This window comes from Somniosus microcephalus, chromosome 1, assembly GCF_052327205.1.
Source record: "Somniosus microcephalus isolate GS21.2 chromosome 1, FLI_Smic_1.0, whole genome shotgun sequence".
NCBI classification, from domain to species: Eukaryota; Metazoa; Chordata; class Chondrichthyes; order Squaliformes; family Somniosidae; genus Somniosus; species Somniosus microcephalus.
The window spans coordinates 202223328-202284275 of record NC_140987.1 but is presented as its reverse complement, the minus strand read 5'-3'; the positions used below and the strand labels follow the sequence as shown (position 1 = coordinate 202284275).

General features: G+C 43.5%; 1 protein-coding gene across 2 annotated transcripts; it reads right to left on the bottom strand.

Moving 5' to 3' along the window:
- Nucleotides 1-3098: 3098 nt before the first annotated feature.
- On the bottom strand, nt 3099-40740 carry ccnh (cyclin H). Of its 2 annotated transcripts, XM_085989305.1 has the most exons (10): nt 40321-40739; nt 28585-28720; nt 23607-23732; nt 23171-23244; nt 20014-20224; nt 17097-17260; nt 15480-15550; nt 12790-12901; nt 8322-8382; nt 3099-4103 (listed from the first exon to the last, which is right to left on the bottom strand). In XM_085989305.1, exons 2-10 carry the CDS (start codon nt 28699-28701, stop codon nt 4065-4067), a joined length of 975 nt encoding a protein of 324 aa, XP_085845431.1. In that variant the 5' UTR covers nt 28702-28720; nt 40321-40739; the 3' UTR covers nt 3099-4064. The 2 variants fall into 2 exon arrangements, with proteins under 2 accessions (XP_085845431.1, XP_085845440.1); XM_085989314.1 differs by lacking the exon at nt 28585-28720 and having other exon boundaries at nt 40321-40740.
- Between the last annotated feature and the right edge of the window lie 20208 nt (nt 40741-60948).

The window sequence follows — 60948 nt, the reverse complement described above, 5'->3', positions numbered from 1 at the left end:
TTCAGCCAGATATATCAAATCAGCTTACTGTGAGCTGGGAGCATGTTATTAGGTACAATGTAAGCACATCACCACAACTCTGAGATTGACTCTCCAAACCTTGGCAAGAGGTTAATTTTATTGCAACTACTTTTCATTTTATCCTTGCCTGTAAAGGAGTGGTGGGGATGCTTAATTAATATTTCACTTTTTCTTTACAGAGGAAGGTGAAAATGGAGCTAAAAGCGAAGTAGACGTTAATGGAACTAAAAATTGAAAAGTTATCAAGGCCCGATAGTTTGTATCTCAAAATACTGAGGGAGGAAAGGTGATAATGAAGGTACTAACCATAATTTTCCAAGTCTTTGGAAATGTAAATTGTGCAAAAGGATTTGGAGGTGGCAAATGTTAGACTCTTGTTCAAGAAAAAGGGAATGAATAAGCTAGGAACTCAATGGAACAGAAATCAGGTGTGTTGTAAGAGAGTGATCTGCTCCGCCAGGTTACTGCCCAAGTGACGTAGTAGAAAATTACCCCTAATGCATCTACAGTAACTCTTTTTGAAGGGATCGAGAAGTCCATATCGATGCAGTAGCATCCTGTGGCATATGCTGAGCGCGCTTCTGGGACAATGACAACTTACATTTATATAGCACCTTTAATGTAGTAAAATGTCCCAAGGCACTTTACAGGAGTGTTATCAAACAAAATTTGACATCAAGCCACATAGGGTGATATTAGGGCAGCTGAGAGGTAGGTTTTAAAGAGCGTCTTAAAGGAGGAAAGAGATTTAGGGAGGGAATTCCAGACCTTGGGGCCTAGGCAGCTGAAGGCATGACTGCTAATGGTGGAACAATTAAAATCAGGAATCCACAAGAGGCCAGAATTATAGGAGTGCAAAGATCTCAGAGGGCTGGAAAAGGTCAGAGATGGGGAGGGGTGAAAGGAGGCATCAGACTAAGCTCAAAGTATACAGGGCTTTTGCCGATGACCCTGCTTTCTGCCTGTGAAACTTATTCATACCACATTACAAAATTGAATGACTTTCACCTAAGCTGCCTGTGATAACTAATGATCAATGGAAAGACAAATCCAAGAATAACTGGACCACAGTGCATATATTCTACCCTTAATTTTATATTTGCATCCCATTATGCCTATTTATATTGGAAACTGCCTATGTAAACTTGATCAATAATAATGGAAGCATGGTACACCACCACCGGTGAGAGTGTGTAATTATAGCAGGGCAAGTTTACATTGACTTTCTATTATGTGAACCTAGGGGAAAAAGTTCAGCTGCATGTAGGTGCAAGATTTTTAATATTAGTGGATCACCTGTGCATTTGCCCAAGAAAAGTCAGTGAATTCTGAATGCATTGGTGATGCTCTAGGTAGAGATAGGGGGATTGACAGCTTCTACCACCATTATATATAACTCTGGCCCATTTATGATACGGTATACTGCTGACTGCAGTGGGAGGTGCCAGTGCCCTTCCCCTTGGGTACTCACTATCCCTGAATTAAAACTGGTATCTGAATTTTTTTTAAATTGCTAGCATGTTAAATTTAGACCACAGATCTCTAGCAGCTTGTCGAGGGAATAAGTGCTGTATTGCAGATGTGCCATTAAACTGAGGCCGTCTGCCCTCTCGGGTGGATGCAAAATGTTCCATGGCATTACGCAAAGAGCAGGGAGTATTCCCAGGTGTCCTGGTCAATATTTATCCTTCACTACAGACAATCTGATCAGTGATTGCTGTGTGCAAATTGGCCATCATCAAGTTTCCTATGTTACAACAGTGACTACAGCCAATAAAGTACTTTAAGTGCAAAGCACTTTGGGATTTCCAGCCCCCGAGAAAGGTACTATATAAATTGCAAGTTCTTTCTTACTCATTTGCTGTGTACCTTTTTGTACATTTGTTAAAATAAAAAGCAAATTGTGGAAGTGCTTTACTGCAGTACTGAATGGTGGTAATGTTGGTTGGGTAAATATACAACAGTGAAGTACATTTACCTGTATTGTGATTTTTATTAGAAATCACTGGTTTTGAACTAAGGTTAAAGATTACTTTTCCAGACTTTTCCAGTTAAGATAGCAGCTCAAAGCTGCAGAAGTCACCTGCAAATTTACATATGCAATTCCCATTATAAATATGGATGTAGGAATTTATACAGGAAAAGTTAACAATATGACAATATAGTCAAGTGATGCAGCTAGAAAATGTACAGACATAGGATTTTTTATATTATCTATGCCTGATGCTGAATTCAGTATGTGTAAAGAAGATTATAATTTAAAGCCAGGCCCCATCATTTCTGGTTTACTGAGTTGATACATCAGTGTTAAAATTTAGTGCACTATCCAAAAAGCAATATGCAATACCTTTAATAAGCAAATAGAACTTGATATCTGAATCACTAATACTTTTATAACATCTTTGGCAGAAGGTTTTAGATCTGGTTTTATTACCAAATATGACCTACATGACTTATTAAAAGTATATTTCTTCCCCCCCCCCCCAATGTCTGTTTTGCACTGCCAGTAAAGTACTCTGCTTCCTGTATCTTTTTCAAAACTATTAATGCCACTCTTATTTTGCTACTTTATATTTCACCAAGTTTAGTGCAAAATAGAAGTTATGATGTGCATTAGCTGCCTGTATCCTAACTCTCATCACTCCTGTGCTCGCTGACAACATTGCCTCCTGGTCCAGCAGCACCTAGAATTTAAAATTCTCATCTTTGTGGTCAAATCCCTACAACGCTGAACTCTGGGTTCCTCCAATTCTGGCCTCTTGAGCACCCCCAATTTCCTTCACCACACAATTGGCTGCCTGGGCTGGAAGCGATGGCATTCCCTCCCTATACCTCTTTCGTACTTAAAACCTACCTGTTTGACCAAGCTTTAGGGTGACCTGTCCTTTTGTGGCTTGAGGTCAACTTTTGTCCAATAACAGTCCTGTTAAGTGCCTTGCTTTACTATGTTAAAAGGTGCTATATAATGCAAGTTTGTGTTTGTGTAAAGCTAAGCTAGTAAAGTAAAAACTGATGGCAATCATGGACACATTCAAATTGCAAAGCTCATTAATAAAACATGACTAGGGATTGCAATATGGATTGGAGCTTAGAGGTTTTAATGGCCATAAACAGAAGAAAGCATATGCAGTTTATCAAGACATTAGAACCTCAGTTACATTGGACTAACAAACATTTATTTTACCATGGAACTAACACCTCTAGTACTCTTTTACCTGAAGGCTCCACATGTGCAATGCTGCAGATAAGTACATGAAAGTATTAATTTTAACTACAATCAGAAATGGGGTCTGTGACACAACTATACTTAAATCTAAGCAAAATCAAAATGGCAAATAAAACTGCAGATTAGATGATGAATACATGATGTGTGTTTGAAATTGCAACAGCAATCACTTATTCAGTATATTGTGATACAGGTAATGGCATTAACAGCATAGGTCAGTTCCACATCACTTTAATATGGAAAAGTAACTTTTTTAAAACCATCATCTCCGGTGCCATTTAAAACATGGGTACATTTACAGGATACAAAGTAAACAATTTTGTAAAGAAACAGTTTTCATATCTTAGGAGTCATGAATAAAATCTGAATTTATTCTTATCCCTTGCTTTGAAACACAGATGACAAAGGATATTAAGTCATCGAGACATTACAAATTTTATTTCAAATACTGGGAATGAAAATAGGACACTTAAAACATGCTTCCACATAACATTTCATACAGACATTGGCAAATCAAACAGCTCAGCAATGCAATCAGTAAAAACTTGCTTTCAAGTTCTTATTGGTTTAAGTAAAAATAAACAGACCATCACATGTCCTTTGCAGAAAAAAAACCTTTTGCATCAGAAGTACTGTCGGTTTCTGTGGTCGGCAGCCTTAATTGGCCTTTCAAATCACTAGCCTTCTGGCTCTTTTATCAAAAAGGCACAATCCATTTAACTCCTCTCAATGTCATGTCTCAGAATAAACATCGAATCAGAGAACCACAGCAGCTGCTCCTCTGTGAATGGTTTCAAAATGCAAGTCAAGCAGCATTTTACATTGCATCAATTAGATCATCATCACTCCATTCCTCCTACAAATAAGACAAAAGAATTTTGCAATACCACCTTGGGATACCAGAATATAAATAGATTAATGTAGATAAAATAAAGGAAGATGATCATAGTTAGGAGCGGTGACCAAAAGTTTAGTCAAAAAGATGGATTTCGGAAGGGAGATGCATAAAAGACTGAAAAGTGCAGGATCCAAGGCTAAAGGTAGTGGCAGAGACATGGTGGAGCAGCCTGGAGGAATTTGCAGATGAGGATTTTAAATTCAATCGATTGAGGGACAGAAAGTCAATGAGAATAGGGGTGATGGTAACTGCGACAGGATGCAGACAGCCGAGTCTCAGACTAGCTTATGGGAGGCCAGCAAGGAGCACATTAGAGAAACTGAACTGAGGTTAAACAGAGTATGGATAAAGGATTTCAGCAGCAGTAGAGGCAGTGTTTGGGGCCACAATAGTTCAGTCAAAATAATCGCAATAGCTAAAGAGATTCATTTTTCCAGCCTGACTAGGAGATAAACTGATTTATGCTCTTCCAAATGGAGGAGAGCAGAACCATCAAAACTGCTGAAAGTTGATAGCCCACCACATCTAAAACAGCACTTGTTTTACAATATTAGTGCATTCCTGGCATAGGTGACAGGTTTCAGAGTTTTAACACATTCATCCCCTGCTTTTATGCCACTACTTGGCTGTCTGATGGTCACCCAAGTGCTCGGCATGCCAATGGTCTAAGCACCCAATAACACAGACCACATTTGCCCAATTAATACCAGTAACTGATATTATGGAGCCCCATTAACTATAGCCAGTGTCCAATGGGTGCTTCAATCAGGACGCAGCCACTTAGTGATTGAGTTGATCTGCATCAGTCCAGCTCACCAGGAGTCTCCTCAGTAGGTGGTTTGTCCAATGTACAAGAATGATCTTAGTGGGAGAGTGTGTCAAAATTGACACTGGAGGACTAAGAGTACAACAGTGTTAAATGGAATAGATTCAGAACAGATCTAGCAGCTCAAAACTGGGCATCCATGAGGTGCTGTGGGCCAGTAGCAGCAGAATTGTATTCCACTACAATCTGTAACCTCAGGGCCCAGCATATCCCTCACTCTAGCATTGCCATCAAGCCAGGGAACCAACCATGGTTCAATGAGTGCAGAAGAGCATGCCAGGAGCAGCACCAGCTGTACTTAAAAAGGAGGTGCCAATCTGGGGAAGCTGCAACACAGGGCTGCATGCATGCTAAACAGCATGCTAGACAAAGCTAAGCAATCCCACAACCAACAGATCAGCTCAAAGCTCTGCAGTCCTGCCACATCCAGTCGTGAATGGTGGTGGACAATTAACGGGAGGAAGAGACTCCATGAATATCCCCATGATCAATGATGGAGGAGCCCAGCACGAGTGCAAAAGAAAAGGTTGAAGCGTGTGCAACCATCTTCAGCTAGAAGCGCCAAGTGGATGATCCATCTCAGCCTCCTCCCGAGATCCCCCCTCAGCTACAACACTGACATCTACTCGACAATGTGGAAAAATGCCCAGGTATGTCCTGCACACAGAAAGCAGGACAAATCCAATCTGGCCAATTACTGCCCCATCAGTCTACTCTCAATCAGCAGCAAAGTGATGGACGAAGTCATCGACAGTGCTATCAAACAGCACTTACTCACCAATAACCTGCTCAGTTCGGGTTCCGCCAGGACTACTCTGCTCCAGACCTCATTACAGCCTTGGTCCAAACATAGACAAAAGAGCTGAATTCCAGAGGTGAGGTGGGAATGACTGCCCTTGACATCAAGGCAGCATTCGAGAGTGGCATCAAGGAGCCCAAGTAAAATTGAAGTCAATGGAAATTGCCAGACTGCTTGTCCGACATTCAGTACAGGATGAGCAGGAATTTTCTCCAATTAAATATTGGGAAGACCAAAGCCATTGTTTTCAGTTCCTGCCACAAACTCCATTCCCTAGCCACTGACTCCATCCCTCTCCCTAACATCTGTCTGAGGCTGAACCACTTAACAACCTCAGTGTCATATCTGACCCTGAAATGAGCTGCTGACCACATAACTAAGACCGCCTATTTCCATCTCCGCCCCACCTCAGCTCATCCGCTGCTGAAACCATCATCCATGCCCGTTACTCTAGACTTGACTATTCCTGGTTGGCAACCCAAATTCTACCCTACGTAAACTTGAGGTCATCCAAAACTAGGCTGACCACGGCCTAACTCGCACCAAGTCCCGTTCACCCATCACCCCTGTGCTCGCTGACCTACATTGGCTCCCGGTTCAGCAACACCTTGATTTCAAAATTCTCATCCTCGTTTTCAAATCAAGTCCTTCCCTATCTCTATAATCTCCCCACCCCAGCGATATCTGCGCTCCTCTAATTCTGCCCTCTGGAGCACTCCTGATTATAAATCGCTCAACCACTGGTGGCTATGCCTTCAGCAGTCTAGGCCGCAAGCTCTGGAATTCTCTCCCTAAACCTCTCCGCCTCTCTATCCTCCTTTAAGACACTCTTTAAAACCTACCTCTTTGACCAAGCTTTTGGTCATCTGCCCCAATTTCTCCTTATGTGGCTCGGTGTCAAATTTTTGTCTTATAATACTCCCGTGAAGTGCCTTGGGACGTTTTACTACATTAAAGGCGCTATAGAAATACAAGTTGTTGTTGAATCGGGAGCAAACTCGCCACTGGCTGCAGTCATACTTAGCACAAAGGAAGATGGTGGTGGTTGTTGGAGGTCAATCATCTCAGCCCCAGAACATTGCTGCAGGAGTTCCTCAGGGCTGGGTCCTAGGCCCAACCATCTTCAGCTGCTGCATCAATGACCTCCATCATAAGGTCAGAAGTGGGGATATTCGGTGATGACTGCAGTGTTCAGTTCCATTCCCAACTCCTCAGATGATGAAGTCCATGCCCACATGCAGCAAGACCTGGACGACATTCAGGTTTGGGCTGATAAGTGGCAAGTAACACTTGCGCCACAGAAGTGCCAGGCAATGACTATCTGCAACAAGCAAGAGTCTAACCACCATCCCATGACATTCAATGGCATAACCATTGCCAAATCCCCCACCATCAACATCCTGGGGGGAGGGGGGGGTCCACCACTGACCAGAAACTTAACTGGACCAGCCACATAAATACTGTGGCTACAAGAGCAGGTCAGAGGCAGAGTATTCTGCAACGAGTGTCTCGCCTCCTGACTCCCCAAAGCCTTTCCACCATCTGCAAGGCACAAGTCAGGAGTGTGATGGAATACTCTCCACTTGCCTGGATGAGTGCAGTTCCAACAACTCAAGAAGCTCGACACCATCCAGGACAAAGCAGCCCGCTTGATTGGCACCCCATCCACCATCTTAAACAGTCATTCCCTCCACCGGCCCACCATGGCTGCAGTGTGTACCATCTACAAGATACACTGCAACTCGCCAAGGCTTCTTCGACAGCACCTCCCAAACCCACAATCTCTACCACCTAGAAGGACAAGGGCAGCAGGCGCATGGGAACACCATCAGCTCCAAGTTCCCCACCCCACCCCAAAGTCACACACCATCCTGACTTGGAAATATATCACCATTCCTTCATTGTCGCTGGGTCAAAATCCTGGAACGAACTCCCTCCCTAAAAGCACTGTGGGAGTACCTTCACTGCACGGAATGCAGTTTTCAAGGCAGCAGCTCACCACCACCTTCTCAAGGGCATTTGGGGATGGGCAATAAATGCTGGCCTTGCCAGCAACGCCCACATCCAAGGAATGAATGGGGGGAAAAAAGTAAGCCCCTCCTCTAGTGCAGTATTGGCAGGTACCAAGACACCAATTAGCATTTGTGCTGACTGTAATAAATGGATGTCAAAGTGCAGTCAACATTCTTCAACAAAGCAATCTTATAATAATTAGAAGTTGCATCAATATCAGTGCTGTAGTGACTTTTCCACAATTAGCTGTAGAGACTCATGGCTGAAGCTGAAGTACATTTCTCAATCTACCCTCCCCTCTTCTATTCACCTTTTAAACCAGTCAACAAGCAATGCAGTATGAATGGTGGTTTTGACAATCTCAAGAACTAGCCTAGCCTGACTTGACCCACAACTGATGCTGTCTGATCAATTACACTACCCAAACACAAAAATCAGAAAACAAGCTGTTGACATCTCACATATTCTTTAGTGTCACAATGTCCTGTGTCAATGTAAAATGCTGTGCAAACCAGTGTTACAAAAGAATCTTACTAACCTCTTCCACTTTTGCTTTTTTTGAAATTGCTCCATCTTCCTCATATCCTTTCCTCTTCTTTCTGTTTGAACACAAAGTTGGATAACTGAATGCACACACATATTCACTAGCTCAGAATACTGTAATGTGTGGGTGGATAACTGAATGCACACACACATTCACTAGCTCAGAATACTGTAATGTGTGGGTGGATAACTGAATGCACACACACACATTCACTAGCTCAGAATACTGTAATGTGTGGGTGGATAACTGAATGCACACACACACATTCACTAGCTCAGATTACTGTAATGTGTGGGTGGATAACTGAATGCACACACACACATTCACTAGCTCAGATTACTGTAATGTGTGGGTGGATAACTGAATGCACACACACACACATTCACTAGCTCAGATTACTGTAATGTGTGGGTGGATAACTGAATGCACACACACACATTCACTAGCTCAGAATACTGTAATGTGTGGGTGGATAACTGAATGCACACACACACATTCACTAGCTCAGAATACTGTAATGTGTGGGTGGATAACTGAATGCACACACACACACATTCACTAGCTCAGAATACTGTAATGTGTGGCTGGAGAACAAGGATAGAAATACTCTCCTCCAGTTGCACCAAATGTAACATCACTAACTGAATGAAGCAATACAATAATAATTTTAGCATGCCTCATAGCTGTAATTTCAGTCAGCTTACGATCGTAAAAATTGATGGACAGGTAAAGACCAACTGGTCCATCAAGCTTGCTCCACACCTCATGCTGGCTGGAGCATCATGACTAAACACTTACCACACTCCCTCCCGCAACCATGTAATCTCCTGGGAGAGACAGAAAAACCTGGGCCAATAAAAGGGAAAAAATACTCTGGAAAATGCCAGGTGCTCGAAACCAGTCTAGGAGCCCACATGGACAATGTGTTTGTTATCTGTTAATCCACTTACCTTCTATATGATGCAATCTCTGCCAGTCAAGAACTCTTGAAGGCATGCAAAGATCAGAATCACCACACCAGCCGGCAACGTATTCCAGAGGCTCACTACTCTCTGGGATAAGACCCGCCTAACATCCAGTCTGTTCCTACTCTTACACAGTTTAAACTTATGTCCTCTGGTCCTCCCTAATATGTTCAACTGGAATAATCTATCAATAGCACGCTGTCCAGCCCTTTATTTTATAGACCTCTATCAGGTCACCTCTAAGTCAACACTGCTCTAAGGTAAATAGAGCAAGATCCTTGAGCCTAAGTAGCGGAGGTTCTTTAAGCTAGGAATCATTCTCGTAGCTCTCATCTGCACCTTTTCCAAGGCCACTATATCACCCACCATGTGGGGGGAACAAAACTGGGCACAGTACTCTAGATGCAGTCTGACCAGCAACCTGCATAGTGACAAAACGGTGTCCTTTGATTTATACTGAATGGTTCTATTAATACAACCCAATACCTTATTAGCTTTATCTACAGCTTCTCTGCATTTCCCAATACCTTGTTAGCTTTATGTACAGCTTCTCTGCATTGGTCATGGGCCTTCAGTGATCTGTGCATAATAACAATATGATGTGTGTTTTCTGTGTTGATCCTACTAGTGGAGATCTACAGCACAGAGTAGAGTTCAAACAAGTTATTTAGCATGGAACACCTCAACCTCAAATCTGCTGGGATGGCAGAAGGCAAAATGGGTTTATCCTCCAGTGAAATGTGGTAAGCACCTTTCCTTCTATTAAATGTTATCTACCACACTTTACATGACAATCTTAACTTTAATTTACATAGCACCCTTAATGCAAAGAATTTTCCAATTTACAGCTAGGCATAAGGAAAATAGAGAGTGACAAAGGCACATAAGGATTTCAGCAGCAGATGGTCTGAGGTAGGGGAGGAGGTGAGTGATGTTATGGATCTGGAAGTAAATGGTCTTTGTGATGGAGAAGCTATATGGAGGTTGAAGCTTGAATGGTCCACCAGCACAAGAAGTAGCAATATAACTCAGGAATCAAGTCCTGATTTGATTCCTGAACAGTCTAAAGTCAGGAGGGGTGAGACCACTTGCAGGCCATCAAATACCGTTTTGAACTCACCAGGTGCACTACAATACCAGCCGAGTGCAAAGCCACATTTTAAAAGAGTCTTTGGGGGGACAGGGGTATGTTGGACCCCTGGGGCACCACTTTAAAAACTTTAATATTTAATTTTAGGAGAGCACAGATGGAAGTGGCAACTTTTTGCTGTTATTTAACTAGCTACCCAGGGAGTGGAGCTTTGTACATGCACCCATGTATGCAGTGATCTTTTGTGGCTAACCTCAATGCCCAACCCTGGTCCTGATTGTGTAGGGCAATTATTTGGGCTGGAGGGCCACTTACGTTTTGGTGAGCTGTTGAGGGCCTCTGGAAGAGATACCACCCAGAAAATTTAATTGGTAAATTTGAAATAGGCCAACTCCGTGTTGACCATCACTCCCACTTCAACCCTACCAATAATTTAGAAACATAAATTCAGATAGTAGATAATATCTTAAATACACAAAATGTAGTGTAAAATAGTAAAATCTTCCGTTACTAAATGAATGAAATGATTGATCGATTATATGTTGTACTGAAAGTCTGTGCGGTTGTTTGACAGAGTGGCTCGAGTGTGCGGGGCCTCAGACATGAGATGTTCTCTTTTTAGTGTGCTGAGTACGGGAGTCCGAAGCTTCACAAGGCCTGAACTACATTACCTGGAGTCCTTGTGCTCTGGGATCCATTCCCGTGTCTAAGATGGCGATGAGAACCCACCTGCCGCCATACTCTGGGTACTGGAAGAGGAAAGATGCAGCGCCGGGCTCTTTCTTCGGTAAAACAGTCATTGAGCTGAGCAGTCATGACTCGACTCAGACTAACGTGCAGTTCAAGCTCCGGCTCACTTTCTATTTCTGTCCTGTCCAGCGGGCCGGATAGAATGAACTGGTGGGCCCACCACTGGGCTAGAAGCTCCCGTTACTGAGGAAACTCCCAGCAACAGCAGCGACCCGACGTAACTGGGTCTGCGCCAGTTATGCCAGGAGACTGGCGGTACACCCGCGGAATTCAGACAACACCTTTCACCCAATTGCACCATTAAACAAAAATAGCATTTTATAACTCACTGAAATGAAATCAAGCTCAGGACTAATTTTGAATTAGTCACTAAAATTCCTTCAGAGACAAGTTGAGACTAAAATCTCGCTGCAAGTATTAAAAAAAAGTTTTAAGTAAACAATCTTCCAATGGATTAGATTGTGTCAATTCAGAGTCAAGCTGCCAATGGCGTTATTTTATATATTTAAAGTATGTTATCGTGCATTTATCTGGAAAGTTTACACAGATTTATGGAAACTAAACCCACAAACCATGAGTAACTCACCTTTCACATGGCAGTGACAGAGCAGAAACTGAGGTTTCGGGAGTGAATAACTTTGTTGGTTTACAAGCTGCAGATAATGCAGTAAATTTCTATTTCACCGTAATCGCTTCTATCTGGTTCAGTTTCGATTTCTATTCTCGCTCCAGACATTTCAGAGTCTGGTGCTGCAGATACTGCTGTAAACAGAAGGTGTCCTGCATCGCACAGTGCTAATATTGTTGATTTATTTTTGCAGACTTGATATAGCAATGATACATTGATGCAGTGAACGGCAGATTCAATTTGCCCTGCCTCTGTTTTTGGTTATGACTCCCCTGCTGCCTCGGAGACAATGACCCACCTCCTAACGTTACGTGGGGCAGGGTCAGGCGTGGCCGACGTTCAGCCTCAAAGCCAGGCCTTGGTGGGCCAGATACGGGCCGTATTCTGCCCACCACTGGTCAGCACCATAAACCTCAGATTTGCCAACTACTAATTGCACTCCACCAGTAATAAAGATTGCTTGTTACAGTACAACTACAACTTTAGTTTCTTATTCGGATTTATCTGCCTCTGATTTTTCCATTCTGGATCCAGCTCTGACCTATGAAACCTTTCATCAGTTTTATGATTTAAAAAAGTATACATTTTGGAAGCAGTTTCTAGCCAATCAGAATTCTGGATAGTGTTATTTTATCTGGTCACATTATTGGGACAACCACATTAATTAGGCTGAGCAATGGATAACAAATCAGCCACACACATTTGGTTAATACCACTAAAACAAGTTCACACCTTTGGCACCTTAGCCATTAATGTATTAAACAATATTCCTTTTGTTACTTCAGCCCATATTCCACCTTCATAGCTTTGCTCAATTTTTGCTTCAAAGCTTCATATCTTTGCTCAAGCATTGTAATATTCAAACAGTCAGTTTGAATACTACAATGCTAGAAAACAACTGAACTTCTTTGCCCTGTTGCTATTTGGGACTTAACACTATAACTAAAATTCAGTTGGCTTTATGAAACAACAAACCACAACTTGACTTTGGTTAGCTTTTTTTTGGTCAATTGTCAATACTGTACTTACAAACTTGTACTGACACCAAGGTCCAAGCTGTGAAAATGTTCAAGTTTCTGCTTCAGCAGATTAACTTCCTCAGGTTTGGGAGGGTCATACTTCTTCACCAGGGTCTTTATACCTGCTCAATATTAATCAGCATACCATACGCAGAGATTAAAAGTAATTCGCAAGTTCCTAAAGCAAACACTAAAATACAAAGTAAACTTCATGACTAAGGTTTAAAGAAATGTAATTAAACTATCAGATAAAAAATAACAGGACATATAAAGTATTTGATCAGGTACCATATAAAAAGACTTGTAGCAAAGATAATGGCACATGGAATTAAAGGGAATGTGGCCACATGGATAGTGTTAGTTGGAGTGCAGCAACAAAGGGTAGGGGTAAAAGAAAGGTTTCTCAAGAGTTGTTTCCCCACAGGAGTTTGTTTTGGGGCTGCTCTTATTTACTATATGCATAAATGATTTGGACAGGATCAGAAGGGGGGGAAAAAAGTAAGATGTTCTGATCCCACCAAATTGTGGATATTGCAAATTGTGACAAGGATTGTGAAAAATTGCAGAATGTAGAAAGACTAGCGAGATGGGCAGATGTGATCCAATGTAGAAAAATGTGAAATACATTTTGGAAATAATAGGAAACTAAGTAGAATAGAGGGACATTGGTTTGCAGATACACAGTGCAATTGACAAGGCATAAAAATGGTCTTTCTTTCTAGAGACATAGAATACAAAAGCAAGGACTTAATGTTGAACTTGTATATTAGTTAGGCTGCAGTTAGAGTTATGATGATCTGGAATGCACTGCCTGAAAAGATAGTGGAGGCAGATTCAACAGTAACTTTCAAAAGGGAATTGGATATATACTTAGAATCATACAGCACAGGAGGCCATTCAGCCCATTGTGCCTGTGCCAGCTCTTTGAAAGGAGCTATTCAATTAGTCCCAACTCGCCTGCTCTTTCCCTGTAGCTCTCTCTTTTTTTTCCCTTTCAAGTATATATCTAATTCTCTTCTAAAAGCTACTAATGAATCTGCCGCCGCCACCAACCTTTCAGGCAGTGCATTCCAGATCATCATAACTTGCTGCGTAAAAATTCTCTTCATCTCCCCTCTGGTTCTTTTGCCAATTACCTTAAGTCTGTGTCCTCTGGTTACAGATCCTCCTGCCAGTGGAAACAGTTTCTCCTTATTTACTTTATCAAAACCCCTGAATTGTGAACACCTGTTAAATTTCCCCTTAACCTTCTATGCTCCAAGGAGAGCAAACCCAGCTTCTCCAGTCTCTCCACATAACTGAAGTCCCTCATTCCTGGTATCATCTTTCTTTAAACCTCTTCCACACCCTCTCCAAGGTCGTGATAACCTTCCTAAATTGTGGTGTCCAGAATTGGACACAATAGTCCAGCTGAGGCCTAACCAGAGATTTGTAAAGATTTAGCATGACTTCCTTGTTTACAAAGCCAAGTATCCCACAATCTCTGCATTAAACTTCATCTGCCATCTGTCTGCCCATTTCACCAGTCTGTCTAGGTCCTCCTGAAATCCGCTAAAATCCTCCACACTGTTTACTACATTTCCGAACTTTGTCTCATCTGCAAACTTTGAAATTATGCCCTTTATACCGAAGTCCAGGTCATTAATATATATCAAAAAGAGTAGCGATTCCAATAGCAACCTCTGGGGAACACCACTTTGCACCTCCCTCCAGTCTGAAAAACAACTGTTCACCACCACTCTCTGCTTTCTGTCCCTTAGACAAATTTGTATCCACACAGCCACTGTCCCTTTAATCCCATGGGTTTCAATTTTGCTAACAAATCTATTGTGGCACTTTATCAAATACCTTTTGAAAGTCCATATACACATCATCCACACTACCTTCATTACTTAAACATAACAAATAACCTCATTGTAAAACATTACTTGAAAACGAAAAAATTGCTGGGCTATGGGGAAAGAGGGGGGGAGTGGGACGAATTGAATAGCTCTTTCAAAAAGCTAGCACAGGCACGATGGGCTGAATAGCCTCCTTCTGTATGATTCTATTGTATTCAGCCTATTATAGGAAAGCTATAAAAGCACTGGATTAGATGCAGTGTAGACTCACAAGCAGACCAGGGATGAGGAGTTATAGTTTTGAAGACAGACTTGAGAAATTAGGGCTTATTTCACCACAGCGGAGAAGGTTAAGGGGTGACCGGAGAGGTTTTAAAGATCATGAACAGTTACGATAAGGTAAATAGTGATTGTCAGCAAGATAATAATAATAGGGCACAAAGTTAAGATAATTACAAAAAGGAATTAAAGAGGTTAGAATAAAATCTTTACAGAGGGTGGCAAGAATGTGGAATTCTCTGCCACAAATTGTTGTTGAAGCATGCCCAGAAATTAATTAAAAATGGAATTAGACATTTTCTTAAACAATAAGACGACTGGGATTTGGCTAGGTGCAGTAAAGACTTGATGTGCTACGTGGCTAGTTTTTGTGCTATAACATTTTAATTCTATAACACGTGGAAGGACTGCATTGTAGTATTTCAAATACTCTATTAAGAACTTTAAAATATGACATAACTTGTTTGAACTGAAGTAAAAGCTGTCGCAACACTACACAACGAATTAATCTGGATTTAAATGCAACCCTTACAAGTAATGCAAATTCAATACACCAGAGTAACTGTACAAGATTACTTACATCTGATTGCTTCAACCAGCTTTGACAGGCATTCTTTGTTGTCTTTTAACATAAGGCATTCCATCAAGTAACTGAAGCACCAAACACAAAATCAAAACAAAGATCATATTAATCAATGCAGTAGTTAAATGATACAATAGCAAAATACTGCAGATGCTAGAAATCTGAAATAACAAACAGAAAACGCTGGAAACACTCAGCAGGCCAGGCAGCATCTGTGGAGAGAGAAACCGAGTTAACGTTTCAGGTCTGGGACCCTTCATCAGAACTGGAAAAAGCTGGAGATTCAGTTCAACATTGAGTTCAACAATTTCAAACTATAACCCCTGCCCCCATTTTTCCTGCTGTATGATTTTGCCATACCCATTCTGCAACATTTTATCTTTCCTGCCTCTTACATAAGCACAGTATGTTCCTTCAATTCCTTCCTCCCCACCTGCTTAATATCTATTACACTCCAGCTTTTTCCAGTTCTGATGAAGGGTCCCAGACCCGAAACGTTAACTCGGTTTCTCTCTCGACGGATGCTGCCTGGCCTGCTGAGTGTTTCCAGCGTTTTCTGTTCGTTGTTTCAGTAGTTAAATGATACTGAATGTGAAAGAGACAATTTCATCCATGTATACCAACATAATGGCATCAAACGCAAACAGTGAGCAGAGATGTCTCCATCAGCAGTAGATAACAAAAAGTTACCTAAAAGAATTTCAGCAGGTTTATAAGACAACCTATTGCTTCCAACAAAAAACTATCAGACCATATCTTACCACTTCTATATTCCTTAGAAGTGAACAGCACCTTATAAAATTGATTTAGGCAATTTTCACTACAATTGTCAGACAAAATGGTCTATAAATTCCACAATTCATGTTGCATCCTGTTCTGACTAAGAGGATTACAGAAACAATCCTGTATTACTCCGGTACAGTCACCTGTATTAATTCATAAAAATGCCACTCAGAAACTAACCCATTTCCTTTAAGATTCTAGGATACATTCTATCTACTGTAGATGTCCTACACAGCTGTGTTTTGAAGCTTTGCTAACGTCTCAACAGATTATAAATTCTCAAGCCATTTGGAATGAATCTAGAATATATCTGATCTTCATTCATTAAGCATTACAGAAAAAATTGAACGCATCTGCCATTTCTAATTCCTCCATGATATTTCTACCCTATTCACCCCTTAAGCAACCTCCCAGGTCTTAAATAACTACAGCTACTTCATGCATATATTATGTTTTTTGGATGTCATGTGTCAGATAATTGAACTTCCTATTTTCCCTCTCATGACTAACACTCATTTTAAGTTATCCTCAACAGACCTCTGTTCGTAGTTCTCATTGGATTATTTGCATTTTTTAATAATTTGTCTTAGCCTAAATATCTCAAATTGCTAGTTTCTAAAAGAAAAAGCCTTACAAAGCACTGAAGAGAGTTATGATTCCATTTTAGTTCTCATTTAACTTTGTTTTAAGTTAGAATTCAAAAGATAAAATATAGCATGGAGCCCACTACAGAGAATGAAAAATATTGCAAAAAATGTATAAACATTATAGCTAGTAAAAACTATTTTGTTAAAGCCATAAAACAGTTGCAATCTTAAAGGGTACCAGTACCTATCCATATTAATGCCTGCTCTGGAGGCACTGAAATGTATGGCTGTTATTGCTATCTGTGATGGTGTAAACAGAAGACCAGCATCAGTCATGGTTTCTCGGCTCAGGAACTCATCTGCTGTTTTTCGCAAAACTTCTGGATTTTCCAATGCGGAGTATCGAGCCTAAAAAAGGGAGAAAAGGACAATAATTGTCTAGAAAAATGCATTTCCACAGCTATAATTTCTCGCCAGTACAGCTGTTTTTCATCTTACAAGAAACCAAAAGCTTCCTTTTTTTGACCTGAAACTTAAAAGCTAACCATCCTATTTTGAGAATATGCATTCCTTGATTCAATAATCTTTCCAATACACTTTTATAATTTGGCTACATTAGTAACAGGATGCAATGAATAGATAGATGGATCACTGAAACTTTTAGATAGGTTGACAATACAAAAATCGAGACCACGCTTGGATTGAATCATCAAACTCTTTGTTAGAGCATTAAGGTTAATAAAAGACAGCAGAGACTTTCATATCTTCTAGCGTATTACTATTTGCAGTCAGATTTTAAGTTTAAAATAAAACAGTAAATAAGCTGTCCATAAGGAAGCATTCTTACCAAGTTTTCTGCTCTATTCATGTCAATACTAGCAATAAAAAAATTCAGATTAGAAACTCCTTCCTGTGCAATATGATAGTCATGAAATTACAGTGATCTGTGGAATTTACATTCTCATAAAAAGAACTGCTGTCTCAACATTCTGTTGGATAGTAATCCACCAACAGCATATTAGTGTCAGAATAGCACATCTCCTCACTATGCTATTTAGTTAATTATTTGGAACTTGAAACTTTGCAACTGCTCAATTTTTATAATTAGGACAAAGTTATTTAATTCTGAATTGGGGGTAGCTGGATAAAGATCTTCATTCCACCCAACCTACTCTTCTACCCCCTCCCCATGGAAATGGGAAGAGTTTCTCCACATAAAAGCAACAATTTATATTCAGTGGCACCTTAACAACTGAAAAAGTGCTGTTTGGAGGTAGTGATCAAGTTTGCAAACCTGACTGGTAGACACAACCCAACTATCAAGAGAAAATAAAATGTCAGTTCAGAATATTAAAAGGTGAGTGAACCCTAAAAAGTACAGGTTTTGGAAAAGAGTGATTGGGATTGTGTGTTGGAAACCAAGTTTCACGTCCATCATGCTTTCGGCAGGCCCTCCAGTTTGAAATACTTCGGTGTAGTAGCAACAGTATCCAGCAGGTGGAGCAACTTCAGCTAATCACAAAAGGCACTAGTTATCCTATTGGTAGGGGCTTAAAGCAGTTGTATTTTTGCTACTATGATGGTCAGCTTCACAAAGACAAATAAAGTTATTTGAAAGCATTAAAAAATTGCAGTTCATAAAAGATAAATACGTAAAGGCAAATGTAAAACATTACTTCATATCAGGCAACAGAACTGACAACTAAAGGACTTACCCAGTTATATTGCAGAGTTGTTTTATTTTTTGCATTGTATCAATGCCAAAACTGCAGTATAATTGGGGTTCAAAGTTGCTAAACTGACAGCACACTGGATTTGGCAAGTGGCAAGAGACTACCTCAAGGAAGTAGTCTCACCCCACTTTGACTTGGCATTTCCTGAAATGTAAAGCCAACACTTTTATATGTTAAAAAGTGCTAACAATCTTACTCTTCACCGGTATTAAAGATTTAACTAGCCCAAACAAAAATATATTTCTCCTTCCTTGCCATTATACACACTGACCTGAGCAGACGGCAGGATAAGCACAATAAAAATGAAAGTACTCCATACCCACCTTCTCTACATATTTCAGATGTTACCAGTCAAGATGCTGGCCCAGCAATTCCAACATCTTACAAGCTCATCACCTGGCAGGCAAAAATAAACCACAAATACATCCGAAATGCCTGCAGCGCCACATACACAACTGAGGGATCAGCCTTCCCAATAGCAGGAAGTACTTAGAATGGCCCAACTCTATAGATAATGAGCTTGGAATCTGGTCTAGCCCCACAACTTACAGATGGGCATGGAGGCCTGGCCACCCAACCAAACCAACCCCATTTTACACCCTACCTTCATAGTAGATGCCAGAAAAGCTCAACAGATTCAAGAACACCCCATAGTAGCAACTTTGAAGGAGACCTAGGTCTCCTCAAAAATCCTTCTGGCGCATCAGTCTTTTAGGCAATCCAATGCAATGGAGGTTTCCCAATTGTATTTACCATGGACTAATTCCAAATCTGGCACAAGAAGGGACATTAATTAATTAGAATAAATCAACTCCGCAACAAAAGCCAGATTACACCTTGACAGTGACTATTGGCTGGCTATTCATCCACTGGAATGTCATAGATAAGCTTAATCTAGTCCTCACCTGTCATACATATACACACTGAATGAGAGTGGAAACCCTGACCAAATTTTCTTTTCACTAATGCAGGATATTGGGGCCATTTGTAGAGCCCCTACTGATGCCTGGTTCAGTCAGCACAAACTTGGACCTTCCTGCATGGCTCAGCTACTCACTGCATAAGTTTACAGTTATCGTGGGAGCCGCAAATAGAGCTTCAATGCCATTATTCACTCCTTACCATTTCACCTATATTGCTTAGGCTATCCATCATCTAACAACTGAAACCAAATATTTTAACCTTTTTATCACTACAGTATTGTGAACCTTTCTAGCTTATGATCACAGTGAGAACTGATGAAACTGGAACACAGTTGAATCTTGCAAACAGAAATAAATTGGAGCACTAGGACGCAGATACCATTACTGCTGTGCCACTAAAGACTTTTCTACGTACAATGATCAACAGACTTTGTGTTTCAAACTTCCAATAGACTCAAGACTATTCTGAATTACAAAACAAATCCAGTCACTGTTGGCATGGTACCTTTAGATCAATTAGAAAGCCCTCAAAAGGTCGAAATGGGTTGTGGACAATAAGATGAAAGTTCAGCTGCTGAATAAGCAACAGTTCATACTCAAGGATCTGTTCCAGTGCCTTCTCTTGACCCGCAGGGCTCTCCCACAGATTAGCAACAAACTGGAAACTGGAGACATTAAATTCATCCACTTTACACGCTAAGTATACACTTGTCAACCTAAATCAAAATGAGAATAAAAAGGCTTTAATGAAGGAAGGTTCCAAAATAGAATTAGATTACAGCACAAAAGGCCATTTGACCCATCAGTTCTTGTTGCTTTTCTGCACATGAGCCACTTAGTCAAATCCCATTTCCTGCTCACTCCTGATAGACTCCAATATTCCTCTTTTTTCAAGCAAATCTGATTTTATTTTAAAATAATTTGGGGATTTTGCTTTAACAGTTTATGGTAGAGAATTACACATTCTAATCACCTGTGTATAGACACTTTTGTGGTTATCTTCAATTTGTGCCATCTCATTACCATCTCACTGACCAGTGAAACAAATCGATTATTTACCTCATCATAAAAGGTCTTCAAGTTTATGAAGGATTATCAATTCATCTTTTAACCCTCTCTGCTCAGTAAAAAAGATCTAACTTCTCAATTCTCTCTTCATAACTGTAACCCCCTCATCGCTGGCAACATCCTAATGAACTGATGTTGCAACTTTTCCATTTTTCCTATAACGAGATGTCCAAAATTGCACAAGTACCTGTACTCCAATTGCAGCCAAAATCCACTATTTTTTCCCCTAGCTTCTCTCAGGTCCTGGTGATTTGTCTAACTTAAGTTTGATTAACTTCTTTAGTAACATTCCTCTTCGAATAGTATCTTCCACTAACTGTTTTGCACCCATCTATGGTGGTTCTACAACTCCAATAGCCACCTTCTGTGTGATCCTATCAACTTTCCCTCCTTTATCTCTTTGCAGCACCACCCCCATCTTTACTGTCTTACTAATATCCAGAGAACCCTTTTTTATTTCCTTTGTCTCTTGCTAATTTTCTCTTATAATTCCTCAACCTTTCTAATCTACGTTTTTGTAGTTTGTCTACATACTTTACATTTATCCTGACTGTTTCTATTACAGGACAGGAAATAAAAAAGCATAGAAGATAGGAGCAGGAGTAGGCCATTCGGCCCCTCGAGCCTGCTCCGCCATTCAATGCGATCATGGCTGATCATCCAAATTCAGTACCCGGTCCCTGCTTTCTCCCCATACCCCTTGATCCCTTTAGCCTTGAGAAATATATCCAACTCCTTCTTGAATATATTTAATGAATTGGCCTCTACTGCCTTCTGTGGTAGAGAATTCCACAGGTTCACCACTCTCTGGGTGAAGAAATTCCTCCTCATTTCTGTCCTAAATGGCCTACCCCTTATCCTTAGACTGTGGCCTCTGGTTCTGGACTCCCTGACCATCGGGAACATCCTTCCTGCATCTAGTCTGTCCAGTCCTGTCAGAATTTTATAAGTTTCAATGAGATCCACTCTCATTCTTCTAAACTCCAGCGAGTACAAGCCCAATCGACCCAATCTCTCCTCATACGTCATTCCTGCCACCCCAGGTATCAGCCTGGTGAATCTTCGCTGAACTCCTTCCATGGCAAGAACATCCTTCCTCAGATAAGGTGACCAAAACTGCACACAATACTCAAGGTGTGGTCTCACCAAGGCCCTGTACAACTGCAGCAAGACATCCTTGTTCCTATACTCAAACCCTCTCGCCACGAAGGCCAACATACCATTTGCCTTCTTAACCGCCTGCTGCACCTGCATGCTTACCTTCAGCAACTGGTGCACAAGGACACCCAGGTCTCGTTGCACTACCCCTCCTCCCAATCTATTGCCATTCAGATAATAATCTGCCTTCCTGTTTTTGCTACCAAAGTGGATAACCTCACATTTATCCACATTATACTGCATCTGCCATATCACCCAACCTGTCCAAATCATACTGGAGTTTCTCGGCATCCTCCTCACAGCACACACACCTACCCAGCTTTGTGTCATCTGCAAATTTGGAGATATTACATCTAAGCACTAAATCCTTAAGTTTCAAATGTTATCTAATTTCTTTTCTCAGCCATAGAACCTGAGCCTTGGACACATTCCACCTCCCTTACTGGAATATACTCGGTGAACATTTTCCATTTCCTGATAAAAGCAAAATACTGTGGATGCTGGAAATCTGAAATAAAAACAGAAAATGCTGGAAATACTCAGGTCAGGCAGCAACTGTGGAGAGAGAAACAGAAGGTGGCTATTGGAATTGTTTTATGCCGATGATCTTTCATCAGAACTGGTAAAATTAGAATTGTAACAGGTTGTAAGCAAAGGGGGAGGGGAGGAAAGAACAAAAGGGAAGGTCGGTGATCGGGTGGAAGGCAGGCATGATTAAATGACAAAAGGGATGATGGCGCAAGGCAAAAGGGGGTGGCAAAGGGACAAGTAAAGAAAAAGATGGGTCTAGGTTTTTTTTTTTTAAAAACATGTTCCATTGCCACCCCCTTCCTCCACACGCGCCCCCACCCACGCAGATTGTCACCCATTTCCCTTCCTCACTATAGCTCTCTAGCTACAGAGGTGACTAGCACCTCCAACACGTGCTCCAGGAACTACTCTTCCTTCCATAAAGTGAGTGTCACCAATTGCTTCATAGCTCTATAACCTTGAGTACTATCAAGTCCACCTAGAAACACTTCCCAACACACTTCTGGTTTTATTCTTAACACATGTACCCGTTCTGGACAGTCAATTCCCAGAAACTCTCATGTCACACAAAATTAAATGGTCTGAACAGCAGCAACAACATTAAATTACAAAGTAGGAGTTAACACAAGGCTCATTTTTAAAATACTCATTACAATTTATTTCTATAAAACCAAAAAACTGCATATCTATACTGTCAACTACAGTGACCATGACTGGTAATCTGGAAAGAGCTTCTGTAATTTATTAATGTTAGATTTTGATAATGTTAGAATATCTTGCCATGGATAAAATATAGGGATAATAAAATGGGACTGCATTAACAGCTCTTATAAAATTATCAGTTATCATGAGAAGTTAGTACAACTCAGTTGTGGCAACAGCAACTCAATCGGCCAAAAACTCACATAATAGTCCTTGGATGATATTCCATTAAGGAGTTATTCAAATAAAATCTCTTGAAATACATACTTGCTGTACCCTAAACAAAAGAAATATAAAAATGTTCTCAAAATCCATTATATACACACAACAGATTACTTTCATTTAAACAATCTTGTACAAGTATAGTTTTTGATAAACTACTTTTGACCTTTTACAGCACCAATATAATGTTATTTTTTTTTAAATTGTAGTATGTTGCACCCAGTCACATTCTTTAAAACATTGTTCTAGTACTTTTTGTTAATGGGATCATTTTAAAAAAGACCCTGAACAAGTGAGTTATTTTGTAATGCAGAAAATAAACAAAAATGCTGTATAGACAGTTAAAAACTTATAATCAGTTCCTAAACCGCAAAACAATTCTCAATTTCTGTGCAAACGCGAGATCTGTATTCTTACCATCACAGATTTGGGCATGGCGGGTTTAAATGCAGAGCAGAAGTCCAAGAGTCGCTTTTCATAGTATTTACGTAATACCTCCTCTTCATGAGGTTCCAGCAAAGGCAGAGAGTCATTTGGAGAAAGCTGTTCAGGAAAACCAAAGCAAGCATTATCAAGACAAACAAATGGCACATACTACACCTATGCACATTGGCCCAGAAATTTGGGTCAGGGGCTTCCCGCGGGTGCAAGCCTCCAACCTGCACTTACCCAAAGCGCCGGCCGTTGAGCTGTGGGCCCCCCGTGGGATCCCTCCAACTGCCGGCGCGCAGTGCTTGCGTATCCCAGGGGCTCAGTTAGTTCGATGCATCCCCTGGGATCACGTGGGCCATGGAGAGCCAATGGTAGCAGGGAATGCTTCATTCATAAGTTTGACAGGAAGGGCTGTCAAACTTATAAATACTATAAGCCTCAAAACATAACTAAATCTTCAAATAAATTTTTTTTAAATCACATTTTTTAAATAAACTATAAATTACATGAAATAACTATTTTAAACAATAATTTAAATTTTTGAAAAAAATAATTTTATTTTCTAACGGGGCTAAAAATAAACTTACTTTTCTTTAAAGTATTTAAAAATAATAAACTTGTGGAAAAAATGTTTTAATTTTAATTAATTCACCACTTACCTTGTAGAAAGCAGGCCTTGCGACTGCTTTTTACATGTCTAACTTCTGGAGACTTACCTTCCCGGGAAAACCTGCAAAAAAAACGTAAGTTCGATGTGCACGCGCTGCCTCTCCTGCGCACGCGTTCGACCTCTGAACCCCTTCTTTCAGGGGAACGGAAGTGCCGGTTTCCCACGCATGCACAGTGCATACAGGAAACCGGCACTTCCATTGGGCTTACGGGCGAGTACCCCATGCGTACTCACCCGTGGAGACCCGAATTTCTAGGCCATTATATTTCCCTCTTTAGTAAAGATGGCGAGGCTTTACTATGTTTAGCTTCAACCATTCTACAGCAGGGGGGGGGGGGGGGGGAGGAAGAGGAGAAGTGGAGCGAAGAGAGGGAGAGAACTCTAGCCTAATCTATGCTGCTGTTTTTCCAAACCCCAGCATTTTAAATTTATTATTTCTCTATTTTTTAATCATTGCACTCATTTTTCAAAGAACTTTCTTCTGGTTCAGACCAATAAAAATAAGTGCAGTGCTCAATTCCTGCCACTGAGTGGCAATGAGGCAAGCTTCTATCCCACAGCCAGAGACTCTACAATTCTTCAACATCTTGAAGCCAATTTCTGTTTTACACATTTATATCTTAAGTGTAACAGCAATCATTTTAGATTAAAAAAGCTCAAGTCTAGAGGCACTAGAACTATAAACTTGCAGATGACAGAGACATGGAGACTTAATCAACAGAGCTGGAGTTGGGACAAATATCTAGAGCAGCCAGCCACAGAATGGGAAGTAGAGACGAGAAGCAGACAGCCATCTCATACCACACCACCATGCAGCTAGCCAACAAAGGGGAATCAAGTCCCCTGGGTCAGTGTTGTCCAATAAGTTAGCCATTGCCATATGTGGCTAATTGGGAATCCAGGTGGCCAATTGGATTTTGATTAATAAATTAAAAAATTAGTTGGGCATGTGCGCTCAATACTCATTTGCACAGCATATGCATGTGTACTTTAACATGTTTGTGCATTTGTTGATAAAATGGTAATACGAAAAACAGAATGAGTGAGTGGTTTTGGTCATTGTGTGTGCTTTACTTCCTTGTTTACTGCTTATTGGTTATCTGCCAAAATGGTGGGTAACACGAATGAAAATGCTCGACTTCATGGAAACACCAGCAACACTGGATGGAGAGGGGAGCAGTCATTGTGCTCAGTCTGACCAATCGGAATAACCACACCAGGCAAACAGAAGCAAGCAAGCCCAAAAAATAACAAGCAGCTCCAGCAGGCACATCATGGCAAAGGTCATGCAGCATCCAACTGAGTTCTGAATGGAGAGCAGAGGCAGGTCTAGTGTGTCATGTTGTGCAAGTCAACATTCTCAGCAATCACTGTTAAAGTCAAAGTACACTCTGATAAAGTCAAAGTGCCACTCACAACTACTGGACAAAAACCTGAGTTGCACTAAGATGTGTTGTATCTGATAAATTCATGCCAGAATTCAAAACTTTGGTGAAAGAGAAAGACTGCAAAATGTTATGCTGAACAGCAACAGATGTTTACTAAGTAAATATACATATGAAGTACATTTACCTGTATTGTGTGCAAGGTGTTTTCTAAAGTTAGAGCACATGGCTAAAGCACTGTCACTGTACCATGCCTGCAGCTAGTCAGCAATTTCTATTAGACAACTACTGCTCTGGGTTGTGGGGCAGAAATAGCAGGAGCAGCATTCACTAGATGCCAGAATGATAACCAGGAGAGATGGTTTCTTGGTTAATATACAAGTCTCACGCTTTTACTCCTTCAAGACAGACTATACTGTATCCTCTCCTGTTCGCTGTTCTAAATGGCCTGTGTCTGTGGAATTTCTTTCCCACTGGCCATTTAAAAAATATATATAAACGAATGTGGCACAAGAGATATTCCACAGTGGAAGAATCATGGTGCTCTCTTAACCCTGCCTAAAGCAACTAACGGTGGCTTCTGTATTATGTTGTGCAAGAAAGAAAGCAAGCAATGAAACAAACAGCAGTGTGCTCAGTATTACCACTGACTGTAATTGGGAACTAAAACAATACACCATATTTGAATACAGAAGTTTGCCATGCTGCTACCCAGGAATAAAATATAGACTGGACTAATGGGCTTCAAAAGCATTTATACTGCTTTCTGATCTGGAACAATTAAGTGAAATCTTTAAGTAAAAAGCTCACTTTTTTTCCCCTCCGTTCTTCACTCCTCCTCAGTTCCTCCACAATTCAGAAGGTGCAAGATGACTTGCTCCCAGGCTTCCATTGATAATCGCTGAAGGACATTATCAGGACTAAGACGGGGCAACCTGGAATGACTTTTGCATGGAAAAAAGTAGCTAGCCTCTGTTCAGCATTAGCGGAGGCATGGCTGGGGGCAAGAAATGAGAGTACTGAGGGGGTACAAAACATCACAAACCCACATCTCCTATCCTTGCTTCAAAAGTTCAATATCTGAACAAAGAATTTCACAACCAAGTGAAAAATGCCAATAGTAAGCAAACAGATAATTGTGCATACATTCATTATTTTATTTATTTACTTATATTATTTACTGTTGGTTTAGAAGCTATAATCAAGTTTAATCAAAATTCACCTGATAGCAGTGAAAGACTAAATGTTTTGAAGATTCATAAAGCAAGGCAAAACAAGAATCATTAGCAGTAAAGTAATACAAGAAGCATATGGTAACAACATTTGTGACGGGGAAGGGAAGAAAACAGGTTTTCTTTTGCCACATTCATGACTGATAGTAACATAGCACATTAGTGGTCATTAGTGTGAAGTTAATACTAGTTTAATTTTATTCCACAATTACAAGTGCATATTGCAATGGATATGCAGTAAATAATGATGAATTGTTGACAAATGTTACTGCCTTACCACAATGCTAATATGCTTTGTTTGTTAACCCACCAAGGACTTTGATAGTGTTTGTCAACATAAAAATAAAAGCTAAAATAAAGCAAGGTTACTCTTTTTGAAATTGTTCATTCCAAGCATTCTACAAAAGAATGATATTGGTTTCTGTGCATTTGTTCATTTATACTTTTGAACGATAACTATGAAAAGAGCAAGAGCAGGGCAGAGGCTGGGAACTATGATGATTGGCTTACCTCCTAACCATTCAAAGCATTAACAACTTGCATTTATACAGCACCATTAATGTATTAAAATGTCCACTATCTATAAAGCTCAAGTCAGGAGTGTGATACTCATCATTTGCCTGGATGAGTGAAGCCACTACACTTAAGAACCTTAGTACCACTCAGGACAGAGCAGTTCACTTGATCAGTGCTCCTACCATTGAACTCGATATCCTCCCCCCTCCACTACTAGCACACTGTGGCTGCAGTATGATCCACAAGATGCACGGCAGAAACTCACCAAGGTTACTCCAATAGCATCTCCCTCTCCTGCAACCTGTACCATCAAGAACAAGAGCAAGAGTCTTGGGAACATCATCACCTCCAAGTTCCCCTTCCAGTCACACACCACCCTGATGTGGATATACATCACCATTCCTTCATGAATGCTAGGTCAATATTCTAGAAATTCTACCCAACACCATTGTGGAAGCAGCACTACCACAAGGACTGCAGTCGTTCAAGAGAAAGGATCACCACTGCCTTCTCAGGGCAACTGGAGATGGGCAATAAATGTAGCCTTGCCAGCCGGGATCGCCCATATCCCAAAAATAAATTTAAAAAAGAGACAGACAGATTTTTTTTGGCCAATGTAAACAGCTTCAACTCTGCAAGTAATTTTTGACTGTCTGTTTGAGTAGACCCATGCAACAAAACTACACGTTCTTTATTTGTACAATTTTCTATAGTTCAATTTATATTTTTGATTTTTTTTTTTTTTAAATCACTACTTTTCGTGTTTAGTGAAAGGCAACATCACATAGGATATTAGATGCTGACTTTTCATTAAAACTGCACCATATTGCTATAGTTCAAATATTTGGTTCAGGAAAAAATATTTTGAATTCATCACAGAATTGTAATAGGTTTTGGAAGATTTCAGGGTACTCTGTACATGGTTTACATTTGAGTACTCTTACCTTGATGTAAATCATGCTTGAAGAAAACATGTCAAAAATAAGACTGTTAATAAAATATTGCCTACCCCACCTAAAGTCATCCTAAACTTTAGAAGTGCTCAAATTCCAAAAGGGAACCCAAGGCTGACGAAATTGAAGAGGTGGAATGCATTGTTTAAAAAAAAGTCTCAATTCCCCATTTTGATTATTTCCGAGTACACCAAAACAAAATTTTACCTTTCCACATGCCAGAACCTTGGACTGAAATTTCTGATTGGCTTCAGTTCTCATATTTTCCAATTTTTCCTCACTGTGAAAAATCCAGCATTTCTTCTGTGTACTGTTGTTAAACATCTTTGAACACTCAATATTCCTGTTATCAAAAATAAAACACTGAACAATGTTTTGGGTTGCTTAAAAACTTTAAAACATTTTCACACAGTATAAAGCACATTATTTGCATCTCTAGGAAGGAACTTGCCATAGTGATTGTAGCAGACAAATCCCACTGGCATTTCCAAAAGCCTCGAACTCAGCACTCCACGTCATACGCCTGCCATGACTTTCAAGGTTTACATTTTTTTTTGATATAAAAGCTTTTACATTTGTGTTATATTTTATGGAGAGCTGGCACTTTAACCTTGCATATTCTTTCACCACAATCTCTAGCATTAACCTTTATACAACGATGCTTGATTTTCCATCTGACCACACAGTACTCACCCCAATCTACTTTTAGCAGTGCACTATTATACAATTACTGCATGCTACCACATAGTAAAAAAAAACTGTCTCAACAACCCCAGGGCTCAGAAACTTTGGGATTCTCATGGTATTTCACTACTGAAGAATACAAACGTATAGTGCCACAAAACTGAAGAAGCCTGGCATAGTCTTGCTTTGGGCAAGAAAAGTTGAGAAAGAAAAGTTAAAATGTAAATTTTCACATTTCTTTTACTCGATTGCCAAATCCATACTTTGATTTTTATGGCTGCAAAACATGTTTCATACAAACATACAACTTTTTTTTTTATATATATTCAAGGTAAATAATGGATACAGTAGTGTAGGGATATGGTGTTGGACTAGCAACTCAGAAGTTGTGTGAGTTCAGATCCTACCGTGGCAAGTTATGAAACTGAAGCAGCACCAGATATTAAATTGTCATATAAACTCAACTGGTTCACTAATGTGCTTCAGGGAAGGGAACCTGCCACCCCAACCCAGTTTGACCTTCATGTGACTCTAGTCATGCACTGCGTGGACTCAATGGCCCAGAAATTCGGGTCTCCACAGGTGAGAACGCACGGGGTACTCACCCGTAGGCCCGATGGAAATGCCGGTTTTCTGCATGCACTGCGCATGCACGGGAAACCAGCACTTCCGTTCCTCTGAAAGCAGGGGTTCAGAGGTCGAACGCGTGCACGGGAGAGGCTGCACGTGCGCATCAAACTTAGGTTTTTTTTTTAAAAACAGGTTTTTCCGTGAGGGTAAGTCTGCAGAATTTACACACATAAAAAGCAGGCGTAAGGCCTGCTTTTTACAAGTGGTGAATTAAAATTAAAACATTTTTTCCCACAGGTTTATTATTTTTAAATACTTTAAAACAAGTTTATTTTTAGCCCTGTTAGAATATAAAATTATTTTTTTCAAAAATTTAAATTGTTTAAAAAAAAGTTATTTCATGTAATTTATAGTTTATTTTAAAAAATGTGATTTAAAAAAAATTTATTTGAAGGTTTAGTGCTATTTTGGGGCCGTAGTATTTATAAGACTTGACAGCACTTCCTGTCAAGACTTATGAATAGAGCATTCCCTGCTCCGATTGGCTCTCCATGGCCCACGTGATCCCAGGCGACGCACCGAACTAACTGCGCCCCTGGGATACGCAAGCACTGCGCGCCGGCAGCTGGACCAGGCCCCGGATCAGAATTCCACAGGGCCCTACAGCGCAACGGCCGGCACGCAAGGTAAGTGCAGGTCGGGGGCAATGCCTTCAGGGCAACAAGGGGTGGACAATAAATGCTGACTTGCCAGTGTCACAAATCCCAAGAACAAATAAAAAAATTTAAAACTTCAGGAATATAGGTAATGGATAATAGTTAATAAAAACAGCATGTTAAGAATGCAGGGAAGCACAGGAGTAAAAACATGACTACATAGTCCATCGGGACAGTCCCAATCACCTACTCCAAAATTTGATCCAAGTATCCCTTAAATGTTTCCGTTCTACTTCCACTGCCTCCAATGTCTATACATTTCACATATCCACCACCCTCTATATAAGCCTAAACTGTCTCTTCTAAGCTTCAGCTTGTACCTGCTGTGTTTAGAGTTTGTGGAAATATCAAACATTATTGGGGTTCAATTTATCTATTCCTCTAACAGTTTTGAATATCTCCCAAGTCTTCTCTTCTCCAGAGTAAATAATCCCAGGCTCAGCGACCTCTCTGAACTGATCAGATACCGAGCAAAGTATCAGTTTGGTTGTCCTTTTCTGCATAGCTTTCAATACCTGGTTATGCTTGCTGCAGTATGGCAACGACAATTGTACACAGCCACCTTTACTTTCTCTAACTAGTCAATTGTAAACCCAACCCAGAAGCTTGCCTCCTATTCTGTGCCTTCTTACCTTGTGGCTATTCACTTGGCTAGCTCTATATTAAAAGCCTTGCTGAAATCTATTTACATCACATCCAGAGTTCCCACCGTCAACAAGGCTCATTACTTCCAAAAAATCCAGTAAATTTACATCTAGAACAGTGCTACATTACTTAGCTTTTATATAATTCAAAGCCACACTTTTTGTTCCCAGGTAGGAGGCTCTAACATGAACTTCAACTTGAGATCAGTAAACTATGCAATAAGCTCCAACTTTGATGGTGAACTCAAAAGATAACTGAAAATCAACACATCAGTGAAAATCAGACTTTATTTCTTTCCCAGACAGGATAGGCAGGAGTCAGATCATCATGGGCTTAAGCCACTCTCTAGACACTTGAATACCTAGCCCCCAATTTTAACTCGACCAGTTTACAGCAGGCGAGTAAGCAGTTGAGTTAGAAATTCACCCACTGCTGCAGAAATGAGGCCCGGGATATTTTAAATCCCAGGCCTCATTTACATCCAACCGACCGACTACATACCTGTTCTTGGCAGTAAGTAGCAGAAAAATCACACGGCCTAGAGGCCACCCACCAAGACCAGACAAGTGGTGGGATTGGCTGCCAGGGCCATCACATGGGGGTCTCACAATCGGGAAGGGAGCAAGTCCACATCAGGGGAGGCCTAAGCTTTCCTTGTTGTCCTACTCCTCCTGGCCCCACAAGGAAAGTAAAAAAAACATTTTTATTTTAAACCTCTTCTGGCCCCGATCTGCATTCCCACTGTCTTCACTTGCCAGAAAACTCAATGTGCCTTTCCTGCTCAGGCCACCACATTAAAATTGCTGTAGGGTCCCGATGATGTCATGGATCAGACATGCATGTGTAAAAAAAGACTCCGCCAGCTTTGGGCAGGTGTCCTTGGTACTTGCCACCTGCTCAGGTGAGTAACATGGCTGATTTTAAATGCCCACATACCGTTTCCGCTAGTGGGTAGGATTAAAATCACACCCAAATCTCAAGATATTTCAGTGCAATACTGAGGCAATGCCGTACCATTGCAAGTGCAGTTATGGATGAGACAATAGTCCCCATCTGCTCTCAGGTGGACATAAAAGATCCCACGGCACTACTCAAAGTACAGCAGGGTAGTTCTTCCAGTGTATTGACTAACATTTGTCTCTCAACCAACATAATCAAAATGCATTGATCTTGGGTTTTTTTAAACCTCATTTTTATCTCAGGCTGCGACATTTGCCTATGTTACAAGAGTTGTGCATTTCTAAATACAGTACTGTGTTGGCTGTGAAGTGCTCAGGATGTGAACGGTGCTATATAAATGCAAGTTCTTTCTTCTTTAGAAAGTTTAGGTAGCAATTTAAAATCAGTATAGAGTTTCCAGCTGGCCTATTTTCTAGCTCTAAAACATAATGGCCCAGAAATTCGGGTCCCAACGCGTGAGTACGCACAGGGTACTCACCCATAGGCCCAACGAAAGTGCCGGTTTCGTGCATGCACTGCGCATGCGTGGGAAACCGGCACTTCCGTTCCCCTGAAAGAAGGGGTTGACAGGTGGAACGCGTGCGCCGGAGAGGCAGCGCATGCGCATCGAACGTACTTTTTTTTGCAGGTTTCTCCGGGAGGGTAAGTCTCCAGCAGTTACACTTTTAAAAAGCAGGCGCAAGGCCTGCTTTTAACAAGGTAAGTGGTGAATTAATTAAAATTAAAACATTTTTTCCACAGGTTTATTATTTTTAAGTTAAATACTTTCAAGAAAGGTAAGTATATTTTTAGCCCCATTAAAAAATGTAATTAATTTTTTCAAAAATTTAAATTGTTAAAAATGGTTATTTCATGTAATTTATAGCTATTTTAAAAATGTGATTTTTAAATAAATTTATTTGAAGTTTTAGTGATGTTTTGGGGCTTATAGTATTTATAGGATTGACAGCTCTTCCTGTCAAACTTATGAATGAAGCATTCCCTGCTACCATTGGCTCTCCATGGCCCACGTGATCCCAGGGGACACATCGAACTAACTGCGCCCCGGGATACGAAAGCACTGTGCGCCGGCAGTTGGAGGCGGCCCAGGATCGGAATCCCACGCGGGCCCACAGCTCAACGGCCGGCGCGCTACGTAAGTGCAGGTCGGGGGCTTGCACCCGTGGGAAGCCCCCGACCCGAATTTCTGGGCCATTTCAGAGCAATTTAAGACCACAGACTGACCAGGGCACCAGCTGTTATTTACAAATTATGAACACCAGAAGCAATGGGAAGCATTCAATCGCCTGATCATGGACTCTATAATGGGGTTAGGGTCAGACAGGCAGTTATACCACAAGGCATAAAAATAAAACAAAAAAAGGTGACTCAACCATGGCTAACAAGGGAAATTAGGGATAGCATAAGATCCAAGGAGAGGACATATAAATTGGCCAGAAAAAACAGTAAACCTGAGGATTGGGAGCAGTTTAGGATTCAGCAAAGGAGGACAAAGGGATTAATTAAGAGGTGGGAAACAGAGTATGAGAGTAAGCTTGCAGGAAACATAAAAGCTGACCGTAAAAGCTTTTATAGATATGTGAAGAGAAAAAGATTGGTGAAGTCAAGCGTCGGTCCCTTGCAGTCAGAATCAGGGAAATTTATAATGGGGAACAAAGAAATGGCAGACCAATTAAATACATGTGGTAAACCACTGTTATACCTGTCTGTATGTGTATGTGTATTCCACCAGGTACAGGTCTGGACATGCCTCGGCTGACTCCTCGCACTATTCCAGGTATATAAGTGACTACCTCCCAGTCCCTTAGTATTCTGGACGGGTCGACCACTCGAGACTAGACCTTCATTCTTTAGTTAATAAAAGCCTGGTTGTTACTTGCTTAACCTCAGTCTTTTGAGTAATTGATGGCGCATCAATTTTATTAACTAAATTTTTTATAATGGAGAAGATCCTCACACCAGCATGCCTGGACCTGGACAGTCGGGAAGCGGACGCTTCCACCAAGTTTGCTCACTGGCTCATGTGCTTCGAGACATTCCTGACTGCCTCCACTGCGGTCGTAACGGATGCGAACAAACTGTCTGTCCTGATCTCCAAGGTGAACCACCGAGTGTACTCAGTCATCCGGGACGCGACCTCGTACACAGCCGCCCTCCAGCTCCTCAAGACCCAGTACACGCACCCTGTGAACGAAGTTTACGCCAGGCACCTCCTGGGGAGTCGCAAGCAACAACCTGGGGAATCGACTGAGGAATACCTCCAAGCACTGTCCGTGCTTGGCCGGGCCTGTGGGTGTAAGGCGGTAACGTCCACTAAGTACACGGAGGAACTGATCCGGGATGCCTTCGTAGCGGGCCACAGGTCCAACTACACCCGACAGCGACTGCTGGAGCAGAGTGACCTCACCCTCGACAAAGCCTCCGAAATCGCACTAACGCTGGACGCAGCCTACCAGGGCATGGATGCCTACTCCTCTGCACCGTGGACGCCGCGGGGAACGACAACCTGGGACACTGTAGGACAGCCCCATAGCACCGTGCCACCCCAGCCACAGCCCAACAACGGCCCAACCACCGCAGCAGTGTCCCAAAGCCAGACAGCAGTATCCCAAGGCCAGAAATGCTACTTCTGTGGCCAGGCCAAACACCCCAGAGCGCGCTGCCCGGCGAAGAATGCGACCTGCTCAGGCTGCGGGAAAAAGGGACACTACGCTAGCGTCTGCAAGGCCAAAGCCACCCCGAACGCCAGCAGCGCCGCGTGTGGGTCGTGCGAGCCGCCATCTTGGGCCCCCAACAGCGCCGCGTGTGGGCCGTCATCTTGGGCCTCCCCAGCCATGTGCGAACCACCGCAGCAGCAGCCATCTTGGACGACTCCAGCCACATGGGAATCATGGACGCCGCCATCTTGGACACCAGCCGGGACGCAGCAGGCCGCCAACACCCCCCCATCTGATACCCGCAGCGACACACCGACCCCTACGCTGGCCTCTGTTACGCTGGACCAAACGAGACCGCACCAACTGGCTCGATCCAAAATGGACGTTAAGGTAAACGGCCATGCAATAAACTGCCTTTTTGACTCCGGGAGCACAGAGAGCTTCATCCACCCCGACACGGTGCGGCGTTGCTCTCTCCCAGTCCTGCCTGCGCACCAGCGGATTTCTATGGCCGCCGAGTCCCAGTCAGCGGACATTGGCGGCGACTGCGTGGTGACACTAGTAGTAGGCGGGACTGTGTTCAATAATTTTAAACTCCTGGTCCTGCCCCAACTTTGCGCTGCCGTTCTACTGGGGTTGGATTTCCAGTGCCACCTCAAAAGCGTTACGATGGCGTACGGTGGCCCCCCTCCCCCCACTCAACAGTCCGCAGCCAGCAGCCTCCAAATTGCCCGCCGCGCACCAGATGCAACCTCTCCACACTCAGAGTCCCACCCCCCCCACTGTTTGCTAACCTCACCCCCGACTGTAAGCTCATCGCCACAAAGAGCAGGCGATACAGTGCCGGGGACAGGGTTTTCATCAAAACCGAAGTGGAGCGGCTCCTGAAGGAGGGGATTATTGAGGGCAGCTCCAGCCCCTGGCGAGCCCAGGTTGTGGTCGTTAAGACCGGCGAGAAACAACGCCTGGTCATCGACTACAGCCAAACAATAAACCGCTACACCCTGCTGGACGCCTACCCACTCCCCCGCATAGCTGACATGGTCAACCAGATCGCGCAGTACCGCGTCTTTTCGACCATTGAGCTGAAATCAGCGTACCACCAGCTCCCCATCCGCCCCGAAGACCGCCAGTATACTGCTTTTGAGGCAAACGGCCACCTCTATCACTTCCTTAGGGTTCCCTTTGGCGTTACCAACGGGGTCTCCGTCTTCCAAAGGGAGATGGACCGGATGGTCGATCAAAACGCGCTGCAGGCCACTTTCCCTTACCTAGACAATGTGACCATCTGCGGCCATGACTTGCAGGACCATGACGCAAACCTCGAGAAATTCCTCCGCACCGCCCAACTCCTGAACCTGACATATAACAAGGAGAAGTGCATATTCCGCACAGACCGCCTCGCCATCCTTGGCTGCGTTGTGGAACACGGGGTCATCGGTCCCGACCCGGACCGGATGCGTCCCCTTATGGAACTCCCACTGCCCCACTGCCTAAAAGCTCTGAAGAGGTGCCTAGGGTTTTTTTTCCTACTACGCCCAGTGGGTCCCCTACTATGCAGACAAAGCCCGTCCGCTGATCAAATCCACCTCTTTTCCCCTGATGGCAGAGGCCTGCTCGGCCTTCCACCGTATCAAGGAGGACATTGCCAAAGCCACCATGCACGCAGTGGACGAATCCATCCCCTTCCAGGTGGAAAGCGATGCGTCCGACTTCGCTCTGGCCGCCACCCTTAATCAGGCGGGGAGACCTGTGGCATTCTTCTCACGAACCCTCCAGGGCCCGGAGACCAGACACTCCGCGGTCGAGAAGGAGGCCCAGGCTATTGTGGAGGCTGTGCGTCATTGGAGGCACTACCTGGCCGGAAAACGATTTACCCTGCTCACTGACCAGCGTTCAGTTGCTTTTATGTTCAACAACAAGCAGAGGGGCAAAATCAAAAATGACAAGATCTTGAGGTGGAGAATCGAACTTTCCACCTACAATTACGAGATCTTGTACCGGCCTGGGAAGCTCAATGAACCCCCAGATGCCCTATCGCGTGGCACCTGCGCCAGCGCGCAGATCGATAGGCTGAGGGCCCTCCACAATGACCTCTGCCACCCGGGGGTCACCAGGTTCTTCCACTTCATCAAGGCCCGCAACCTGCCTTACTCCATTGAGGAGGTCAGGACCATGACCAAGAACTGCCAAGTCTGCGCTGAGTGCAAACCGCATTTTTATAGACCAAACAGAGCCCACCTGATAAAAGCCACTCGCCCTTTCGAACGCCTGAGCGTCGATTTTAAAGGGCCTCTCCCCTCCTCCGACCGCAATGTGTACTTCCTCAACATCATTGATGAGTACTCCCGTTTCCCGTTCGCTATCCCCTGCCCGGACATGACCAGTGCCACGGTCATTAAATGTCTGAACAGCCTCTTCACCCTGTTCGGTTTCCCCAGCTATATCCATAGCGACCGGGGCTCATCGTTTATGAGCGACGAACTCCGCCAGTACCTGCTCGCTAGGGGTATAGCCACAAGCAGGACCACCAGTTACAACCCCCGGGGGAACGGACAGGTGGAAAGAGAGAATGCAACAGTTTGGAAGGCCGCCCTACTAGCCCTAAAGTCTAGGGGCCTTCCGACCTCCCGCTGGCAGGAGGTGCTCCCCGATGCGCTCCACTCGATTCGGTCACTGCTCTGCACTGCCACCAATGCCACCCCTCACGAGAAAATGTTTGTCTTCCCAAGGAAGTCCACATCGGGGACAGCGTTACCGCCATGGCTGACGTCCCCAGGGCCGGTACTACTGAGAAGACACGTGAGGACCAATAAAATGGACCCCCTGGTCGAGAGGGTCGACCTCCTCCACGCCAACCCCCAGTACGCTTACATTGCGTACCCGGACGGGCGGGAGGACACAGTCTCCATACGAGACCTCGCATCCTCGGGGACCGCTGTAACCCACTACCCATTACCACCGCCCCCCCCCCCACGACCCGATATCCAACCCCAGCAGCCGGCTCGCCTTGGACCGTCACCCACGAGGACTACACTCCAGTGCCCCAGCCTACACGGGACACGATGCCGGAAGCTCCACCACCCCTGCCGTCGCCACGTCGATCACAGCGGCAGACAAGACCTCCGGAAAGACTCCAATACACAAACTTTTAAATACACTTCACCCCGCCGGACTCATTTTTAAACAAGGGGTGAATGTGGTAAACCACTGTTATACCTGTCTGTATGTGTATGTGTATTCCACCAGGTACAGGTCTGGACATGCCTCGGCTGACTCCTCCCACTATTCCAGGTATATAAGTGACTACCTCCCAGTCCCTTAGTATTCTGGACGGGTCGACCACTCGAGACTAGACCTTCATTCTTTAGTTAATAAAAGCCTGGTTGTTACTCGCTTAACCTCAGTGTTTTGAGTAATTGATGGCGCATCAATACATACTTTGGTTCTGTCTTCACAAAGGAGGGCACAAATAACCTCCCAGAGATGTCAGGGAACAGAGGGTTAAATGAGAGGGAGGAACTGAAAGAAATCAGTATTTGTAGGGAAATAGTGTTGGGGAAGTTGATGGGATTGAAGGCCGATAAATCCCCAGGGCCTGATAATCTACATCCTAGGGTACTTAAGGAAATAGTAGATGCATTGCTGGTCATCTTCCAAAATTCTACAGACTCTGGAACAGTTCCCGTGGATTGGAGGGTAGCTAATGTTACCTCAATGTTCAAAAAAGGCGGTAGAGAGAAAACGGGGAATTGTAGACCGTTAAGCCTGACATCGGTAGTGGGGAAAATGCTAGAGTCCATTATAAAAGATGTAATAGCAGAACACTTGGAAAACAGTGACAGGATCGGACAAAGTCAACATGGATTTACAAAAGGTAAATCGGGCTTGACTAATCTACTGGAATTTTTTGAGGCTGTAACTGGTAGAATAGATAAGGGAGAACCAGTGGATGTGGTGTATTTGGACTTTCAGAAGGTTTTCGATAAGGTCCCGCATAAGAGATTAGCGTGTAAAGTTAAGGCACATGGGATTGGGGGCAAGGTACTGACTTGGATAGAGAACTGGTTGGCAGACAGGAAGCAAAGAGTTGGAATAAACGGCTCTTTTTCCGAGTGGCAGGTAGTGACTAGTGGGGTACCGCAGGGATCGGTGCTAGGACCCCAGCTATTCACAATATATATTAATGATCTAGATGAGGGAACTAGATGTACTATCTCCAAGTTTGCAGACGACACAAAGCTGGGTGGGCGTGTGTGCTGTGAGGAGGATGCCGAGAAACTCCAGGATGATTTGGACAGGTTGGGTGATTGGGCAGATGCAGTATAATGTGGATAAATGCGAGGTTATCCACTTTGGTAGCAAAAACAGATAAGCAGATTATTATCTGAACGGCAATAGGTTGGGAGAAGGGGAAGTGCAACGAGACCTGGGTATCCTTGTGCACCAGTCGCTGAAGGTAAGCATGCAGGTGCAGCAGGCGGTTAAGAAGGTAAATGGTATGCTGGCCTTCGTAGCGAGAGGGTTTGAGTACAGGAACAAGGATGTCTTGCTGCAGTTGTACAGGGCCTTGGTGAGACTACATCTTGAGTATTGTGTGCAGTTTTGGTCGCCTTATCTGAGGAAGGATGTTCTTGCCATGGAGGGAGTGCAGCAAAGATTCACCAGACTGATACCTGGAATGGCAGGAATGACGTACGAGGAGAGGTTGGGTCGATTGGGCTTATACTCGCTGGAGTTTAGAAGAGTGAGAGGGGATCTCATTGAAACTTATAAAATTCTAACAGGACTAGACAGACTAGATGCAGGAAGGATGTTCCCGATGGCAGGGGAGTCCAGAACCAGGGGTCACAGTCTAAGGATAAGGGGTAAGTCATTTAGGACAGAGATGAGGCGGAATTTCTTCACCCAGAGTGGTGAACCTGTGGAATTCTCTACCACAGAAGGCAGTTGAGGCCAATTCATTAAATATATTCAAGAAGGAGTTAGATATATTTCTTAAGGCTAAAGGGATCAAGGGATATGGGGAGACGGCAGGGACAGGGTACTGAGTTTGGATGATCAGCCATGATCTCATTGAATGGCAGAGTAGGCTCGAGGGGCCGAATGGCCTACTCCTGCTCCTATCTTCTATGTTTCTAAGGCCAAAACCAAAGTGAGAGAATGACACCTTCTTCTTCGGGTCCATCAATAAAACCCAATGGTGGGGCTCAATGCAGAAGGAACTCTTGTTTATTGTCAGCTGTGGCTCAGTAGGTAGCACACTCGCCTCTGATTCAGAAGGTTGTTGGTTCAAATCCCATTCCAGGGACTTGAGCACATAAATCTAGGCTGACACTCTGGTGCAGTGCTGAGGGAGTGCTGCACTGTCGGAGGTGCCGTCTTTCAGAGGAGACGTTAAACCAAGGTCCGCCTGCTCTCAGGTGGACGTAAAAGATCCCATAGCACTATTTCAAAGAAGAGATGGGGAAGTTATCTCCGGTGTCCTGGCCAATATTTATCCCTCAATCAACATAAGAAAAATAGGTTATCTGGTCATTATCACATTGCTGTTTGTGGGAGCTTGTGCACAAATTGGCTGCCGCATTTCCTACATTACAACAGAGACTACACTTCAAAAGTACTTCATTGGCTGTAAAGCGCTTTGAGACGTCCAGTGGTCGTGAAAGGCGCTATATAAATGTAAGTCTTTTTTGTTTATCATTGCTTACCTTTATTGGGCGGGGCGAGAGAACATGAAACATCACGCCTACTGCAGGAGGGGCAGAGTGAGCAGAACAGAAGCACACACAGTTTGAATCGGCCTGCAGAATACTGCTGTCAAGACCTGCAGCTGAGGTGGAGCTGGAGCTGCTCAAAGACCCTTCACACGCCTGCAGCCAAGGGTTTGAGTGGGACTCACACACTTCGACCCGGGGTCACGGCCGCTGTGTTACACGACCACCCGCTCGCCCTCAACTCGCCCACTGTAAAAAGCGCTAATTTCCGCCGACCCTCTGTGTTCTCTAAGTCCTGAAGTGAAGGCCCACCTGGCCCCGGTGATGGCTCCTGTTTCCGGCGGCGCTCTACTCGTACTCCAACCCCGCCAACTGACTCCTGCTCGTGACGTCAGGCCGAGCGCTCAGTCAATTGGAAACCGCTCGTGCGGCTGTCTGCGGGCGCGGGCAAATCTCGCGAGAGGAAAGGCGGCTGGGATTTCGAAAGGCTCGAAATGCGAAGCGGTTTAAAATTCCCCTCAAACCAACCGTGGGAGGATGCAACCCTTTCCTGGAAAGGGAAAAGGCTGGAGAGCAGAGTGGGGTGGGAGGCAGAGGGTGCTATCGTGTGCTAGATTCTAGCAATTCAAATGCTTTATTGGCATGAAAGTTTACAGGGAACCATGTTGCCAAAGCTTACATAACAAAAAGTGCAGGTTTCCAACATTCTGTAGGTGTCAAACGTTTTTGACCCTCGTTGGGTACAGACAGTATTAATTTGAACAGTCGTTGACCCTCGTTGGGTGCATTCTGTATTAATTTTTAAAACAGTCTGCTTCCAGTGATTTAAAGTGATTGGCAAAAGAATCATGTAGCAGAGAAAGAGGCCATTCGCCCCATCGTGTCTGTGGCGGCACTTTGGTAGAGCTCTCCAATTAATCCCATTCCTCCGCTCTTTCCCCATAGCCCTGCAATTTTATTTCTCCTTAAAGTATCAAGTTCCCTTTTGAAAGTTACTTTTAAATCAGTTTCCCCCCACCCTTTCAGGCAGTGCATTCCAGATCACAACCACTGTAAAAAAAAAAGTTACCTCCGATGCCGACTCTGTTTCTTTTGCCAATCACCTTAAATCTGTGTCCTCTGGTTACCGACCCTTCTGGTGAAACAGTGGTGAGATGAGATTTTATTTACGCAGCGGGTGGTGGAAACAGATTCAATAATAACTTTCAAAAGGGAATTTGATAAATACTTGAAGGGCGAAAAGTTACAGGACTATGGGGAAAGAGCAGGGGAATGGGATTAATTGGATTGCTGTTTCAAAGAGCCGGCACAGACACAATGGGCTGAATGGCCTGTGCTGTATTATTCTATGACATCAAAGAACAGGGCCAATGGTGAGAAGTGGGGTTAAAAAGTGCAGTAAGATGGTAAAGGGGGTTATTGCTGACAAAAATTAATCGAGAAAATCAGAGACATGTCTTATTAATGGATTCCTTTGTGATTATTGTCAAAAATGAATGCAATCATTCTGCTTCCCTTACCTCTCCTGCATCCCCATAAAGGTTAGATTGCTTATCTAGTGAGTGTTCAATTTCTAGGTATGGGGAGGAATTCAGTGATCACACCCACTTTGGTTTTTGATCTGCTCAAAGTAAATAGCGATTCTCATGGGTGGTTGTCTTCTGGATGAAGCGGAGACGAATGCAATAATACAGAAATGGCTGTACATTGCAAGGTTACAAATGGAGATTATTTGTTCTGTTAAAAAGTGTTATGTCTTCCAGCGCTCGTAGTGCTTTGTAAAGACGCCTCTGGACTCGGTAGTTTGTAATTATAAACTACTGTTTTATTTGAGTTGTAATGGCTGCCTGCAGCATGGTGTGGGGTGATATTTCCCAGTGCCCTGTGCAGCGCCTACGCGCTACTTTCCCAGCATCGTAGTGCTGCTACACTTGAGTGTACAATGTAGTCCCAACATAACTATGTAAATCCCTCTTTCCCAACAAAACTAATTACATCAATTTTTCTATTTTACAATGTTTACAGTTGAATAACGTTAACAAAAATACAGAACGTGAGCTTTCTTTGCTCAATTTATATACAGATATTTGTCCATGTTGTTTTACTGTTCTGTGCGAATTATAATTTGTTGTGTATGTACCTTTAAGAGAATAACTGGTCTCAGACTGCAGTACTGGCAGTGACCACCCCTGTATAAAAGGCGCTAGAGAGCCTCTGTTTGTTAGTTTTCACTATTGACTTCCACCAGTAAAGACTTGTTTGTTTTCACTCCTGCTGGTCCGTGTCTCAATCATTCACGGACTTAACACTGGCGACGAGTAAGAAACTAACTTACCTGCAACTCGGCAGCACCTCAGACGACGTTGTTGAAGGTCGGAGCCAGAAGAAAAAAAAAAAAAAATAGAGTCCAAAGAAACTCGGGAAACGGGCGTCGACCATCAATCATCGGTTTGAAAACTTGCAGGAGAGACTGTCCAGAGCCAGGCTGGGTTCCTCGGTCTGTGGTTTCCCAGCTAATCGGTCTGGTGGCAGGTAGTGCTCTGATCCTTCCTGGGCTGCGGCGGGCTGAAGCTCGATCGGGTGGCTTTTCAACGGGGCCGGGCAGCGAGTCGGGAAGCAAAGAGAGAGAGAGAGGGTGGAGCACACAGGGCGTGGCCGGTGCTTCGAAGCCGGGCAGCGTTCGGACCTAAGAAGAAGGAGGGAAGTGTCCCAGAGGGTCCGCTCCACGACGGGAAAATAATAAAAGAAAAAGAATCAATATTTAACGCGCAAGAAACCGTGGAAAGCAGCGCTGACAACAGCGGGGAAGAAGGCAAAGCGCGGGAGGCGCCATTTTGTTAAATCGGGGAAGAAGGCAAAGCGCGGGAGGCGCCATTTTAGATTTGCAACATGCCGAAGACTGGCTGTATCACTGCTTTTGATAATACATTAGAGGACTGGACCACGTATGTGGAAAGAGTCGAGGTATATTTCGAGGCAAACGAAATAGCGGAGGGGAAAAAGGCATCGATATTGCTAAACTTAATGGGCACTAGAACGTACAGCCTATTGCGGGACCTGATTACTCCAGCCAAACCGAAGGCGAAGAGTTTTAACAAAATTGTTGCTGTCCTACATGAACACTTAAACCCTGCACCGCTGTTGATAGCAGAAAGATTTAAATTCCACAGGAGAACTCGGCACAAAGATGAGAGCAATGCTGAGTATCTTACGGAACTACGCAAGCTATCAAAGCACTGCCAGTTCGGAGCAGGACTGGCAGATACCCTACGGGACAAATTTGTCTGTGGACTCCTGAGTGACGGAACACAGAAGAAGTTACTCTCAGAAAAAGAGCTGACGCTAGATAAGGCTTTCAGCGTGGCAGTATCGTACAAAGCAGCAGCCAGGGGAGCTGCAGAAATTCAACAAAAACCACAGGAATACGGCACCCACGAAATGACACGGGGATTTGCAAAATGTTATCGCTGCGGCAGAACTAACCGTGACCAGAAGGACTGCTGGTCCAAAGACAAAATATGCAGACAATGCGGGAAGATTGGACACATTGCACGAGTTTGCAGGTCTGGGAAGAAGACCAGCAACAACAAAAAGGCTACTAAGGAACCGTACAAGAAAGTACAAAAGATGACGGACAGTAGTTCCGAAGACCAGATGAGCGATAGTGAATCCGGAAACAGGAGACTAAGCTGTCTCAAACTTCACAATGTAATCGCAAAAGAGGATCACCGAACCATTTGGGTCACCCTCACGATAGCAGGGTCCCAAGTTAAAATGGAATTGGATACAGGATCAGCGCTAACCGTCATGAATCGACGAGACTACGAGCGGCTATTTTCACACATACCCTTGAGAGAGACAGCCATCGTCTTGACGACGTATACGGGGCAAAAAGTATACCCCAGAGGAAAAATAAGGGTGCCTGTCGAATACAATGGCAAGAAAATACGGAAATTGTATCTCTACATACTGCCAAATGGTGGACCACCGTTATTGGGACGGGAATGGATCAGGAAGATAAACTTAGATTGGCATTCCATTCATGCAATGACGGTGGACGGTAAAAAAGATGAAGACGTCATTCCTGGACGATTGTCAACAATCTTAGCTAACGCCAAAGAGGTATTGCAACAAGAACTGGGCACGCTTAATGGCGTAACCGCCTCGATAAAAATAGAAGAGAATGCAGTTCCCAAGTTTTTCAAAGCAAGACCGGTACCATATGCAATTCGCCCAGCCGTCGAGGCAGAGCTGGAGAATCTGGAGAAGGCGGGCGTGTTGTCTAAGGTCGACTGGAGTGAGTGGGCGACACCCATCGTTCCTGTCATGAAGAAAACGTTAAGCAATAAGTCCGGAGAGCCAAGGAAGATTCGCATCTGTGGGGATTTCAAGGTGACGGTGAACCCTGTCCTTCACACAGTACAATATCCTCTTCCAAGGATAGAAGACATCTTCGCCTCACTGTCTGGAGGGAAGCGTTTTACAAAAATTGACCTAGCACAAGCATATTTGCAGATGGAGGTTGAAGAGTCCTCTAGGAAGTATCTCATGATAAACACTCACAAAGGTCTTTACCAGTATCATCGATTGGTATTCGGAGTAGCATCGGCTCCGGCGATATGGCAAAGAGCGATGGAACAAGTCCTGCAAGGGATTCCGGGGACTCAGTGTTACTTGGACGACATCCTTGTAACAGGTTAAAATGACAGTGAACACCTTAACAACCTAGAACAGGTGCTCACTAGACTACGGGAACATGGGCTGCGAGCCAACCGCCCCAAGTGCGAATTTTTTAAGAAACAGATATCGTATTGTGGCCACGTGATTGATGAAGAGGGGTTACATAAATCCCCTGACAAAATTGAAGCGGTTGTTAAGGCCCCAGCGCCTGAAAATGTGTCGCAACTGAGGTCATTCCTCGGGTTGGTGAATTACTATCATAAGTTTTTGCCGAATTTGTCGACAATTCTGCACCCACTGAACACCCTGCTACGAACGGGGGTAGCATGGAAATGGAACGATGATTGTAAGCGTGCTTTTCAGAAGAGTAAGGACTTAATCACTTCAAGGGAAGTATTGGCTCACTACAACCCAGCACTGCCAATCAGGCTGGCGTGTGATGCGTCTCCCTACGGCATTGGGGTGGTGCTGTCACATAAATTCCTTCATGGTTTAGAGAGGCCGATAGCTTTTGCGTCACGCTCGTTAACTTCTGCCGAGCGTAACTACGCCCAGATTGACAGAGAGGCCCTCAGCCTAGTGTGGGGGGTGAAGAAGTTCAATCACTATCTGCACGGTCAAAAATTTACTCTACTAACCAATCATCAACCTCTTGTCTCCATTTTCAACCCTCAGAAGGGCATACCGATAATGACGGCACAACGGCTGCAGAGATGGTCCCTTTTCCTAGGGGCACACCAATATGACATAGAGTACAAAGGAACTAAACAGCATGGAAATGCTGATGGATTGTCACGCCTACCGTTGCCGACGGTGGAAGAAGAAGACCTTGCAGTGGATCCAATGGAGCTATTCTACTCGACCATAGTCGAATGTCTCCCTGTGACGAATGCAAACATAGAAAAGGAAACACGGAATGACCCGACACTATCACGGGTCTATGATTTAATGGTGAAGGGATGGCCAGCACATGGCGAACCACTGCTGCCAGCATTCTCGCCGAGAAGAGAACAGCTGTCAGTGTGCAGAGGAACCTTGATGTGTGGATCCAGAGTAGTAATTCCACCTAAGTTGACGGATAGAGTACTCAATGAGCTTCATGAGGGTCATCTGGGTGGGGTAAAAATGAAGAACTTAGCCAGAGCGTTTGTGTGGTGGCCGGGAATCGATAGAGAAATCGAAGAGATGACCAAGAGCTGTGCAGGATGCCAGAAGGTCCAAAACGCCCCACCACAAGCTCGTCTGCATCCATGGGAGTGGCCCTCATCTCCATGGCAACGGGTGCACATTGATTTTGCTGGTCCCTTCATGGACTCGATGTTTTTAATTGCGGTGGATGCACATTCAAAGTGGCCAGAGGTAATAAAAATGTCCTCAACCACCACGGAAAAAACTATCACGGTTTTGCGAACCATATTCGACAGGAATGGGCTGCCTGAACAGATTTGCTCTGACAATGGACCACAGTTTGTGTCTGAAGAGTTCCGGAGGTTCTTAAAGAACAATGGCGTTAAGCATTACACATCTGCCCCATATCATCCAGCCACTAATGGATTGGCCGAGAGGTTTGTCCAAACATTCAAGAAGGCTATCAAGGCAATATGTAATGAAGATATACCCCTACAACACAAGGTGGACAATTTCTTGTTTGCCTATCGGAATGCGACACATGCGGTTACCAACCAAACTCCAGCCATGATGTTCTTCAATCGAAGACTACGATGCCGCTTGGATTTGGTTAAGCCAAACGTCCGAAGAGATGTGGAGAACAGGCAGTTTCAGAATATGAATGAAAGGCCGACCAGGAGTTTTAAGATAGGTCAACCAGTTTTGGCCCGGGACTACCGCACTGAGAAATGGCAGCCAGGAACGATTTGTACACGACAAGGACCTCTCATGTATACCGTGGACGTTGGGGAGAGCATTGTAAGACGCCATGCTGACCAGATTCTAGAGTCACTGGAAAACGTCAACTCCACACCACGATCTGATACACCTGGTAATGAAATTGACATTCCAATTGCAGCTACCGCAGAACCGGTAATATTGGAAGCAGATGAACCAAACGAAGACATTGATCCCGACGCAACATTGCCAGAAGAACCTGATACCCCAAAGAGGTGTTATCCAGACAGAATCAGGAGCCTCCTCAAAGACTGAACTTATAATTGCTTAAACTTAACCAATGTATCTAGCAACAGTAATTGTGATTGTAATTCGTTATCATTTAGTTGTTAAATGAATGTTATGTACTGTTTATCTAAAAGGGGAGGAATTGTTGTGTATGTACCTTTAAGAGAATAACTGGTCTCAGACTGCAGTACCAGCAGTGACCACCCCTGTATAAAAGGCGCTAGAGAGCCTCTGTTTGTTAGTTTTCACTATTGATGTCCACCAGTAAAGACTTGTTTGTTTTCACTCCTGCTGGTCCATGTCTCAATCATTCACGGACTTAACATAATTGTCTTTATAATTATTCGCGATACCGCTCAGGTGGTTGTATGTTACTCCTCCATCTTGTGGACTTGGCTGTAACTATTCCTTTCTGCTGTGTTTTGGTGTGTTCATTTCTTGTTGCCAGTGCTGTCGTGTTTGGCTCTGGAGAGTGCATGTTTGCAGTTGTTGTATTTGAGGTGTTTGTTTCTGGCGTTCTATTGTTTCCGTGTCTGGTACCGTAACTGCTGTTAATGTTGTCCGCTGTTTGACAGCTTCAGGTGAGGGTCTGATATGGATCCTGTTTCACCTGTATTGGTTTCCAGGTTCTGTCTCTACCAAGTAAGATCTTGGAGTATCAGCTTTTCCAATAACCTTGGCTGGACTCCATGTTCTCGACAACGGATCTTGTATATGCACTGATTGCCCATTTAGCAGCTCCGGTAGTGGTTTTGCATGCTTGTTATAGTGTGTGCTCCCCGTAGCTTGTGTTTCCATCAGTTTCTGCTGAACGTCCTCTTGGTCCTGGGGAGGATATATCTTTGTTGGTATTTAGTAGTTCTGCTGGTGATTTCGAGTCTACTCTCAAAGGTGTCGATCTGATTGCCAAAAGGGCGAGGTCTTGGTCTTCTCCCATCTCCTTGCTTTTAATGAGAGCTCTTTTGACTGTTTGGATCTGTTTTTCAATAAATCCGTGTCCCCTTGGGTAATGTGGGGATGAGGTAATTATTTTAAATCCATATTTTCCAGCCAGTGCTCTGAATTCGCTGGAGGTGAATTGTGTCCCATTGTCACAGATGACCTTCTCTGGGATGCCCTGTTCTGCGAATAAGTTTTTCGCAATTTTTGTGATTGTTGTGGCTCTCATGTCGTTTATCCTTCTGACAAAAGGAAATTTTGAGTAGTAGTCTGCTACTATGCTGTACCACTCCTGGTTGCACAGGAACAGATCTGTTCCGACCGTGTGCCATGGTCTCGGGGGTACTTCCATTTGAATCATCTCCTCCTTCTGCTGTGTGTTTCGGTATTTCTGGCATATGCAGCATGTGGAGACCATTTGTTCTATGCTTTTGTACATGCCTATCCAGTACACAGCTGATCTGGCTCTTAGTTTACATTTCTCCATCCCCATATGGCCTTGGTGTATTAAGCGGAGAAGTTCCGTTTGCATCGTTTTTGGTATTATGATTAGGGTTGCAAAATTCTGGGAATTTTTAAAAGAGGAAACTTTCCCTGGGAATTTTCGGGAATTTATGGGAATTTTGAGTTTTTTTGCACACTGATGGTTTTTGTCTCTGACCCTTATATTATCTTTGTCGTCAAAATAGACATACTGTTCCATACAAATAAAAACAGGCTTTCAAAACTTTATTTAGGTTATAATTTTGAACTTTATTGAACCCCCACAAAAAGGACCCATCTAAAATAAAATAAAAAGAGCGTCAGCTTATTTAGCCTGTAATTTGTCCTTATTTTGTCCCTTTGAGTCTTCTACTCATGAGTCTTCTGAGTCTTCTACTCCTCATTGCTCCTCCTGATTCTCTGACTCTGGCTCTGACGTGTCCATTTCCTCCTCTGTGTCAGTGTCTAGCTGTGTGGTGGACACTTCTGTATCTGGCTCAATAAGTTGTAGGTTCGCCCGGATAGCCACCAGTTTCTCCACTCTCTTGTTAGTCAGCCTGTTGCGCACCTTTGTATGCGTATTCCCAAAAAGTGACCAGTTTCGTTCAGAGGCCGCTGATGAAGGTGGGATTTGGAGTATCACCGATGCAATAGGTGACAGGGCCTCAGATGCACAAAGTCCCTTCCACCAGGTATGTGCACTGATATGCTTGCATGATTCCCATCCCCATTCCAAAGACCTTGCTTGGTAGAGAACTTTGCCAGACTTCCCAGAACTTTGCCCACATCCAGATTGAGATGGTGTGAGAGGGTAGAAATCACACTGTAAGCGCTGTTGATCTGTTCTCCAGAAAGTATTGGTCTCCCAACATGCTTTGGGTCCAGCATGTATGCTGCAGCATGAATCGGCTTGACACAAAATTCTTGACGCGTCTGTATGAATTGAACAATTGCCTTCTCCTCTGCTTTGAGCAGCAGGGATGTGGGTAGGGCAATGCTGATTTGTTCTTTTAAATCAGTAAAAAGCCTGAGAACATCTGACAAGACAGCGTCATCTCCTTCAATCTGAGCAATTGCAGATGCTACTGGTGAGAGTAGTTTAAGGCTGCTAACCACTCTCCCAAAACACATCATCCAGCAGTATTTTCTTGATGGTGGTTTCCATATCCCCAGACTGGGATATTGCCATTTCTTGCAGCGACTCCTTACCCTCCAGAAGGCTGTTGTACATTATGACAACGTCACCCCATCTAGTGTTGTTGGGCAGCTTCAGTGTGGTGTTCTTGTTCTTTGTCATTTGCTTGGAGTTGTAGGTTGCTGCAACTACCTGTTTTCCCCTGACATACTTAACAACTTGCTTGGCTCTCTTGTACAGTGCTTCCATGGTTCTCAAACCCATGATGTCCTTGAGGAGCAGGTTAAGCCCATGAGCTGCGCACCCAATAGACGTAATATGAGGGTAGGCCTCCTCCACTTGAGCCCAAGCAGCCTTCATATTCGCAGCATTGTCAGTAACTACTGCAAAGACCTTTTGTGATCCAAGATCGTTGGATAAATGCTGCTGCATCTTTGTGGCATTCTTTACATATGGCTTTCTACAGTGTTTGCACATGTACACAGTCTTTCCATCTTTAATGCCTGGAGTAAAATGCTTCCACACATCCGACGGTAAACGTGGCATTGTTCTATGCAGAGAAATAAAGGGCATTCATCTCTGTGTCGAACTGCGGTCGATCAGCACGATTGCAACAGGGTGAGTACATTTTTGCTGATGCTCCATGTGATGGAAGCATGACCTGTACACACACGACGCTACATCACCAATAGTGTATTATTTTGTATATTTTAAATTGAAGGACAACAGAGTTCAACAAGTAACTGGTTTATTTGGTCTAAAGTCTGATTTACTTACTGCATCATCACAACATCAGCAGAAAACAAAATGACTTCCCTCAGGACCCCTAACCTGGATCTTAAAAAAACTATAGCAGTCTTACAGATGCCTGCAGGCCAATCACAATTCGATATGCAAATATTACAAATAGAGGGAGCTAATCGCTCATCCACTCATCCAACCAATCAGGACACATTTGTTCACAGTCTCACACAAAACTTGTAATTATTAAAACAAGCCAAGTAAGAAGATAAACATATATTGATTAAGAAATTCCTTAATAATTAAGATTCCATCTCTGTTAGTAATTTTAAGAGAGGACCTGTGGGGAAAAAAAAAAAGAAATACAAAAGAAACAATATTATGCTAGCATGTGCTTTTTTGGGCAAAATTCCCAAGCTAAACTTCCCGTGGAAAATTTCCAGAAATTTACCGGAAACTTTCCACCCCTTTGCAACCCTAATTATGATTCTTGAGCCAGCAAGGAGAACACCGTTCTCCACCGAGATGTTGTCTCTGATTGTCCAGTACTGTCGGATTTGGTTTTGGACCTGCTGGATCTTCTCCGGCCACCCCTGTATTACCTGTTGCATGAGTAGTAGCAACTCCTCTTCTTTACCAGTCTCTTCTTGAATTTGGCTAAGCTTTGTGGGAGTAACATTTACGAGGTGGTGTATTTTTACTGTCAGGCCCTTCATCTCGTGTTTTTCGTGTGGTGACAATCGAGACAATGCATCTGCCAGTGCCATTTCTTTTCCTGGCCGGTATTTTAATTCGAAGTCATAACTTTGGAGTCTTAACAGTAACCTTTGCAGTCTTGCTGGGGCCTTAGGTTTGTCTTGTAAATTTGTTCGAGTGGACGATGGTCACTCTCTACCTCGAATTTTCTTCCGTATAAGTAGATGTGGAACTTTTCGCATCCGTATACTACTGCCAATAGCTCTCTTTCGATGTTTGCGTATCTTGTCTCTGTTGATGTCAATGCCTTCGATGCGAAAGCTATTGGTTTTCCTTCCTGCACGAGGGCTGCCCCTAGCCCCCTGGTAGAGGCATCTACCTGTAGGGTGACAGGTTTTTTTCTATCGTAAAAAGACAGGCTGGTTTCTTTACATAATAATTCCTTTAGGTGTTTGAAGTTCCTCTCATGGGATTCTGACCATTGGTACTTGGTGTCTTTTTAGTAATTCTCTTAGGTTCGCTGTGTAGTCTGACATGTTCAGGATGAAAGAGCTCATATACTGGACCAAGCCGAGGTAACTTCTCAGCTCCTTGTCGTTTGGAGGTTTCATCTCTGCTATCGCCTCGACCTTTTCGGGATTAGGCTTGACACTCTCCGGTGTGTAGACCATGCCAAAAAATTTGCATTTCGTACTTTTAATGATGCACTTCTCGGCGTTCAGCTTGATGCCAGCCATTCTGGTACGCTCCATGGCCTCGTGCAAGTGCACGTCGTGGTCTCTTTCATTTGTTCCGTAAACTTGGATGTCATCAGCGATTCCAATGGCTCCTTCACAGCCTTTGTATGTTTCATCGATCTTTTGTTGGAAGATGTCTTGGCTGACTTTCAACCCGAATGGCAGCCGCAGGAATTTATAACGCCCCAGTGGTGTATTAAAAGTCGTCAGGTTAGTTGATTCTTCGTCCAGTTTTACGTTCCAGTAGCCGTTTCTGGCATCCAGTTTGGAGAAGACTTTGGCTCCTGCCAGTGCTGGTGTGATTTCATCTAATGTTGGTGTGGGGTAGTGGTCCCGCTTTATTGCCTGGTTTAAGTCTTTGGGGTCCAGACAGATTCTGAGCCGCCCGTTCGGCTTTTCCTGTACCACAATCGAGTTTACCCAGTCTGTGGGTTCAGTGACCTTTGCGATTATTTCTTTCTCTTCCATTTCTTTTATTTCGGTGTATAATTTTTCTTTTAGCTCGATGGGTATTTTTCTTGGAGTGTGGATGATGGGTTTTACCTCTGGATCTATTGTTATATGGTACTTGAACTCCCCGAAGCATCCTACAGTGTCATCAAAACACTCTGGATACATGTCCATCAAATGTTTCGTGTCCATGATTTGTGGACGATTTTCCAGTGGGGTGTTGCTGTCGAGTTTCAGTGATGTTTTTGTTAGTTCGTGGTTTACTGAGATTAACCCCAGCTTCTCGCAGCTGTTTAATCCCTGGATCACCGGTCCCTCGGAGTCGGTCACATAGAACATGCAGTTGATGTTTCTGCTTTTGTGTGTTCCTTTTATATAGGTTGTTCGAGTTGTCTGATCTCGCTCCCCCCATACGCTGTCAGCGTGACGTTGTTTGCTTTTAAACATCCTCTTTTCGGGTATCTACGCCCAAGTTTTCGGGGAAGATCCTCTGGTATAGCCTCAGTGGAAGGATGTTGCTCTGAACTCCTGTGTCCAACTTTACTATTAGATTGACGGTTGTGGGCTGTCATTCGATCCTCTTTTTAATCTGGATGATAGTGTGCCATTCTTTCTTTGGGGTGCTTTCCGCTCTGGACATTTCGTGTAAGAGAACCTTTATGGTTTCAATGTTCAGAGCTTTGTCGTACCCGCAGTCTTCGTCATCTTGCTCACCCATGGTATGGATTTTGTTTTTCTTTTGTTGGTTCTGCTGCCCACCTCTGCTTTTGGTGTGTAGCCCCTCTCTTTTAGCTCTGCACATCTTTTGCCAGTGGTTTGCTTTACCACACGTGTTGCAGCTTGTTCCATACGCTGGGCATTTTCTTCTGTCTGTGTAGTCGTGTTGTCTTCCGCATTTTCTACACATATTCTTCCCGCTGTCATATACTTGTTTTTGTGTGCTGTGCTTTTCGCGCACTGCATCTACTCTGTGATCCGGTTCGGAAGTTGTCCGCACGTCAGCCGTATGAGTATTCAGCGTTTTCATCTGTTGTTTTGTGGCTTCGTGAGCCCCCGCTGTATCTATGGTTTCTGATATTCCGAGCTTTTCTTTTCCTATTAGTTCTTTTTGCACTTCTGTATGTGCTGATCCCCATATTAGTTGGTCTACCAGCCTTTCTTCTAGTTCCGTAAACTTGCATTTGCTGGCTTCGTTTTTTAATCTCGTCAGGAAATTGTCAGCCATTTCACCAGGTACCTGTCTTAAGCTTGGAATTTATACCTGTGTATGCGGTGGTTTGATTTAGGCTCGAGATGGTTACTGAACTTTTCATAAATCTCCGTAGGGTTCATTTTATCCTCTTCGGATAAACTCCAGCTGTTATAGAGATCTAAGCTTTTTTCTCCCGCCCACAGTAGAATGCAGCTGACTTTTTCCTCATCGGAGGAGCCTTTCAGGAAACTTTTAAATGTAAGCTCGCATTTTTGCTTAAATTTCCGGAAAGCTTCCACGATATCGTTGGCTTCCCAGTTCATGATGGGGAGCATATTCGCGGTCAGTGCATTGGACACTGCCATTTTAGCTGCCCGTACGATTCGCGGTTAAAAAGCTGCAGAGTTTACTTTTAAATTTCTTTCTTCAATCTGATATCGTTTTTATTTGCGTAAGTTTTACTCACTTATACCGCTGCCACCATGTTATGTCTTCTAGCGCTCGTAGTGCTTTGTAAAGACGTCTCTAGACTCAGTAGTTTGTAATTATAAACTACTGTTTTATTTGAGTTGTAATGGCTGCCTGCAGCATGGTACGGGGTGATATTTCCCAGTGCCCTGTGCGGCGCCTGTGCACTATTTTCCCAGCATCGTAGTGCTGCTACACTTGATTTGTGTGTTAGTACACTTGTACAATGTAGTCCCAACGTAACTATGTAACAAAAAGTACTTGCAACGGAACAGGAGTAGACAATTCAGCTCCTCAAGCCTGCTCTGCCATTCAATTAGGTCATGGCTGATCGTTATTTACCCGCTTTTGTTCCATATTAATGCCCTTACCTAACAAAAATCTATCATTCTCAATTTTGAAAAATTAAATTAACCTAGCATCCACAGCCTTTTGGGGAACGGAGTTCCAGATTTCCACTATCCTTTGTCTGAAAACGTACTCCCCGATTTCACTCCTGAATGGTTTAGCTCTAATTTTAAGATTGTGCCCTCTTTTTCTGGATTCCCCCTCCAGAGGAAATCATTTCTCAGTATCTACCCTTTATCATTTTAAACACTCAATTAGATTACCCCTCAGGTAGAAGTAGCAGAATGGATAGCAAGTTAGCTACAAAACAATGGCCCGTGTACATAGCTTGTACACACCCGTAGGGACCTTGCAAGTGCCGGTTTCAGGCAAGCGAAGCGCATGCGCTGAAAATCGGCACTTCCAATCTGTCGACAGATCCTCCGCCTGCCTGGGAGAAGGGCCTCTGCAGCTGGAGAGTTCCACTTTCTGCAGAATCTCTGCCCGCTGAAAACCCTTAAAAATCTTACGCCTGGTCACCAGCATAAGAGTTTAATAAAGTAAAAAGTATTTTTTTTCACTCATTTATAATTTAAAAATACTTATAAAATAGTTAAGTTTATTTTTAGCCCTGTAAAATACTTTAATTATTTTTTTCAAATAAAAACATTTTTGTTTAAAATATTTAATTTAATGTAATTTTAACTAATTTTAAAAATGTGATTTAAAAAAAAATTATTTGATGTTTTGATGTGTTTTTGGAGTGATCCCCATTCATACATTTGACAGGTCTAAGCTGAAAGACGTAGCTAAAAAAAGGGAAGAGGTCCTACAAGTAGAATTTAGGGAGTTAGGAGCCAAGCTAAAAAGTAGGACCTCGAAGGTAGTAATCTCTGGATTACTACCAGTGCCACGTGCTAGTAAGAGTACAGAGAACAGGATAGTTAGGCTAAATACGTGGCTTGAGCAGTGGTGTAAGAGGGAGGGTTTTAAATTTTTGAGGCATTGGAACCAGTTTTGTGGTAGGTGTGACCTATACAAAAGGGACGGTCTACACCTGTGCAGAGATGGAACTGATGTTCTCGGGGTAATTTTTGATAAAGCAGTTCGGGAGCATTTAAACTAGTATGGCAGGGGGCTAGAAACCTATGTAGTGAAATAGAGGAAAGTGAAAGGCAGACAGAAATAAATGGTAAAAGGGTGAGGAACAAAAAACAAAGGGCCAAACTAATTCATAAAAAATGTGAGCATAAAAAAAGCCTGAGGGTTTTATACCTTAATGCGAGAAGCATCAGGAACAAGGTAGATGAATTAGCTGTGGAAATAGAGGTTAATAATTATGATCTAATTGGGATTACGGAAACATGGTTGCAGGGTGAGCAGGGCTGGGAGCTTAACATACAGGGGTATTCAGTATTTAGGAAGGATCGACAAAAAAGAAAGGGAGGAGGGGTAGCATTGCTAGTAAAAGAGGGGATAAATGCAATTGAAAGGAAGGATATTAACTCAGTTAATACAGAATCTATATGGGTGGAGCTAAGAAATAGCGAGGGGCGAAAAACATTAATAGGAGTGGTATATAGGCCTCCAAATAGTAAAATAGAGGTTAGGGAGGGCATCACGAGGGAAATTAGAGAAGCGTGCAATAAGAGCACAGCTGTCATCATAGGTGACTTTAACTTACATATAGATTGGACTAGCCTAATCAGTAAAAATAATGAGGAGGAGGAATTCCTTGAGTGTTTAAGGGATGGTTATCTGGATCAATATGTCGAGGAACCAACTCGGGAACAGGCTATATTGGACTGGGTACTGTGCAATGAGAAGGGACTAATCAGTAATCTTGTTGTACGGGGACCCTTGGGTCAGAGCGATCATAACATGATCGATTTCTCACTCGAAATGGAGAGCGAAGAAATTGACTCAGAGACTAAGGTCCTGAATTTAAACAAGGGGAATTATGATGCCATGAGACGGGAACTGAGTAGGTCTGATTGGACAACGTTCCTGAGAGGACTGGAGGTAGATAAACAATGGCAAACATTTAAAGATAGAATGACAAAATTGCAAAAATTGTTTATACCAATCTGGCATAAAAGGAAATCTAAAAAGGTGACTCAACCGTGGATAACAGGGGAAATTAGAGACAGCATAAAATCCAAAGATAGGGCGTATAAAATAGCCAAAAAAAGCGCCAGAGCGGAAGATTGGGAACAGTTTAAGATAGAGCAAAGGAGGGCAAAGGGCATGATCAAGAGGGGCAAAATAGCTTACGAAAACAAGCTGGCGGAAAATATAAAAACTAACTCCAAAAGCTTTTATAAATATATCAAAAGGAAAAGACTGGTGAAAACCAAAGTTGGTCCATTGCAGTCAGATACGGGGGAATATATAATGGGAAATAAGGAAATGGCAGATCAACTAAATGCATACTTTGGGGCAGTCTTTACGAAGGAAGACACAAAAAACCTCCCTGGGATATCGGGAAAAATAGGGACATTGGCAAAGGAGGAACTGACGCAAATCAATATCTCTAAGGATATGGTGTTAAGGAAGCTAAAGGGATTGAAGGTGGACAAATCCCCAGGGCCTGATAACATGCATCCTAGGGTACTGAAGGAGGTGGCCCTAGAGATAGCGGATGCACTAAGGATGATTTTTCAGAATTCATTAGACTCGGGAACAGTGCCGATGGATTGGAGGGTAGCTAACGTTACCCCACTATTCAAAAAGGGGGGTAGGGAAAAAGCAGGTAATTACAGACCTGTAAGCCTTACATCAGTTGTGGGCAAAATGCTGGAGTCCATCATTAAGGATGAAATAGCGGAGCACTTAGCAAATGGGGACAGGATAGGACAGAGTCAACATGGATTTACAAAGGGTAAATCGTGCTTGACTAATCTATTGGAATTTTTTGAGGGAGTAACTGGTAGAATAGATGGGGGAGAGCCAGTAGATGTGGTGTACCTGGACTTCCAAAAGGCCTTCGATAAGGTCCCACATAAAAGATTAGCATGGAAAATTGAGGCTCATGGGATAAAGGGGAAAGTTTTGGCGTGGATAGGGAACTGGCTGTCAGATAGAAAACAGAGAGTTGGAATAAACGGCTCATTTTCTGAATGGCAGGCAGTAACAAGTGGGGTACCACAGGGATCTGTCCTGGGCCCCCAGCTGTTCACAATTTACATTAATGACCTGGATCAGGGAGTCGGATGCAGCATTTCCAAATTTGCAGACGACACTAAACTAGGAGGTGGGGTGGGCTCAGAGGAAGAGACCAGGAAGCTCCAGAGCGATTTGGACAGACTGGGCGATTGGGCGGATAAATGGCAGATGCACTATAATGTGGACAAGTGCGAAGTTATCCACCTTGGGTGCAGGAACGGGAGGGCAAATTATTATTTAAATGGCAATAGATTGGGAGAGGGGGAAGTACAGAGAGACCTGGGTGTTCTTGTACACCAGTCACTGAAGGCGAGCATGCAGGTGCAACAGGCGGTCAAGAAGGCAAACGGTATGCTGGCCTTCATAGCAAAAGGGTTAGAATACAGGAACAGGGATACCTTGCTGCAGCTGTACAGGGCACTGGTGAGACCACACCTCGAGTACTGTGTACAGTTTTGGTCGCCTCATCTGAGGAAGGATGTTCTTGCCATGGAGGGGGTGCAGCGGCGATTCACCAGGCTGATACCAGGAATGGCGGGAATGACCTATGAGGAGAGACTATGTAGTTTAGGGATGTACACACTGGAGTTTAGAAGATTGAGAGGGGACCTCATAGAAGTGTATAAAATTCTGACAGGTCTAGACAGACTGGATGCAGAAGGAATGTTTCCCTTGGCGGGTGAGAACAGAACTAGAGGACATAATTTAAGGATAAGGGCTAAACCATTTAGGACAGAGATGAGGGGGAATTTCTTCACTCAGAGAGTGGTGAACCTGTGGAACTCATTGCCACAGAGGGCAGTGTACGCCAGCTCATTAAATATATTTAAGAGGGAATTAGATATATTTCTACGGGCAAAAGGGGTTAAGGGTTACGGAGAGAAGGCGGGGACGGGATACTGAATTAAAGGATCAGCCATGATCTCATTAAATGGCGGAGCAGGCACGAAGGGCCGAATGGCCTACTCCTGCTCCTATCTTCTATGTATCTATGTATCTATGTAAAAGTGTGAAGGGGGATTCCCTTCTTCCATTGTTTGAGCTGGCCCACGTGATAAGAACATAAGAAATAGGAGCAGGAGTAGGCCAATCGGCCGCATGCGCCCCTGGGATACCTGGGCCTCTGCTCATTTCATCGTGGAGAGGCCCAGGAGTGGAAGAGTCTGGACCTCCGGCGCCCTTAGATAAGGGCGTAGATTTTTTCCAGATCGGAGGCCTCCGCACGCAAGAAGCATCCGATCGGAAAATATGGGCCAATAAAACGAGAGTAGGGGTTAAGGGTAGCAACTCAGACTGGCAAAACATGGGAAGTGACGTTCAACAGGGGTCGGTGCTGGGACTACTGTTAGTCACAATTTACATTAACAATTTGGACCCGGGAATCAGAAGTACAATTTCAAAATTTGAGGATGACACGAAATTGGGGGGGGTGGTGGTATAGTTAATACTGAGGAAGAATGCAACAAATTACAAGAAGACATTAATAAACTTGCAGAATGGGCAAGTAATTGGCAAATTAATTTCAATATAGGTAAGTGTGAGGTGGTACATTTTGGTTGGAAGAATAAGGAAGCCACATACTTTTTGGATAATTAGATAGACGAACAAAGGGATCTAGGGGACAGATACACAGATCACTAAAAGTAGCATTGCAGGCTAATAAGGCCATAAAAAAAAAGCAAACAAAGCACTGGGGTTCATTGCTAGAGGGATAGAATTAAATAGCAGAAAAGTTATGTTAAACTTGTATCGAACCTTGGTTAGACCACCTTTAGGGGGAAAAATTGAGTCGCGCCCCCTTTGGGGCGCTAACTTCACTGGGGCGCTACTTTTAGCACCCCCGTGGCCGATTTTCCCAGGTAGCGCCCCCGAGAGGGGAGGGGCCTTGCGCAACGCGACCCGGGGCCCAGCTGGGCCACCGGGGATCAGAGTGCTGGCAAGAGAGTCCGGCACTCAAGAGAAGTGCCGGGCTCAGGGAGCGCAGCCGGCACTCCGCAGGGGGGCTTCTCAGAAGGCCGGGGACGGAAACGGGGACAGGTGCTGGCAGGCGGCCAGCAACAAAAATGGCCGCCCAGCACCTCACCTTTAATTAATGCCGCCCCGGCCACAGGTAGGCCCCCTTGACCTCATCGGACATCGCATCCGGTGGTAAATCAGGGGGCGCTACCGAAGAGCGCGAGTGGGGCACTACACACGGCAATGGCGTCATTGCCGGCAGCGCCACAGGGCGCTAACGGTTACTGCCGCCGCTAACCTCCTGCTGAATTTCACGGGAGGCATTGGTGGCGCCGCACCCGGGCGCTAGTTGCTTTGCACCCCGTTAGCGGCCTGTTATTCACAATTAGGGTGCTACCAGGAGGCGCAAAGCAACTGAATTTTTCCCCCTTAGGGTGCTGTGCACAGTTCTGGTCTCCATATTATAAAAACGATATAGAGGCACTGGAGAAAGTGCAAAAAAGATACCAGAACTGAGAGAATATACTTATCAGGAAAGATTGAACAAGCTGGGGCTCTTTTCTCTAGAAAAGAGAAGGCTGAGGGGTGACCTGATAGATGTCTTTAAGGTTATGAAAGGGTTTGATAGGATAGACGTAAAGAAAATGTTGCCACTTGTGTGGGAGTCCAAACCTAGAGCTCATAAATATAAGATAGTCACTAATAAATCCAATAGGGAATTCAGGCAAAACTTCTTTACCCAAAGAGTGGTAAGAATGTGGAACGTGCTACCACAAGGAATAGTTGAGGTGAATAGCATAGATACATTTAAGGGGAAGCTAGATAGCACATAAGGGAGAACAGAATAGAGGGATATGCTGATAGGGTTAGATGAAGACAGGTGGGAGGAGGCTCGTGTAGAGCATAACAACCGGCATAGACCAGTTGGGCTGAATGGCCTATTTCTGAGCTGTAGACTCTACTGTGCTCTACTCAGCCTTCTAAACTTAAGGGAATACAACCCAAATTTATGCAACCTGTCCTCATAATTTAACCCTGGTTTATCTGCAATATATCCTTTGAGGTGCAGTGTCCAGAACTGAACGCAATGCTCCAAATGGGGTCTGACCAAGGCTTTGTACAACTGAATCATAACTTCCTCTGTTTTGAAATCCAGCCCCCCTCCCCCCCCCGAGATAAAGGCTAACCTAATCGGTCCATATGCCTTTGTAACTTCCTGTTCCGATTTACACAACTTATTGTTCCTCTTAACTTAATGTCATCTGCAAACTTTAATATACATCTATTTCTTCATCCAAGTCATTGATGTATGCCACATTCTGCCATTCAAAATAATGTAAATAAACATGATTTCAGGCATTGCCAAATGTTCATAGTCATGATGTGTGACACAGGAAGTGTGTGCACTCGAAAGAAATATATATAGATTAGTGCCGTCTAGCGATTTAAAAAAATAATTGCGATTAACCTCAATTATAGTTGCCTGCAGCCAAAGTGCACCTACCCTTTAAGAGGTGCAA

Excerpts from the sequence above, each read along its gene's own strand:
- ccnh (XM_085989305.1), bottom strand. The coding sequence starts at position 28,701 with ATGTTTAACAACAGTACACAGAAGAAATGCTGGATTTTTCACAGTGAG. Across the intron at positions 23,733-28,584 it reads AGGTTCTGGCATGTGGAAAG|CTTTCTCCAAATGACTCTCT; the intron begins GTAAAATTTTGT and ends TTTCCTGAACAG. Across the intron at positions 8,383-12,789 it reads CTTGGTGTCAGTACAAGTTT|AAAGAAGAGGAAAGGATATG; the intron begins GTAAGTACAGTA and ends GTGTTCAAACAG.